Below are 72,089 nucleotides of genomic sequence, written 5' to 3'. Positions count from 1 at the left end.
TCGTTAGTTCATGCCTGTCTTTCTTAATTGAACTGTTATTAATAAAGCCGCTGGTTTTCTCGTTTGGATTATTTTTCGTGATATAATAGTATGCGTTTTCACTTGGTAAAAGACATTTGGTCGACCTATAATTTCTCATATCCAAGTCATTTGAACTTTTAGATTCATTTTTCATACGATTAGCTGTATGTTTCTAAATGTTGAATCTTCATTGAATCAATACACAAGGTATTATCTATTCATTGACAAGTAAAATAATTATTCCGCAAACTGAAACATAAGAACACGGTATCCATCAGCGTTAGTTTAATATTCTATAGAATCTATGCGATCAAAATAAAAATCTAAGTTTGTGATTTTATTTTATCAGGGATCATTTCGGATTTTATAGCACTGTGAATGAATATAGATGCATCAAGAATTAATGACTCGCTTTACGGGTGATTCATACCATATCAGCGATCTTGTCCTCTCAAAGAATATGGTGCCTACATGTTCTGAGTTCGCACTTAGGGTTCTTTAATATCAATGTTTAGCTGATAAAAAGGAAAATTTGGTGGATAAAATCCCAATACATTGTTTTCAATCGAGAAAATCAACGACAGGATTTATGCAATAAACAAACAACAAATACGACAGACAGTGACCAACAACAGTTACTGAATAACAGTTAAGCTTCTGATTTGGTACAGGCAACTACAGAATTTATTTCTGTTTTATTTTCGGGACCTTTAATAAATGACAATTAAAACTTGAACTTGAACCATTGATAATTTAAAATCAATAAATAGCAGTGATAAACATTGAAGTCATTAGTGTTTAACACGGGAAAAGTATTGAATATAAGATATATAAAATCGGTCATTTTAGCATGGAATCGATAATTATTGGAGAAGTTCTATTTTCAATCATTCTAGTAATATGAATTGTGTATATCGTCTAATTTATTTTATTTTATTGAGTGGTTATTGAGAAGGGGATTTACAGGATAAAGATAAAACATAACTCGAAATCTTACCGTACAAGGTAAAAGTCTCACATGTTTTAATTTTAGATTATTAGTTTATTGTTTTTGAGGTGAAATATTGATTACCAATTTAATTTCTCTGACATTTCAAAGTGCTTTAAGTACGTAGAAGATAAAAGTTTTCTTAATGATGAGTAAAAATCAGGCTGTAAATTCAGCTATTAAAGGCCCCGGTATGAAACAATTCCAAGTAGAAAACCAACGGTCTTATTTATAACAAAACACTCAACGAAATAGAAACATGATAGACAGCGACCAATGACAATCACTTAATAACAGGGTCCTGTAAAGTAACAGACACATATAGAAAGTGGTGGGTGAACGTATGTAGGGGCACCCAGCCACTTACCGGGCATAGTGATACTATAATATAACATGATAACGAAGTCGAAAATTTAGTCTTGTCAGATCGACACAAAGCTAGACAACAACAAATGGAAGTTGTTAACGACCTTGACTGGCTAAACAGCCCTTGCACGATCAGCTAGACAAAAACAACTAATAAGACACAAATAAGTACTGATCTGATATCACTTCCACTAAATGAAAGCTGGTTCAAAGCAATTGCGATTTATAAATAAATTAGGGTTTGCCAAGACTGAAGTATCAATCAGTACACATCCAACGGAGCAAGTGTAGAAATTAGAAGAGATGTAACCTAAATCACTTGAATTTGTATATTCACTAGATGATATGAATTCGACGAAAAATATAGAGGCGAATGATACCAAAGGGGCATTCAAACGCACAAAAATAAACTGACATAGCCATGAAACCTTATTCCAAATTGGACATATTATACTTAAGGATTTTTTTAAGGTAACAACTTAAATTTGGCGACATATCTTAAAATTACAAGTTCGCATTAAAGGCATTGTTAATGATTTTGTTTGCAGTAAAAAAAAAATCAAAGTCTATTAAGTAGAAATATTTTCCTCTAAGAAAACTTGGTTTATTGGTTCTGAACTTTCAGGAACTATGAATACTGTTTGCTCGATGCATACCCTATGTACCGATCCCCAGTCAGAAGCCATTTATTGAATGATTGTTGTCTGTTACTGTCTGCAATGTTGATTTATCTTTAATCATGCTGTTAGTTTTCTCTTTTGAAGTGATTCATATTTTGATTTGCCTGTGCCATTTATAACTGACCATACAGTTACGTTTTACACCCCACACCCCAACATTTGATTGAATCAATTGAAGTCTTACTACACAATTTTTTTTATTGCAACATCTGTGTTAAATTATAATGCCGTTATTTACATATACTCAATTTTGTAAATTGCTTCTATTATTTCGTATTGTAACATACAATTAGAGGTTTTTAAGGGCAATTATCATAAAGTTTGTATACTGTTACTTTAAATTCCTTCCTAAGTTAAAGTAGGTATATGGTCTAATCTAGTTTTTGTTAAAATTCTAGATTGACCTGATAAGGCAATGTTGAACTATAATTCATATGCATATTAACCGGATTACGGATTATTGTTTAAGATGGATTAGGTTACTTCGGATTATCATATAGCAGAATATGATATAAGGTAAAAAAAAAAAAGAATGTAGTCCATGTACTTTAATCTCATTTAAATTAGTATAAATGAGTAGACGTTTTTTACATTGTAATTGAACAATTAAACGATTAAGATTCGTAAACGTATATAATTTCAATTTTAAATCGTATGGGTTACTTTTGCCTGTGTTACATTGAAAATACTGTACAGTAAGTTATTTTATTTAATTTCTTCTAAATTTCAATTCAGTACAGATTTCCCTATAACATATCTTTTTCTCTTTGCAATGTATCGTTAAAACTGATATATAATATGTATCAGACTTTTTATGAAATATTTGCTACTGGACGATTGTCATTCATATTTGGTTTGAATTCATATTAAGGAAACGACCATTTAATTTTAAGGGGGTGGTGGTATGTTTTTTTCCTAAAAAAAATATATTCTGATCCCCAATATGATTAAAAAATAATGTGGTCAAGGAGAAGACAAAATACAATCTAAATCCAGATTTTCCACATATCTGATAATGTTAAATTCTGGAGAATAATTTGATTGGTAGTGTCGAAAAAACTGCGAAAAAATATGGTTCCGACAAAAAAGAACATTACTACTCCCCCCTCTTTGCGAAGTATTTTCCTAATAATGTTACATTGGTTTGTCATTATGATTTATAATTATATTAGTTGACCTACATGAGCATATCTTTTATATCTAAAAATATCATATCTTTCATTTCTTTACTGTAGTCACAAATTTAAACCTTAAATTTCTTGTATATATAATTAACATACATTTTTAGATAACCTTAACAAATTCACAAGAATTCATTTGTTAGCAAAACAAACTGTTGTCTTTTCTTAATCCTATTTAAACACGAAAGGAAACATGCGGTTAGTGGCGTATGTAATTCGGGAATTACAAGAATTTGCTGTTAAAAATGCAAATCATTTAGCCTTTTTTTACGGAAAAGAAAAGATTAAGTGAATCCATGGACAAAGTTAAATAGATCGAAAAAAAAAAATAAACACCCCATTAACTAAATGAGCTTACGAGAAATGGATATTGACTAACACAGCGAGAAAATCCCGCAACTGGAGGTGCCCAAGATTTTAGAAAATGTCCTGATGCTAATATCTTGAATATTTCCTCTAGGAACTGTAGCAAAATTGTCCCATCAATACCATGACTTATACCACGTTTAAGGTTATCATTTAAAATACAAATGTTAAACACCGTACCGTTATTGCATTATTTGTTTCAAAATAACCAAACGGTCTTCAAATATATAATGTGTTTTAATCATTTTTAAGTACGGCCTTAAGAATTTGAAGTTGTATAGTGGTGAAGTTAATGTTTCCAGTTATTCATACTTATCGATATACTTAGATATTCCATTAGACAGATTAAATTTCATTTTTAGTGAGATAACATATACAAGGTATTTATTGGTCAATTATGAACGAAATGCAAATTGAACCGTCTATACATTTAAGAACTTTTTAGTGACACCCGGATTAATACTGTTCTTCATTGATTGTTTCCACGTTTCATTATTGTATCGAATTAAGCAAACGACTACAATAAGCATTCACTTTTTTTTTCTTTAGTGCATATACATTTAGGACAAAACTTCAATGGTCACTTAACATTCAGGTACAACTCAATTCAACATAGCTATTCAAAAGCTATCTACTGAGCTACTTTGGCTTTTTAAAAAGATAATTATACGTACAATGTATGGAGTATGCATAGGCACTTGAATGAATATTACATTAATCCGAACCCGTTTCATTTATTCATTTGGTATTTTTTTTTCTTTAGTGGATACTTTTAGCACAAAACTTAACATAGTCATTCAAAAGCTATATACAGAGTTTCTTCAATTGGCTTTTAAAAAATTATTAATAATGTGTTTTAAATCTTCAACTACTCGTGTCCATTGTAATGTCAAACTTTTTCTACTAGTACGAAACTATCTATGTAACGGTTCAATTTTGTACTTAACTTCTTCATATAGAAAAATAAAACACTTGAAGTGTATTTGCTGATTTATACTTTTTGCTGGATACAATTGTAGATAATGTTTCATTGTATTTTGAAAACTTTGGTCGATGATTTGAAACAGTCTTTTAATTTTGTTGAGTAGATGAAGTATTTATCTTTGAAAATGTATTTAAATTTCATTGTGTCTGAAATGTTTATAAAAATTTGGTATATGGATTTCTGACTTTTTAAGTCAATTCTAAAAGAAGATTAGAACAACTTTCAAAAGCACGTTTTACCGTGTTTATCTTGGGTTAGTAAATATAATTGATTTTTTTCTATTATAATTTTTTTAAAGTGTATTATGTTTCTGAAGTTAAATTTTATATTTAATTATTTCAGACGTTAATGAACTATTTACTAAATATGGACTTTTCAGATGGATAATACTAATGATTCTATAATGAAATTCGTTTTGTTTCTTTTTGATTGTTGTGTATAATTTAAACATAAACGTGTTGGCTTTTTAAAACGAAGTTTAGAACTACGGAAGTTAGCAGAGGTTTTTTTTTCGACGTAGTCGGTATAGTTCCGGTTTGTGCCCTTTGAACTTAAGGACGCTTAACTATGGCAACAGAAAACGCAGGCTCAAAAATCCTTTCAGTGATTGGACAAAATGCTGTTATGATGGGGGATTTGGTTGTGTTTGAAAAAAACGTCTCGAAAATTATATCGTGATGGAAAGCAAGTGAAAAACTTAAAATATTTGAACTACATCTTACAAAGATTTTATATTTTTATCAAAATAATTGTTACTCCAATAGCTCTTTGCATCCATGACAGCTGTTTATTCGGGACAATTATATAATTTATAAAGTAAATTTTGTTGTACGAACGTACATTAAGTTTAGAACGCACTTACGCATATGAGATTTCCGCGGGGTTTTGGTGAATGTAAACAGAAAGATACGAGGACTGAGAATACTGAACACAAACAGAGAAATGATAGTTTTAAACATATACTCAAATTTAAATACGTCGGGTAGTTCTTGTTTAACGTGTTATGGTTTTTACTTTTCGTATCTATTTATATAAAAATTTGAAGATTGATGAATATTTGTTAAACGTGCAGTGGCAAATACTTCATACATGGTCAGACGGAGAACAATTTAATATAAAATGCATTAAGTATAGGTTCTAAAAATTGAATAGTCGGGAAATATAAAAGATTGCTACAGTCACTTGAATATCAGGGGTTTGTTGGATAAGGGTTTTACTGTCATACAGCAAGCTACCCACAGTCCGACTAAAGCGTTGTTGTTTTCTACTCCCTGGTCGGGTTGTTGTCTCTTTTACACATTCCCCATTTTCATTCTCAATTTTATTGTAGGGATAATGTAAGCGTTTACGAGCGTGGCAGTTTCTTCCTTCTCGAATTCAACGTCCCCATTCCAGCCTTGAACGTGACAACGTACATAAACATCAAGCACAGCAACAAAAAAACACGTTGCACGGTACACATAAGCTTGAGTAACATGCCTTTAATTTAATTAATTTTCCTATTTTATTGCTTATTTTGTTTAACGTTCTATCTACGAAGTTCACAATAACAAGGTTTTTTAATAAATATGTCGATTTTGACTATGTTGACTCTAAGGTTTAAATAACAAAGGAAAAGTGATCACACCTTCGCTCCAGATTTTTTTTTGTCGATCGCATTTAATCTGACCATACTACACTGTTTCGGCACGCAAAGCAATTAGATAAATAATTATGTTTTATTTTTGTTATAAGTAAATGTAAATATGACCTAACATTGAACTTCCTTGAATATTCTATGGCATAGTTGATCAATTAAAAGGTCAACTGACAGTAATTGTTTCCTTTCTGTGGTTCAATGAATGTTTATGTTCCAGACCATATGAGTATTTGGACCGTACGGTCCGAACCGTATACGTATACTCATACGGTCCGACCATACGCGTACGGTCGGACCGTATGAGTATACGCGTACGGTCCAGTACGAGCTGACCATACATGTTATTTGATCATATGGGTATCATTGAAACAATCATTATTTCTAGTTTTACAAATTGTTATTGATAATTTATTACCATTAGAAAGATAAAATTAACAACCGAACAATTGAAATTAGGTATTTGTAAAATTTTTAGCATTTTCATGTATGCAGTTCAGTCATGTTCTTTTGCATTTGCTTTTTTTGGTAAGGTTGCTAAATATTCTAAAACGCTTTAAGTTTACTACCGATATCTTCAATTCATAATGCAATCAATGTATTACTGATCGCCATGCTTAATACAAGAGATTAACATATTTAATTAGCGTGAATTAAAAAAATATTTAAAATATAAAGTGTTTGTTTCAATTACAATTGAACTTTTTTATATTAATTTGATAGTTAAGTTATGTTGATCTGCTATATGCATATGCATCTAATAAACTTGACCAACTTTTTGATATAAGTCAGACCGTACGCGTACGGTCCGACCGTATGAGTATTTTGAAAAAGGACGCATACGGTCCAGACCGTACGCGTACGGTCCAAATACTCATACGGTCTGGAACATTTATATATCGGTCATAGTTCAAAGAGAATTAATTTTGCATGTTCTTTTCCACTTCAATCTATGAATTGCAATTCCTAGGATTCTAATTAGTTTAACTATTTGGGGATTTCTTCAACCTCAAAGTATTTCACTATTAGTTTTTTTCTCTATACGATTTGCAAAGAATGTTGCTTAATTAGACAGGTTCCCTGTCCTTTGTCTGTATTTCTCGTCGACAGATACTCGTATATTAAAAGGGGGAAGTCAGATAATGTGCCTATTTTGATTTCATCATTGCCGTTTGTATTTATTGTTTTGTTTTGTTGAAGGGTTGCACATTGATAATGTCATCTTATGGTATGAAAGTCTTTGTTTTTTCTGTATTTTATTGCGAATTACCGTGATACAAGTTGTTCTAGAATATGTGAAATTCAACAACCATTCAGTGTATTCCTGCATTTTCAAAAAGAGTGGGAATATTGTTAGCGTCAAACAAGGATAAAAGTTTTATTTTTATTAGTTATGCCATACTCTAGCATCAAATGGAGTTCTTAGGTATCAATACAATTTTTTTGCAATATATCTTTCGGAAAAGATTTGACTTGAACAATATAAAATTGTGAATGGATATGGGGAATGTGTCAAAGAATATGCATGTATATGACTTTTGAAAAAAGTCATGTCTTTGATTGAACAAGTGTATTTTTGTATGCATATGGTCCCTTTAAGTGGTACACAATTACCTTATTAATAATTCAAAGACCACTATCATCATGCTTACGTAATGTATGTCTTAAGAATAATCACTTTAATCCAATACACAAAACAATAAAACAATAAACAACCGTCTGTCAATACAAACCCATCTGATAATATATCCCTTTGTCTTTATTCATTCTGACAATGTCTAGTCATTTATAATTCATCTCGACCATTCAGTAGTTAAATGGATGGCGGATGAGGCTAAAGGTCTGATTTGTTCTATACAGATACCGAGGGTTCTATTGTTTCAGAATATCGCGTTGAAATATCAATGTTACATTGAGGTGTTAACTAGGCCATATTTTGTTGAATTTTTATATTTTTATATTTTGACTTTGGAATGCATTGATATATTATTTAATCTTTTATTTGTTTATTTGAATTACATATTGTGGTGCCTTTTTATACTGTTCAGTTTTGATATTTGAACAGACTTATATAACTTGTTTGACTATTTCTGTTTCATTCCAATTGTTTTATTATTATTTATAAGTATATATGAAATAAAACGACTTCCTCTGTAAACCAAGATTATGCCAACAAATCAAAATACATAGTACATGTAGTTGTTGGTTAGTTACTAGACAGTGTAAACGGAGGTCAAATGCCACAGCATTGAAACCCAGCAATTTAACCCGAATTTTGAAAATACTGTTCAACTCGAGGGAGAAACCAAAATTTAAACGCTAACAGTACATTCAAAAGAGGCGACGACATCATCATCATCATGCGTTAATTCTTGACTTCATGGCCGATTGGAAAAGTATATTGCCTAGAGTCTTTCAACAACCATGTTTGTACATTTGCGCGACTGTTGTCTTTGTCACAACTAGACATAGTTGACTTGAGAATAAGAAGACAACTTTCAACCAGAGACCAAATGATCTAGAGGTTAACAACTATAGGCCACCGTAGGCCCTCAACAAAGAGCTAAATCTGTACCTCGTAGTAAGCTATAACAGGCCCCCAAATCACAAATGTTAAAATAACAAGAGAACAATTACGGCCTGACTTATGTACATAAAAATAAACGATAACCAAAAATAAAATACAGCAACAAATGGCAACCACTGAATACAGACTCCAGGTTTTGACAGGAAACAGAACGTGGCCAGTTTAACTAGTTTGAACTGCTCCCCCCTCCAAAAAAAAAAAAAAAACACGGACAAGAGATATTTTTCCTTTCATTTTTTGTAAAGGTATTCTATGGATTTGGATAACTACGGGTTATGAATTTATTTATTTTTATATATCAACTACGAAATACGGATTTCAAAAGTTGAATGACTTCGCACTGCACGTAATTGATATATGACTAGAATACCCACTCCACATGTACATATATACATATAGTGTTAACTGTTATTGAATAAATATTGCATACAGATAAGACCTAAGTTCTTCATTATCCTTACTTAAAGAAGTTATGTCTACAATAATGTATTATTCTTTTACAGGTTGAGATCAGATTTAGATAAAGAAAGTCAAAAATGATTTTTGGCTTCATTATGGATTTTAAAGTACGGACAAGTATATGTCATCGCTTCACGTGACCTTTGTATACACTTCAGCCTTTCAGAAACAAAAACAAAAGATCGGAAGATAACGTAAAGTAATTGTGGAAAGAAAGATTTAAAACCCTGTAATCACGTGACAACTAATTATAAAGATATCAAAAAATGATTTTTTAAATTGATAAAAATACGACATTGTTGTGAAATATAATTACAGAAAAACAAAGACGGAATAGAAAGAATGTGACGACACGAAACACAATACAATGAACGGTGTCAATACGGCGAGATTACCGCTGATTGGAGAGGGGTTTCACATCGGTGGAGTAAGAACTGATCGTGAACCACCCTCTCGAAGCTGGGCAAGGATTAGGACGTGTTTGATTGATAATCCGAAAGATGAGGAATTCAGCAGACGACAGGAATTCTGGAGCTATCAAAATAGAAACCGAGGTGTTGTGAAATCATTATTGAAAAAGTTACCAAACGTTCCATTCAGGATTAAAAAAAAGAAAATGCGACAAAAGGATATTGAAACGGAAAGGGATAGAATTCGTCAAACTATTTCAAAACTTCCAAATATATCAAATACGGAAAAAATGATGGAACAGGATTCTCCCGGGAGAAGTACAAGACCTCGCCCGCTTGGAACGTCTAAATATTCAGACTTTAATTTTAGATCGAGTGAAATGAATAGAGCAAATTTGAAGGAAATAACGAGGAAGACAGACAAAAACAATAATTCAAAGGATAGTGATTTTGTTCCAAATAGTAGTCGTCTTCCGCTGATAGACGATCGACCAACAAAGACTAGTCCGGTCAAAGGAAATTCAAAACTAGACGAGCATTCTAAAAAGGTGTCATTTTCTATGAACGATTTAAGTACAGAGATCGACAACAGATGTTCGACGGCGGCGTCTCGTTCGAGTACGGTATCGGAAACGGCTATAGAAAATTATGGACATACTAGTCATGGTATAGCCGACATGCCGCGAACAGTGATGGATGTCGTTCCGGGAAACGACGACTCCGAAAATTTAAATAACTCCAAAAAGAAATCGAACAACTCGATCCCCACCGTGTCCAATAATCATAAACACTGGTTTCAGAGAGTCGTTGGTGATAAAGAATTGATTGCCTCGAATGATTATGAAAATTTTGCTCGAACCGCTCGCCCGTTAACTGATCGACTTTCGGACGACCAACCTACGAATAGTAAAATTCCACCGGAAAAACAGTATTCGAGATCAGGATGGAATGTGCATTCGCAGCCGTTTTTCTCTAATTATAGTGGGACGGACAGGCATGACAATAGAACATCAAGATTGAGTTCTACAAAAGTTGGAGCGAGGTCAGTTGAATCTAGGTTAAATGATCAGAATTATGTCAAAAATAATGAAACTGAAAAACTTAAAAGATTTGAAAGAACATATCAAGCTCAATCGCTAACTCAATCAAGAATTGCCGAAAGGTTAACTCAGGGTAAATCACCGGACAGATACGATAAATCTCCGGAAAGGAACAGTAGATTATCGGACAGAACGTCGCCTGCCCAAACACAAACTCCTAACCGACTTGCCGATAGACTTGCTTTAAGTCGTTCACCCGAAAGAATGAGTCAGGGTCAAGGTCTCAATAGAAGCACACCACAAAGACAAAATAAGCTCGTTAGTATGGAACACCAGTTTAATGACATTGGCCAGTCTTCACCATTTTCACCTTCTCCACGATATATGGGAGAGTATAAACTGACTAAATCGCCACCTCCCGTCTCCCCGGGACGATATTTCCCTATCTTTCCATCTAATGGATCACCGATGAGAAAAATTGGAGGTGTAGGCAAGAATAAATTTCAAAGGACAAATTCAAAACAAGAGCCAATAGTGTTACCGTTACAAGAATCAGAAGGCTATATGATTTCATAGGAACATGAAATTGAAGACAAAGCTATATTATTTCATGAGGAACATGGGACGGTGGATTATTTGTTTAAATAGCAGTTTTACATGATTTCATAGGAACTTACGACTACGGATTATTTCTTTATACTGCAGTTGAACTATTATTCCGATTGAATTTCAGAAATTAATCCGTCAATCTTTTTCTTTTACTTTCACAGAAATCACTTTAAATGAGAGAGTGAACGGGTTTGAAATAATACAGAGCAATGGGCCGAAATAGGTAAATTATAGGAAAAATTAGCCAAAAAAGAAAGAGTAGAGAATAAAATACTTACACTTTATAAATACTGGGATACAGACCTTCATTATATATCATGGCTCAATTCTATTGGTTGACGCATCTTTTGTTGTCCCACAGCTGTCCAATGTTTTAAAGTGAATCGGAAGCACTGAAATTAAGCACAGTTTCCTCAAACACACGATTTATCACTATTATTATCTAATTCTTTTTTAGTCTTAATTTGATAGTGTTTTCTCACTATTTCAAGTATTTGTTTATTAACAACACGGAGAAATGTGAATCTAGTCTATATTAAAAATGTACCGAAATAACAGAATTTATTAATAATTAACTTTACAACAATTTTTTTTATGTTCATTGAACTACATTTGGCCTACCTTTACGACAAAAAAGAAATGGTTTCAGCTAATTGTGAACTTTCTATGTATATGTAGCAACATTCTAGCAACGCCTGCATACGGAGGATATATCTCCCAATTATTACAATTCATCCACCGTCGTCCATTAACTTTTACGAAAATCTTCTCCTCTGAAAAAACTGGGTCAAATTTAAACAGACATGGTCACAATAAATAACTTATTCAACAAATGCATATTATGACCCTTCTTGTCAATCAAGATGGCCAACATGGCTCAAAATAAAGCAAAGGGGTAAAATGCAAGTTTTGGCTATTATAAATTGACTTGATAAATTCCATGAATAAAGATTATTTGACAAGGGCAGAAATGTCGCAATAAACTCATCAAAAAATACCAGGATTGAAATTATATATTTGCATCAGACGCTCGTTTCGTCTACAACAAACTCATCAGTGCCGCTTAAATAAAATTAAAAAAAAAAAAGACAAATATAAATATAATAAAACAACTAAATATAAACAGTTGATACAACAGAAACTTCTGCAACATTATGATTTACTTTGACATATGCAAAAACTAAAGGAAATATACGTAAATAACAAGAATTTAAAATTTTGTATAATTTTATTTTTGGGTAAAACCGCGACAAAAAGGGAGGCAACAAAAAATACCAAACCAAGCCTAGTTCTGCTTTTGATATTTTATTTTATTTGTTCAATTCGTTATTATAAGTTATTTCTTTTATTTATTCATGTCTTCCAATTTTAAAAAATGAATTTGATGAAAAATAAGCTCAAACACATCAAAATTAATGAATAATAACTGTCATATTTCTTATGTAGAGAAGGTTGATTAAAGACTCATTAAACCCGGGTTTATAGCAAGCTAAAAAAAAACTCACTTGTAAAACGAATTGGAAACGGGATAAATATTGTTGGAATAGCGGTATCATCGATGCAAACACTTTTTATTGGCTACCGAGAAGGTGATGACAAAGTACATTTGTTAATAAAGTCTTCCTGAGAGCATATTGACAGCTTCTCCTTATATATAGTTATCAAAGGTACCAGGATTATAATTGAGTACGCCAGACGCGCGTTTAACATTGTTTATAACGGTGTGGTTCTACAATAGTGTTCATACACCATATGATAACAATAAGTGGACGAATTTAGTCTTGAACGGTAACTTTATTACAACATCAAGTCTCATTAATATTTTAGTTATTTTTGCAGATAATTTCTAATTTTATATTCAGTTGATTTATTTGCTTGTTGTTAATCAGATGATTAAAAGACAGTCCAAGAAGATAATCAGTAGAAACGTTGTAGCTTGTTTTACATAAATAAAATCATAGAATGTCAACTAAATAAACAAGTTTTATTTAAAAAAAATTCTTCATGAGAAATTGAATATCTGTACCAAGGTAGGAATGTGACAATTGTAATCCATAGGTTTGAATTGTTTGAGCTTTTGACTTTGCTATTTGATAAAGGACTCTCCGTTTCGTATTTTCCTTGGGGTTCGATATTTTTGGCATTTTACTTTTTTACATTCATGAATGGCAATGCTAACCTTGGAAGATATGTGTTGTCCTTCAAAACAAAAGTCATCCCAGGTTTTGAGTCACAACTATTGCTTTCTAAATATAAAAAAAAGTGCAATCTTTATCTTCTGTGTTATCTTGTTGGTAGCTGCTTTAGACTTTTATGCAAATATTGTTATTTTATGAAGCTTTACTACTAGCTTGTTGAAACTTCTTATCTTATCTTTATAGTGGTTAAATAATCCAGTTCCTACTTCGCCCCAAACATATTACAGTTTAATATAAGATTAATATTAGAAGACCTGAATATTAACATTCAAAAACTATAAAACCATAAAAGTAAATGTTGTTACTCCTCAAAGGACTATCCGATTGTTTTGTTTATATTGCTATTTTTGTAGATCTTGTAAATCTGATTAGTTTTGCTGTTTACAGTTTCTATCTTCCTAATCTATTATAGATTTTTTTTTATATATAACCACACATTGTTATTTTCAGGCAATTACTTCTAACATAGCTACCAGTTAAAAGCAAATATTTTTGTTTGGTGTCAAATAGTTATCAAAGCAGAATTATCCAATTATATTTTGCATTAGCAGTAAGTTTGAATAAATATTGCTGAAGCAGGTAGTATTGGCTTGAAAGTGCTAGTGAACGTGTCGTCCCCGAGGGTATCACCAGCCCAGTAGTCCGCGTCACTGATGAGTCTTATGTAGACGAAACGCGCGTCTGCCGTATTAAATTATAATCCTGGTACCTTTGATAACTATCAGCCTGATTTGAATTCATATATATATGTGACCTATAGTTTAAAGTCATAAGAAAACTCAAATTATTATTTTTTTTTTTAATTTGTCCACATTTAGAAGTTTTCTTATTTTTAATTGCTTTCCTTCCAGGAAGCAAGAAGCAATTCGTCGACATAATTTCCGTATGCATAGTGACCTGCGCGTAACCCTTCTCGTAAAAATCCGGTGATCGCAATACGCATGGATCTGTCATTAAAATAAATAATTATCTGATTGTACATGTTAAACACGTGCTCAATACCCATCCTTTTTGTTACTTGTTTACTATCGGTAAACTTCGGCTTCAAAACACGGCATTTAATGAGCAGCCATATTTGTTAAATCATAACAGACAGAGAGAAAAAAAATTGACGATTAAACGATATATTTGCGTAAAAAACATTAATTCGTGCACAGAGGACTAAGTTTATGATATACTAGTATACATGCATTGGTTCAAGAATTGGATAAACATTATTTTTCACCACTCACTCGTTTCATATGACTTTAACTCTTACCTGGCGATTAATTAAGCATGCATCAAACAGTTACAGTACATTAAAAAAGCAAAAAAATGTCAAAATTAAAAAGTATAACCAGGTGCTACCTGGAATTTCCCCAAACAAAAATACAGATAAAACGAAGATTTATATATATATTCAATATACATGTATATCACATGTTATCAAATAGACCCACATAAATTAAGCTATTAAAGGATTGCATTTGCTTGTTTGTGTGATAAAATTCATATCTATGTTTACATCAAGTAATATGAGTACCTGCACTCTCCGGAGGTCATCTAATGTACCCTTCTGTAGCCATTTTTGTACGAATTTTTCAAACCTCAATTGTATCAAAACTAAAGATATAATGAATAATAGAGATAGGCCATTTAGTACATATTCCAAGGGGAAACTTGATGCAAAGCATTATTTTTTACTGTTTCATTGCATTTGATAGAAAAAGAGGACTTTGTGGCAAATAAATCAAGATTTTTATAGAAAATCCACAGCCTTTAATACAGAGATTTTTGTTATAAAATTTGAAACATAAATTACTCACTTAATTTTCTATGATGTGCTAGTGTTTATTTTTTACAAAAAGTTCTAAGTAACCTGTAAATTCCAAAACACCTCGTGCTGAGTCACTAAAGTCGAGCGCACCCTAAAAGGTGTACTTGATTTTGGCCATATTTATACTTGTCTTAACCAATAACTACATTTATAAACTTGTTTTAAGGAAATCAATGCTAGCACTGCATGCAATAATCCTATATCTATCAGTCATCAAATTGCCAAATATGAGAGTACAAGGATAAAGGCTGATTTATTTGCCACAAAGTCCTCTTTTTCTATTAAATGCAATGGAACAGTAAAAAATAAGGCTTTGCATCATGGTTCCCCTAGGAATATGTACAAACTGGTATATCTCTATTATGCATTATATCTGTAGTTTTGATACAATTCAAGTTTGAAAGGTTCGTACAAAAATGGCTACAGAAGGGTACATAAACCTTAATTAGATGGTGTCTAGTCCAAAGTACTGACGTAATGCTGAAAACATTACAACGAATCATTTCATTGTTAATTGTTTCTTTTGGACTTTCTGTAACTCGGATAATATATTTTAGTATGTTATCAATCAAATATGAGAATTTGAGTCAAAGCATTGTCTATGAATTTGACAGGTAATGCACCTTTTAGGAATACCCGTTTCAAAGATGGTATCGGATATGTTCCTTACGTCGTAACTACAATCTACTTCCCTTTTCATGAATGTGACTTACCGAGTTAGACTATTTACCGGATTTGTAATAAAATGATCAACACAACGGGTGGCACATGTGGAGCAGGATCTGCTATCCTTCCGGAACACCTGAGATCACCCCACGTTGTTGGTGGGATTTTTGAATGCACTAAACCATACATTTATTCAGTTTGTGCGTTAATCTCCCCAGTTTAAACCTCAAGAACAGTGTATTCAATCCTAAAGTCATGCATCTAACGTACTCATCAATGACCCCTAATCAGAACAGTACATCACGAGGTTGGATTGAACTGAGTATAATGCGATATCATATTATTGATCTACAAGCAGCGACAATGTTACCTGGTGATACTTTGTCTTCACAAACACAATGTCCTATTCACCCAGATTTTACGATGGATTTCTTTTGTACACACCATGATGTTCTTTGCTGCCGACATTGCATGTCGGTTAGTCATAGGTCATGTGATAAAGTCGTTCCGCTTGAAATAGCATGCAACGATGCCAAAAATACTTTCAATACGTAACCAAATTATTCAAAATAATATAGAAACTAGGCAAATGATCTGCCGTGAAGAGAAGAACATTGTTAACGAAATATCTGAGGCAAAAGCTAGAAATAATATAAAGTGGATAATCAAGTTGCTGATTCGGAGGCTTCAGCAGCGGAAATCGATACATATTTAAAACAACTAGCCATTCTTACCACCAATGGCACAGACCAGCATGTGTTTCTTTTTTTGCGTGAACTGCAACCTTCAGTCAGTGAACAGCGTCAGTCTCTTGTAAGAATTGTTTCTAATCTTACAGAGACTCATATAATCTTTCACAACCCGAAATTGTTTTCTCAGAGTGTAAAGGTTTAGGCACCATTTCGATACAGGACGAAAAGTCAACTGTCCAGTATAGCCCACGAAAGCACATACATTCATCAGTGGGGATTACACAAGCAGAGAGGAAGGTAGCATAAGGAGACTAATGAATTAACTAAAACTTCCAACACTGGAAAAAAAGACGTCGTCATAGTACTTACTTTTCTCTACAAGGTGGCCGGGGAGTTGGTACCAGCTATACCACAAGACTCAGTATTAGTCAAAAAGAGACCAAGACGACAAGTTAAACCAAAACAATTTAGTGACTTTAAAACAACAAACATTGTAGACAAATTTGCTCAACACAACAGCCGGTGCTTCAAAATTCCACTTAGCAAATCTGAATACAAACAGTCATTCTTTGTAAGAACAATACCTGATTTGAATAGACTACCAGACAATCTCGTGTGTGCTGAGACAATTGAGAGCTTTAAAACTTTGGTTGCTCTCTCAAAGTTGGACTAATTTTCCAGCGCCTTTCTCTCGTTGCCATTTGATGCCATCTCCTGGCCATGCAGCCCATTAATTCAGATATAAGCTCAAAAAACGTCAGGTTTCGGTCAAATTCCGAAATCTTTCAAGTTCGACAGTTTGGCTAAGTAGTTTCAGAAATGATTTTTTATAAGATAACGGACATTAAATGAAAGAGATAACTCACATTGCACTTTGAGCCTGATGAGCTAAAAAGGGATCTTAGTTATGATTTATAAAATTCTTCAATGTGGACAAATCCATGCAAGCATCATAGGCTCTTTAGAGCGTCTTTAATTTAGTCATCCAACAAAGAAAATAAGGCCAAGGACAATGGACATATGCGGGATAGAAACATCAAAAAGATGGTACCTGATTAAAAGACTTACATTTTCGAGTTCTTCAATTCCACAGAACATTTACCTGAATACAAAAAGATGATGTTATCTCAGTATAATTGCCATTTCAATGTCTGATATTCCTCAAGTATAAATACCCTGTCATTGAGCTGAAATATCATTAGTGTAATAGTGTACACATGTCCTCATTTCAGGTAAAATAACAACAAACACACAGCATTAGATACTTTCATTTCTGTTTTTATCTCCATTATGAAAACAATGTACAAAATTTACAATATACAAGTATAGAATAATAATGTAAACTGTACACAAACTTGTTCATCAAAACAATTAGCACACATATCAAGGATATAAATCTGGATGATTTGTTACATTTAAGTGTATTATTATTTCCAAAAGTTTCCAGGCAAGTTTGGTGTGCGATATGAAAAAACTTGACAAGCAGCTAGAAAACCACTAAACATTTTTATCCCAGCATTTGTTGGAAAGTTGGAAAGGGTGTTAACACCTGAGGGAATCTTTTTAGGAGTTCATTCTTAATTACAGGTACATTCATCTTCACTTGACTTAAAAATGTGTAGTTTCAGGTTCCTACCCTTAAGACATCTATCCCTCATAGATTCACTCATGCTCAATAAATAATACTATGCAACATAAATACTCAATAATATGCTCATCTTTCCATGCAATATTCAAGTTGAAAAAAAATTGTTTTCACAATACAATATACAAATTGACAATGCAAACAGCTTTGATATGGGTTTTCCTCAATAACAAATTTAAAGTAGTAGCATAAAAGTTATAGGTATGTAGACTTCCAACTAACACTGAGGAATGAAAAAAAAAATTAAAAATAAAGCTAAATATGGATTGGAAAGGTAAATTATATATAGCATTACATCTCAATTTTCAATTTTAACATTTGGTTCAGACATAAAAAGGTTCTTGAATGGATTTCTGAACTTTTGTAATTTGACCGTTAACTTTTAAAGCAGATCGAAAAAACTGTAAAACAGAATTGCAATGACCAAATTTGTATTCCAGACACAAAAGATATGTTTGATCTAGTAGTGTTGAGTCTTAAAATGTTATAAACAATTGTGAAAAAAAAAATCATTGGTTGATGTTTTCTGCATGACCAAGCTTATTTTAAGCATGAAGAACAAAACATCATCAAATTCAATCATTTCATTGAAATGACAAAAATGCTAGCTACAACTAAGGTGGAATTAGCTTTTACATACCAACCATTGTATCCTATCCACTATAATTCTGAACAAAGGATACATTAATCATATACTTCACATGATAGCGGTTGGACTAAATGAGCAAAAAGGATGATTCAGTACAAAAAAATGTTTACAATGGAAATATCCAGGTAAACTCTTAAATATCAAAATTATAAAACATTAACAAACAAATTTGATCAGGTCATTTGGAAGAAGAAATTCTGTATAAATAGCACTTTTTTTTAATAAGAACTTGGTATGTAAATCTTTATAACAAGAAAAATTCCAAGATTTCCACTCTTAAGTCCATCTATAAGTTTGTTGTCATTGCTATATGTATGTAGATCTCTGTACTGTTGTTACTGATTATGAAAATAATGATTATATTATCAACTTGTCACTCAAAAGGAATGAAAAAAGAACAGCAAAATTCATCAAAAGTCAACTTTGCATGAGAGAGTTGGAACCTTTTTTTTTTTTATCTACAGCACATTTTAGAAAGTCAGTATGAAGGCAGATTACTAAGCTATGGTAACAACTTTGCTGCCATTCTACAATAAGTTTCTTCATAAAAAATTGTAAACCTTACCAAGGATGTAATAACAATTCATAGGTCAGATGTAGAAGAGTACTTACAACAAAATTGCTAAAAAACGAACAAAGTGGTACAAAACAGTGTACATAGTACATGGATGCCCAATCCACACTGTCATTTCTATGTTCAGCCGAGCATGAAATTGGAGTAAAAACTCTAATTTGGCATAAATATTAGAAAGTTAATATCAGAAGGAGTGTACTAAGTTTTAACTTGATTGGACTCAAACTTCATGAAAACCTACCTCGACTAAAAACTTAACCTGAAGCGGGACAGATGGCAAATAGACCAAGAAAACAGAATGCCCCCAAGTGGGGCACGAAAACTCAGTATCATGCAACATGAACTCCATATAAAACAGGTTAAATCAGGTGCATCAGAATAGGTAGGCAGTTCCTCTTCTACTCGTGGCAGGAACCCATCCTGTTGGAAATGACATGTATGAAATGTTGACAAGTTGTATTTAATGAATCAATTGAATTGAAAAAAGGATGACAAGATTGTGGCTACAACAAATTGAAAATCTATAATACAGATCTTTTAGTTTTTATAAAAAAAGCAATCATTTATGAAAATCTGTTAACAGCTGTTCTGGAAAATACTATGTCTCCCCACCGTGAAGGCAACTTAAAAATAAATTCTGTGGGGGGTTGTATTTGAAATACCAAAATGCAAAGAGTATTGTGTTAACTTAAATTTGATTTCTGTGGGTGGTGGAGGGACTAAGTATTTTTTGGAACAGCCCTTATATAAACCTTGCATATTTTGTTTACACAAAAATCTATGAATAACTATGAGGGTGGGAAAATATCCTTAACACTATCTTTATAATTATAAAATGCAATCACCCTTGGTTTTTAACCTTGACTTTAAATATCTTTCATTATTCATCTTTCAGATAAATTATAAATTCCCTTAAAACTGCAAGCTTGCTAGTTATATAGTACAAAGCAATTTTTCTCATAGTTTACATTAACAAGGGGGCATAACTCCAAATTTCTTTCTGATCACCATTGGATAAAAAATCATCCCAACATCACCATACATATAAATTTAACCAACTATTAAGAACTATAAATATGGCAGCATTCGAATACAAAAATCCATTTTTCTGCTTTCCAAAGGTGTAACATACATTAAAGTTTTGAATTGACTCTTGTTTTGAAATGATCTTGTTAAAAGGTGTATCTAAATTGCTTGTATAAAAAATGTATTGAGAATACTGCAGTAAATAAGGTAACAATTGCCTATAAAAAAGTTAATGGGTTACAAAATATTTCTAGAAGGTGAATATGTGAGTTGCATTTCCCCTTTAGAATATTTGCTGATCTTGTTTTCATCTTTTTGTTAGGTACATTTCAGAATCCTCAGGTATTATTCATAAATTGCAATACTTTTTTTTTAAAAACATAGTTTAAAATGCCATATGTGATAATTTTATAAATTACATATTATATTTTCATACTTTTTAAAAGGAAACAGGTGCTTATGTAAAATGTATGAAAATCTTAGAGAAAATCATTTCCTGCCAAATTTTCGATGACATATCTCCAAAATTAATAACCTCCATATATTTATGCTTCTTTTTTCGGTTATTTATATACATGTACTATCAATTTTTAACAGTCTTTTAAAAAGCTTCAATGTTAGTTTGAAAAGTAGTATCAAAGGTACCAGGATTATAATTAAGTACGACAGACTCAGGTTTCGTCTACATAAGACGTAACAGTGACGCTCATTTCAAAATATTTATAAAGCCAAACAAGTACAAAGTTGAAGAGCATTGAAAAGAGCAGCTATCATCCTCAAGTGGAGGCCAATGCCTTTTCACGTCTGTTCATCACACAATTACCATACTGACATAAACATTTCTTTAAGGAAGATTTGTACAAAAAGATTACTTTTATTGATACCAGAAGCTAGTTTTTTACTATGTATAAATGTTCTTCACATAGTCATTAGCAAAATTATGTCTACATTCAATTTTACAATATACAATACCCTGAACACCCATTTACAAATAAAAACTGTATTCAACTTCAGCAATTATTGTTGTTGTACAAATACACCCTCTTTCATATCAATTCAGGAAATGGTTCACCATGTGTCAAATGGTTCATCATGTGTCAAATGGTTCACCATGTGTCAAATGGTTCAATATGTGTCAAATGGTTCACCACGTGTTGAATGGTTCACCATGTGTCAAATGGTTCACCATGTGTCAAACGGTTCACCATGTGTCAAATTGTTATTTGTTCAACAAAAGCAGACAGAGGAATCTTGACATTTAACTTTAAAAGTAGATCAAAAACAAAAACAAATGACAAAAGCATCCGAATAACTCATGGTCTTTCAAGGTCAAATTATGAAGCATTTTAAATACAAAAACACAATTGTTACTCAAATCAACCTTGTGTGTGTAGAGACCCTTACAATTGACCTGATACAGGTACAGCAAAGAATGACCTTTTCCAGAATGGACATGAATGTAAAGATAGTGTATACTATCATTCACTCACATGCAAGCTTTACATATGTGCTATATGTTACCTATTATTTATCAAACTCTGACACATTGCCTGTTCTTTTCTAAAATATTGATCAATTTGTTCATTAGCATGCATATCTTCATTAAAAATAGACCTACTGCTTTCAACAGCCATATAAATAATACGTACAAGTATACACAGAATACAAATTAAAATATATCACAATTTGAGGTCATTTAAATACTGCATTTTGTTGTGAAGAAACTCAGTGACTTCCCATGCTGAGACCTGGTAACTTTTCTCTACTTTCTTCCACATATCTTTTTCTATGGCAGCATCTTCCTACAAAACAATACAGAAATAAATTAGCAAAAGTCTTCTGTGTCTTAATATTTAATATCCTTATCCTATTTGAAACTAAACTAATTGATTTTTGGCACATCCAATTTCACAGTAATGTTATTTCACAGCATTTGACTATTGACTGTTGCCCCAGTTATGTTTATTACTGTATATGTTTGCTGATACCGTTCTGTATGTGTCTGTCTCAAGTCAGGAGCCTGAAGTTCAGTGTTTTTCATTGGTTAATGTCGAACATAGTTGTTTTTTGTCCACTGTTTTGTTATCTATTTGGTCATTAGGTTTACCAACTGAATTTATCTTCTCAAGTCTGGTCTTTTTGTAGCCAACCATACAGTATGGGTTTTCTCATTTTGAAGGCCGTTTGGCTGCTTATAATTGCTTACATCCACTTCATTTGAACTTTGAAGGATTGGGAATCATACCACATCTCCATTTCTTTATATTAACTACATTGTAAAGTTTATTACTATAGGCATCCCTACTTTCTATTCAAAGAAAACAACACAAGGGATTACTGTAAATTAATGTGTTCATTTATTATTGCAATTTTTGAAGAATGGACAAAATTGCAACTTATTTTTGGGGTTTCAGGAAAATATCAGCATACTTATATATGTATCAGATATCTGAATGCAAGTTCTTAATATTGTCATAGTCACTCAGTCACATTAATTGCAAGAATAAAAACTTCGCAAAAACTTTTGAATTAACAGTATTGTATGCCCTATACTTTTTTTTTCCTTTAGAAAGGATGACATAAAAGTTTGTCGCATGACTTACCTCATCAACAGTTAGTGGTTCTGTTAAACTTAGGTTTGAGAGATCAATGGATAAAAATACAGGGTCAATATCTAGGACAGCTTGGTGAAGATCTTTTGCTACTGTCTCCAAAGCAGTTAGATGTTGATTATAATTCTCAAATATACTTGGCTGAAATAGGACAGAAGACAAATTAGCATGGTCAATATTAATCTTTATAACTACATGAAATACATTTCTATGATTACAAATTCACCAATTTATGTGTGCTTGCTTCCCAAACTGAAAGCATGCATCTTCATGTAAGGATTGAATACTCTGTTTGTACTGTTTAACAGAGTTTGAGAAAAGTGGTGGTCCTCAGGATTTTAACTCCAAAATATTTGCATAGGACTGACACAATTTTAGTATTTTTCAATAGAATAAATAGTGAGGACCAGCAGACTTTCTTCAAGGACCATCAGGGAAAAAAAGATTTCGCGAACTCTGCAGTTAATTTTGTTATGGTGTTAATGTAATATTGTCATGCACAAAACATTCAGTCAAAGTTTTATGCTTTGGTTGTATCTTCGATGCATTCCCTATATCCATCATAAATGGTCGGGTTGTTGTCTCTTCGACACATTCCCCCATTTCCATCATAAATGGTCGGGTTGTTGTCTCTTCGATACATTCCCTATATCCATCATAAATGGTCGGGTTGTTGTGTCTTTGACACATTGCCCATGTCCATCATATAAAATATCACTTTATAACACAAAGGTGGTCGTTGTCTTCCAATCAAAATGATGGAATACTTATGACTCATCTATGTAATTAAATATTAACAGAATATTTACCATAGCTACTGGTGAAGCATCTTTCTTCTTCTTACTTTTCTTATTGAATGAAGACTTTAATGGTTTTAATATTCTAAGACAAACACCAGTTAATATCACTACATGTGACAATGTCTGAAAAAAACCCAACATAGTAATATTATACAGATTGAACAAGAATTACTGCATTGGATGCGGTTGTAGGTCATATCTATCAACATTGAATGACAGTGTTAAGTTTGAAAGATAGCTTGAATAGATATATGAAAATATTTGAATTAAAATTGTCGTAAAAGTAAACGGAAAAGTTAAATTTAATGCATAGTAGGTTAAAATGAAATTATTATAAAAAATATTATTAAATGTATTCTAAAATCATGTGATTTTTGGTAAAAGCAAATGTACTAAAATTAAAATGTAGTCTTTCAAATATTTTTTTATTTGGCTTTTTTAACATTTATTGATTCAAGTGTCACTGATGAGTCTTTTGTAAACAACACATGTCTGGCATAAAGTTTTGATACTGGTATCTATGATGACTTCAGAAAGTATGATTTTTAATTGTCTGCTTGTTATCTTATCTCTTTTTAATTTGAATTTTCTACTAACTAATGAGAATGTTGGTCTACCATCGATATCAAATACTAGTTCGCTCTAAGGGACGACATCAAAAGTTCAATGTAGGATAAAAAACTTAATTCACATAGTTTTTTCACTGACCACCACATCCCCATGATTTACCAATAGGGATACATGTAAAAATCGATTTTAGATATACAAAACTTGCAGAATTTTGACCCCCGTGCCCACCCCCCCTCAACTATTTGATTTAAGTTTTGTATCCTACATCGATCTTTTGATGTCGTCCCTAATCAAACAATGTTGTCAACTTTTGTTACATACCTCTGATAAGAATACTAGGTTTTCTAAAACTTTGGGATTTACACATTTGTTATCGTTTTCTGACTGGACTAAACTACATCTATGTTTGGATAATAAGCCTGAAAATATATACATAGACAATAAATCTAAATGATACAGATTTTTCATTCTTTTCATTCACATTTATGCAACTAAAAATTCTAAAAACTTCTTGCTGTTCAACAACAGATATAGGCCCATTTCATCCTTCCTGACAGGTACAAATAATATTTTCAGTGTAAAGACTATCAAACCATTTAAAGTGTACTAAATTTGCTTGAATTTCAGAGCAATAAATGTGTGCTTTTGAGTTATAGCATAATTCATCATTGCTACAAGTATACAACTAGTGTTTTTAAGCATTAAACATATATCCAGGCAGCATAGTTCATAAGTAATTTAGCAAGGCAGTAAGGCACATTGCATTCAATTTCATCAAAATAAAGATTCTCACATTTGTTTGCCACAAAAAGGAAGACTTCTAAGATACAAAGAAAAAAACTATCACCTTCTAATATGTTAGGAACACAGGATTTCAGTTTCTCTTCTTGTTCATCATCTTTGCTATCTGTAAACAAAAATGAAAAAAATTCATTACATTGCATAGGGAAATAATTTATTCAACTCAATAACATAGTAAACGTTTCATATTTAGCAATGTTTAAAAGATTTGACTGTGGTTTTTCCTGAAGTTTGTAACACATGAATGATCTCCCCCTAACTTACCAAAGCCTTCCTCCTGAAGTTTGTACACATAAATTATCTCCCCCTAACTTACCAAAACCTTCCTCCTGAAGTTTGTATACATAAATGATCCCCTTTAACTTATCAAAGCCTTCCTTCTGAAGTTTATACAGATGAGTTATCTCCCCCTAACTTACCAAAACCTTCATCCTGAAGTTTATACACATGAGTTATCTCCCCCTAACTTACCAAAGCCTTCCTCCTGAAGTTTATACACATGAGTTATCTCTCCCTAACTTACCAAAACCTTCCTCCTGCAGTTTGTATACATAAATGATCCCCCTTTAACTTATCAAAACCTTCCTCCTGAAATTTGTTCACATAAATTATCTCCCCCTAACTTACCAAAACCTCCTCCTGAAGTTTGTTCACATAAATTATCTCCCCTAACTTACCAAAGCCTTCCTCCTGAAGTTTATACACATAAATTATCTCCCCTTAACTTACTGAAGCCTTCCTGCTGAAGTTTATACACATGAATTATCTCCCCCTAACTTACTGAAGCCTTCCTCCTGAAGTTTATACACATAAACAACAGTGTCAACCATTTGTGTGAAGATTTGACTGTGGTTATCACTTAAGTAACTGGATAATTTTGTTGGATAAGGTCCTTGTGTAGGATACTGAAATAAGAAAAAACTTTACACATTTGTTTGAGACATCAGATTCAATATGTATGTCAGTATTCTATAAATAGTTTTCTAGGGCAATATGATTTAATGTTTATACTTAATGTGCGACTGCAAATAACACGAAGATGGACGTATCTAAATAAAAATAAATGGGGGTGATGACTACACTTGCATATCATATAAAGTTATAAAGGGACATAACTGAAAAACTGTAAAAGTGATGCTACCCAAATTTGTACTTGATCTAATTTTTGTTGAAAGTATTATGTATAAGTTTCATATCATTTTGATGAGGCAAACTAAAGTTCGTGGATAGAAAAGAAAAAAATCTGCAGCAATTTTTCCATTTATAAAGATATCTCTTGAACTGTTAAAGTGACAACACCAAATTTCAAACTTATCTATATTTTGTAGTAATAAGTATTGTGTACTGTGGATTCATTAATATTCGTTGGATACCAATTTTCGTGGATTTCGTGGGTATAGGAGAACCACGAATTCAAATGTTCAACGAAATACAAATTTTATAAAGGAATGAGTGTAGACTTTGCCAAAACCACGAAATTAAATATCCATGAATATGTAAGTTTTCCTCAAACCATGAAAATTGGTACCCACGAAAATAAATGAATCCACAGTACTGTAAATAGAATTTATTAACACCTACCTTGTATTAACACCTTTATTAACACGTACCTTGTATTAACACCTACCTTGTATTAACACCTTTATTAACACCTACCTTGTATGGTTTTGAAAACTCCTGAATATTTGTTAAATGATCCTTAAATTGTTTGATAAGGTCTTCTAACACTTCATTCATGGGTCTGACCTTTTCATGGTCGACCCCATTTCTATTGTTTATATTTCCAACAGACTGCTGTCCTAATATTACACATGCACCAAGAATTCTTAAACTTAAATCTCGAACTTGTATCCACGCTTTCTGTAAAATAAAAATATTAACATTTATTTCAGTACATATATTTGCTCTGAAATCAGAATTTTCTGATTCGATCATGAAAACATGTTTGACTAAAAAAAAAAATTTTAAAAAATGTTCAAGTAAAATTTCTGTAAAGAAAAACACAAACATTATACATATTCACACCATATATATATAACAACCTGTGTCAAATTAAAACTGGCAATAAGACATACACCAATGAGCCAACTTTTCCTCAACACCTGTAGCATTTTCAAAATTAGAGGCTTCATGAAATTATTATGAACATTAGTTAAACAGATTTTTTTTGGTAAAAAATTGTCATGATGATCTCCATATTTGGGAATCAATGATAAAACTGGCAAGAAAATTTACCTCTTCTTTGAATGAATACTCTTCTGCTTCTTTGATATTACACCTGAAAATATACATCTTTATTAGTCTGGTTCTAAAATTTAGTCAATTATGTAACATTAATCACCTTTTCAGCTTATCATTACTAATCTTTTTTTTTAGCAAGAGCAGCACATAAGTTTAGAAAGGATTCATATTGTGTTAAGCAACATATTTAACATTTTCATAAGGTAGCCGCCTATTATCTATTTTTGAAAAATGTAAAATTGTTTGGTGGGTCATGATTTGCTTTCTCTTATAGAGCACTTGAGCTTAATTTGATTTTTGGTGGAATTGCATTGATCATTGTAAATTTTTTAAATAGCAATTTGTAGAGATTAGTTTAGTCTTTTCAAAGAGTTTCAACCCCCCCCCCCCCTTTTCCCCTAGATTCTGTAGGACTCTTTTAGACTTATAAGTCTTGATGCTCCCTTAATCTACTGGCTTTTTTCCCTTCTTAACCATTTATTCATTATCAAATTAAAATATTATTTTCATACTTACTTGACAGGACAGGCCCATGCTCTCATCAAAGATAAATCCCTGTTGTCACACAGATCTTCATAGGGGGTCCTTTCTACAAACATACATAATGTGCTGATGTGAGAATACAAACATTAACAAGCACAGATTAATTATTTATACAAAGTGAAATATTTTCCATTTTGTGATTGCATGACTTTCAAAGCTTTACTTTAATGGATTAGCTCATTATGGAAGGCTGTATGGTAAGATTTAGTTGTTCACATACTTGTTCATTCACATTTTTACCTATTATGTCTGTTTGTTTTATTCACACATTGTTGTCAATATAATGGAATTTTTATGTGACTGTCATACAAGTGACAGGTTTAGCTAGCTATAAAACCAGGTTCAATCAACATTTTCTACTTAATAAAATACTTGTACCAAGTCAGGAATATGACAGTTGTCCATTCATTTGATTTGATAATGCTTTTAGTTTTGTCATTTAATTGGGGACTTTCCATTTTAAATTTTCCTCAGCCTTCAGTATTTTTGTGACTACTTTTTGGTTTATGTTCAAACAGGAGAATGTTTCTTCACAAAAATTTCATCCTTGATTGTAACTGACAACCCCCCCCCCCCTTGTCCGAAGAGCTAGGGATAATCTATAACTATAAGGATTATAGGAAAATCAAAGGACGGCAAAATGTAAGATGATCTATGGTTTAATAAGTTTCCTACCTTTGTCAGGAGCTAGTGCCATGTATGACACCATTAATTCTGTTTTCTGATGTCTACAAAAAAATGGTTTATTTGCATTAAGAATTATGGATTTACCAAAAACAACCTGTTAAATTAATATTTTTAAGAATATAAGCAAAGAAAGTAAGCCTTAGTATGAATAGTATTTTAACATCCAATTGCGACAATAGACCACTTTTGACCATCACCAGAAAAAAACACGTCAATTATGCGCGACATTATGACATTTACCAGAAAGAGGGGATTGCCTGTCTCCCTGCACTATCAGCATTCATGAAGCTTCTAAGTGATAGTAATTGTGCAGTATAAACTAGAAATAATGTTTATTTTGTAAGTACCTATTCACAAATCCCTAATGACAGCAGCACTGATTGTCAATTATAAGAATTCAATTTGACGAATAATTCGTGCAATATAGCATTATAGTTTTCCAACCACAAGCTCAACATTAGACAAAAGTGACAATGCCCCTAAACGCACAAATAATGTTCACTTAAACCAGAGTTTATGAAAGAAATGCATCAAACTCAAAAGTAATCTCTTGTGTATATGGAACAGTAACTTTGGAATTTTGCATCTTTAATTTAATGTTTATAATTAAATAACTTAAGATTTTATCTCTGTTATTTACACCAGCAATTTTTGATAACAATCTGATATTTTTCTTACTCTGGATGTTTTGTATTTTCTTTAAATATTTGTTCCCACTACCTACAGATATCAGGTACTTACTTTGATGTTTCCATTCCCATGTCCAGTAACATACTTTCTACTTGAGCACTTATATACTGTATAGAGTTCTGTAATCTGTTACGGAATTTCACAAACTCATTTATCTACAAAATAAAGGGATATATCACTAGGAAGTTCACCACAAAGTTCTTTAATATTCATATTTTGTGTTCATTTCTGCTGAACATGCACTTAATACAGGTTTGATAAATAAGAACAACTTTTATCAAATCTGTTATTTTTCATTATTATTTTCTCAAATATTTTGATCTGACTGAATTTTTGTTGGGTATATGAATCATTTCAATCTGTCTGACCAAATATTCAACTGTTTTTGAGAAGTTACTATTAGTCTGATAAACAAGCTTAGAAATATCGTTCGTAGTGTAATAAGATTTGTTTCAGTAACTATCATGACTATATTTTCCCTTTATTATGACTAACAAGAATGTGTCCAAAGCACATGGATGCCCACTTGAACTATCATTTTCTATGTTCAGTGGACCTTCTAATAAATATGTCAAAACTCTACTAAGCTTTAAAATTTGTAAAATCATATCATAGGGAACTGGTGTACTAAGTTCCAAGTTAATTGGACTTCACTTTCATAAAAAACTACATTGATGAAAAACTTTAGCCAGATGAGGGACAAACAAACGAACGGAAGTATGAACAAACAAAAGAAAGCAAAGACCATATTACATAATGCCCCTAGATTGTGCAAAAAAAGATACATACCTTATTAAAAGATCCATACTTGTAAGAAGCTATAAGATATTCAGCTGTCTGGAAATATAATGAGTCAATTTTAACACATTAACATCAATAAACCTAAGTAAACGTGTAAGAGGCAATGTCATAATATTTCATCTTATCAGTTGTCATTATCCACTTTAAAGTTCTTTTAGGCAAATCATGATATTAACATGGCACAAACATTTTCCAGTATGAAAAAATAAAAATAAATTTTATTTCTACGAAACTGTCCCAAATTGAAGTAAAATAAAATCATTATCAAATACATATAAACAAATAAATCATAAAACAAAATCATAAACAAATACAAATAAACAAATACATATATAAACAGATATTGTTCATGTATTGTTATCATTTGTGCGTAAGACTGGAAAAATCCCATGCAGGATTTTCACACTGTGTTTAAGACCCATTTATGGCTTTTCTGCTCTTTGACAAATTCCCCATATATTCATCCTTAATTTTACAATTTAAACAATTATTCGTCCTTACCTCTTTGTGATTAACAGCAAAGAATTTTAACATGGATCCATACGTGGCACAAGCAGCCATAAAATGTCCCAGTCGACCAATGTGATTAAATATTGTATGACTGAAATGATATATGTAAATACAATCTATAAATAATCAGTGAATTCTCTGTTTTGGTTTGTACACAGAAGTTCAATATTAAGACAATTACATATTTCTGATACCAATCGAAAAAGGTCTATTAACACAATTGCAAAGCTCCTAACTCCTATCATTACCTTATTTTTTTTTTGCTTTATATTTCACCACTAGCATTCACTACTTTTAATTTATATTTTTAGTAGGTGTACAAAAATTGATCTTAAAATTTCTATCAAAATTCTTCAAAATGTTCAATGCACTAAATACACCTTTTAAAATTTGCCACACTGTTTACTGATGAAAACTTTAGGTTTTCTTGTCTTTTTAAGAGTATACTATATATTTCTAATGTCTAACATACCCTAATGTATCATTCATGATATGTTTGACCTCTAAACTTTCATAAAGCGTGTGACATGGTCCATATACACCTGAAATAACAAACACAAATGTTATATACAAACCTAAATTATTCAGAAACATTAGTGACATGTACACTTACAACGGGTATAATTGTCTCTAAACATTTAAGTTGGTTAGTAAAACAAAATTAAACTTATAAAGTTTAAATTCATGTAACTGTATTATTATTCTGAAGTTGTAAAGTTTAACATGATATTTTTGTTCATCCTTTATTTTGCAAGTTTAATCACTAAACATCTATTGATTTTAACCTTTCATTAAATAATTACAGATGAAAATTAAATTTCTTGGGAAAACATTTAATCTATTTCAGATAACTTTTAACCTATCCCTGGAGTTTAGATAAGAAGCTGTTTCATGTGACTACAAGACGAAAATAAATTAAGGATACAATATTTTGATATTTTCTAATATTTTTTTATATGCTAGAAAACATTATGAAGATTCTTTCAAAGGCCATTTTTTTTCAATACAATAAAGAGATCGAGATATTTAAATATGTTTACAGGATTTAAACTTTACTTTGAGAGAACTAACTTAACTATAGGATTAATCACAGGAAACTAGATGATTTTCTTCACAACATCTAAACAATATTTTGTACAGATCTCGATTCAATCAAAAATTGACTGAAAATTAAAAAAAAACTTGTAAGGCTAATCCAGAAAATATAATGTCCTCCAAGAAGGGGGGATAGGACCTTTACTGGGACTCCGGGATCGGGTGTTTTCAAGCCCGGGATTTCAGGACTAATCCTTTCGGGATCCGGGAATTTTTTTTTTCGACTTTCGGAACTTCAGGATTTCATGTTTTCAAGTCTGGGATTTCGGGATCTCGTGTTTTTAAGCCCAGGATTTCGGGATCAGGACCCCTCCTACCACCTCTCCTACAAGGAAAGAAATCTTTTTAAAAAAAATTGTGTGATTGTTTGAATTTGAAATACCAAAAGGCAAAGAGAGTGTTGTTCTAATTTATTATTATTTCTGTGGGTGGTGGGGTTAATCAAAGAGCTGATAGCTCTGAGGTAGAAGAAGTTGAATAAAAGGTAACTTGAATTACCATAAAAGCAGCCCCACAAACCCAGGCTGCTTTTTTACATTATCGTTATGATGTACTTTTTTTTTCTTCGAACAAGAAAAGGTCATAAGTACATGAATTTCCCATCCGTACAATCATTTTCTATGTTCAGTGGACTATGAAAATTAGGTAAAATCTTTAATTTAGCAGTAAAATTAAGAAGATCATATCATAAGGAACACATGTGTACTAAGTTTCAAGTTGATTGGATTTCAACTTCATCAAAAACTACCTCGACCATAAACTTTATAACCAGAAGCAGGACGGACGGACAGACTAGAAAACATAATGCCCATAAATGGAGCATAAAAAGAGTAAGACTTGTTACATACCCGCCAACTTTTGAAAGTTCCCATATGGGTTTTTACTGCACAACAACAATTTTAAAGGTTACAATTTTTTGCGAAGTATTTTGCACGATCTGGATTGTCTAGAAAAAGTGTCATCTTTGTATGATGAACTTACATGCCTTTTTCTTAAGTCTGTTTGCATGATTCTAGTTATTAAATCGGTAGAAAAGATATACATGTAGCTAGCAGACCAGGGTTTATTTTCTAGAGTAAGAATATTAGATGCTTGTTGAAATTTCCTATTGAATTATGCACAAAGATGGACCTTTAACAGGTTGGGAACAACACTCCAAATGAGGGGTAACCTTACTGGAAGATCATTACAACCCACTGTAAAAAATGAGCACAAAAAAGTCATTTATATTCATATTATTTGATGAAACTTTTCCCCAAGAACTAAGCATCTATTAAGTACTGAATGGTCAACACATGTCAAAAGAATTTTCTGTTGTTTCTAAACTTATATCTTCTTTATTAATTTGACCCCTCATTTAGAAAGGTTGTTCCAAATATAATGATTTTTTCCACTTTTGAGTTTAATAAAAATCTTAAAAATGTTCTTTATTTTTTTCAACAGTAAAATGACCTCTTGTTTTAGGGACAGTCCCTCATTTAAAGGACACCACTCATAATTTATGGTCCCAACCTGAATACAAAAATAAAATATGTTTCAACAAGTATTATGTCAATAAATTGTCAATAAATTAGTGAAAAAAAATACTTTTTACTATCTTTATCATGTTTATGGTAGTACAGTAGACTCCGGCCAATGGGATACCCAAATTGTCAGCTAAAAATATCTGATTACCCAATATATTCAATTAGACGTTGGTTGAATGTATATTCATTGAATATTCTACAATAATAAGTAGATCTATTGCTTAATATGTGAAAGGGCTGGAGGATTGATGGAGTGATTTTTATCAATAACATCATCACGATGTTTGCGAAAAAAAATTATCAGCTGATTATGTAGCTAATGATTAAATTTGTTTCCACTTGCAGTTTTTAAATCCTATATTTATTAAAAATCAATCAAATGTCCTGAAGTATTTATGTTAATTATTATCTTCCATCCATAGTTTGTCTTTACTTGTGTAGTAAACAAATTATTTACATTTTCACCAGAGACATATATTCACAAATATGTCTCTGTTTTCACACAGGTAAACTAATTTGGCTATAAATAGACCAAAGCATGTCTGTATAGAATCTCTAATCTAACATCGTAATTGTTATAATTTTATTTCATAAAATAATCAAATTTAAATTTTTGAAAATATTCATGATTGATAAAATAGTGTTGCTTAAAGTTTACGCTTTCAGATATTATTTATGTTTAGGTCATGGTTCTAAAGGCTTCTTCACCTGTTCACATAGTTGTAAACAAACCAATATGGCCGCCACACGTGATTACCTTTGCACAAGTAACCAGATGCTTCGCAGGGCGTAGCTTTATACGACCGCAGAGGTTGAACCCTGAACGGTTGGGGCAAGTATGGACACAACATTCAAGCTGGATTCAGCTCTAAATTTGGATTGTGATTAAATAGTTGACACAGCATAGGTTTCTGACACAGAATGAATGTGTTCTAATGAACTTAAATTTTTTGTTTTCTCTTAGAGCAATTCACTATGCTGTTCAATATTAATCCTCTCAAAATAATGTTTGAAGGAATTTTCTTTTTATTTATGAAATTTCAAATGAGAAAAATTGAACCCAATTTTTTAATCACATCCCCCTTTCCCTTATTCCAAAACTAATCTCAATTAAAATATTCTAATGGAGTTTGCAACAATAACCACTCATTTAAATACATCATAAAATAAACTGTAAATAAAATGTAAAAAAACTGCTTGTTATCACTGAATGGTAAAGATTATTTAAATTTATCAGTTGGTAGTAAAAAGTGAATATACATTGTATATTGTATATAACAAAGATTTAAGTTGATTCTGGACAAAGAAAGATAACTCCAATTAAAAAAAAATCTTGCAATAAGATATTTCTTGCTTACTATTTTGGACAAAGAAAGATAACTCTAATTAAAAAAAAATTTGCTATTTCACAATATTGTGAAATTAGATATTTCTTGCCATTGCACAATACTGTGCAATTGAAAAGACTTGCTATTCCACAATACTTAATATAATAATTTTAGATCCTGATTTGGACCAACTTGAAAACTGGGCCCATAATCAAAAATCTAAGTACATGTTTAGATTCAGCATATCAAAGAGGCCCAAGAATTTAATTTTTGTTAAAATCAAACTTAGTTTAATTTTGGACCCTTTGCACTTTAATTTAGACCAATTTTAAAACTGGACCAAAAATTAAGAATCTACATACACAGTTAGATTTGGCATATCAAAGAACCCTAATTATTCAATTTTTGATGAAATCAAACAATGTTTAATTTTGGACCCCGATTTGGGCCAACTTGAAAACTGGGCCAATAATAAAAAATCTAAGTTCATTTTTAGATTCAGCATATCAAAGAACCCCAAGGATTCAATTTTTGTTAAAATCAAACTAAGTTTAATTTTGGACCCTTTGGACCTTAATGTAGACCAATTTGAAAACGGGACCAAAAGTTAAGAATCTACATACACAGTTAGATTCGGCATATCAAAGAACCCCAATTATTCAATTTTGATGAAATCAAACAAAGTTTAATTTTGGACCCTTTGGGCCCCTTTTTCCTAAACTGTTGGGACAAAAACTCCCAAAATCATTACCAACTTTCCTTTTATAATCATTAACCTTGTGTTTAAATTTCATAGATTTCTATTTACTTATACTAACGTTATGGTGCGAAAACCATGAAAAATGCTTATTTGGGTCCCTTTTTGGCCCTTAATTCCTAAACTGTTGGGACCTAAACTCCCAAAATCAATATCAATCTTCCTTTTGTGGTCATAAACATTATGTTTAAATTTCATTGATTTCTATTTACTTAAACTAAAGTTATTGTGCGAAAACCCAGAATAATGCTTATTTGGGCCCTTTTTTGGCCCCTAATTCCTAAACTGTTAAAACCAAAACTCCCAAAATCAATCCCAACCTTTCTTTTGTGGTCATCAACCTTGTGTCAAAATTTCATAGATTTCTATTAACTTAAACTAAAGTTATAGTGCGAAAACCAAGAAAATGCTTATTTGGGCCCTTTTTGGCCCCTAATTCCTAAAATGTTGGGACCAAAACTCCCAAAATCAATACCAACCTTCCTTTTATGGTCATAAACCTTGTGTTAAAATTTCTATTCACTTTTACTAAAGTTAGAGTGCGAAAACTAAAAGTATTCGGACGACGACGACGACGACGACAACGACGACGACGCCAACGTGATAGCAATATACGACGAAAATTTTTTCAAAATTTGCGGTCGTATAAAAACAATAAGTCAGATTTCTCTTGTCAAAGGGGATTTATATTTATATTGCAATAAATTATTCAGAAGAAGGTACATTCAATTTCAATTATATTTCTTTTTCTATGAGCATTTAAAGTTTAATCAAATTCTCCAAACAGCAACGTACTGCTCTTGTCAACTGAGTCTTGAATAATTTTATAAATAGATTCAAACCATTTGAAGTAGAAGGGCATCTAATTCACATGACAAAGAAAAACAATGAATAAAGACAACAATTTAATAAGAAATAGATCCTTTTAATTTATAAAAAAACAAAATCTTCTTGTCTACAGGATTGCAAATTCGTAACTTCAAGGGCAAACTTGTTAACAGGGCGAGTTGTCCTGATACCAAATTCATGCATGGGTAATACAAATATCTACAGTAAAAACATCCGGTTACAAGTAAACAAATAACGTTCATGTGGATGAGATGAAATCTAATAATTTACATAAATAAAAGGGTCATATTTACGATAGTGATTGTTTTTCAATCCTAATTTACAAATTAAATGATTCAGATGCTTAATCATGTGTAAAAATCGGTTTCAGGAATCTTAAGTTGTTATGAAATTGTAATACACAGAAACTAATGCGGCATACGGAGGCTCAATGTTCAGCCCCTAAGGTCTTCAGAAGACTTGACGTCTTCTTCCACCAAAAATGTGCCATTCCTGCCTGGGGGAGGGGGCAAGTTTTTTCTAGAACAGCTCTAAAAATACATCTACTGTATTAATTTACTAATTTACCCATGATGCAGTATAATCTCATAAGTAGTACTTTGATTTGGAAGTTTGAGATACTTTTCTTCATTCCTTTCTCTAATTGCACAATACCCTGCCATAAATACTTTGTATCCTCTGTAAACATAAAAACAAATATTATAAAAATAGGCAGAGTTCAAAAATTTTCACAATATTTTTATCATTTCCAAAAATTGTGACAGTATACAAGTTGCAAAACAAAAACTTGATGTTAATATTTCATAGCACTGCTTGAAAATGTAATAATTTCATGAATTTAGCTCCCATTTTTGAAGATTTTCATCAGTGAATCACAATTTTATTAATGCAGATACATATTTTGTATTTACAGTAAATATCAGCATAATTGGAAAATTTAGCTGATACTCAGCTTTTTGTTAAGGTATCAAGACTATATAAACCATGGCACTCAAATAATCATATTTTTGGGAAAAATTTGATACTTTAATAAACTTTATTATAACTGCATGCTAATTTCATTAACTTCTGTCCATTTTAACCATGTGCTTCCATCAATTCTGTTCATTTATAAAGCATAATAACACATCTATATTCTTTACTTGTTATGTTTTGTAATATTTTTTTTTCAAATAATTAATTTCTTTTCTATTTTGTAGACAACAGTTAATCAGGGCTCACACTACTTCAGAATTATAGGGAGAAGTGACTTCTCTTTTTGAAACTGATAGGGAGAAGTGGTGAGATTTGAAAGAGAAGTGCTCATTCGCGCGATGCGCTACAATGTTTGGATTTTCATGTAGTATAAACGGTCATTTGTAAATAATGTTCTTTTTATATTGTTCAATTCATATATGAGTATACAATTAAAGTAACATTTCAAATTAAAAGTTGTTTAAATTTTACTAAGGTCCTTGTGAGAAACTATCAACTAAATGGTTTACCCAACTAAATATCTAGCACTAAAAAAAATACTATTTTTTCTAAAAAGGTAAAGAAATTATAATATATCAATTACAATAAAATTAAAAACTATCTTGTGTATGAAATTCAGTGTTTTCATCAAAGGATATATACAGGTAAGCTGGGTTCTAATATATTGATATTAGTGTAATAGTCTAAGAGTTAAGCAACTTTACAATAGTTTACAACAATCCATATAAATTATAGGGAATTATATACACCAATCAATGGTGAGATTATTTAGATGTAACCAAAAGTCTTTTAATGCTGTGGAATGCTTAATTTTTCCTGTTGTGATCAATATTCTCCTGTCAGCTGTTCCATCCGTGCGTCTAGTAATTTTTGTAAAAATACAGATTTCGGTCATAGCTGGTCCGTTTCCGATCCGTAGTTTAGAAATCGGTCAATGGCGGACGATTGCAAGAAAATTTACAAAAATAAACGATGTTTGACAAGTTATTTGGAAAGGATCATGATGTTTTTAATGCAATAAATGGATTGAACATTTACTGGAGGCAACTGTTATCACGTTTAAATGAAGTAACAAACTTATTTTGCAGCCGAAAGTTAGGTTGATGTAAGTTTTTGAGTAACAAGCACCGGAACTTTCGGAAGTGCACGAAGTGATAAAAAGTTGTATTTTTATTAAATAACTTGCTACACACTGTAAAAACAATGCTTCAACCTCTTTTCATAAGATAATGAATCGTTTGTGTCTGAATTTCTTTAATTATCAATAAAAAGTTGATGTTTCATTAACTTGGTAAAAATTGAAAATGTCCGATTACGGAAGCGACTGAAAGCGAGTATCGTAAACAACAGGGCGACTTGTCTTCGCTTTTGGGGGTCGGGGAAAGCGAAGTGACGGTCGGGAAAGCGACTTCTTCGCCCAAGTCGCCTGGTAGCGTGAGCCCTGCAGTTAATTATCTGTTTATACTTATAAACTTGCCTGTTTCTTCCCATATATCAACCAGTAAATGAACAGCTAACAATAAATAACTATCACTAAACTGTACGTCTGTGGTTAATAAATCTTTACCTATGGAAATTAAAACAATATCTCTATTATATATTAATATACTTATTTATTTTAAAAAAAATCATTTTTTCCTGTTTTCTATTCCTATGCAGTGTCAATAGAACTACTAAATTAAATTCATTATTTGACTAACAACCAATGGTATAATTTCATAAGCGTTAGTTGCAAAATGTTAGATCAGGCATGTACTACTACAAACAACTTGATTGCTGACAATTTTTTTTTTTTCACCAACAACCATCTTTATTGATTATATTTACCATTTATTTGAACTGTCATGAAAGTATTGAAACAAAAACTTTAAAAAACCAAATAAGAGTAATTTGAGACCCCCAATTTCAATTTATATTCAATTCATTAAATATAAAATAAATGTACATTGTCTCAAAATATTAAAGTGTTTTAGTATAAGGCCAGCAAATACGTAAAATGTGAGGCTAGACAAAAGATGTTCGAAATAAACATTTGTCAAAATTGACCAATGATGTAAAAATTATGCAAACCTGCATTCATTTACTATGTTGTAGATAAAATTGTACTGAAACTCTTTTTAAGCCAAACAGTTTAGGTAGAAGACATATAAAGCTTATGTTTAGAAGTATATCTTTACTCCTGTACAGCTGAATTTCTAATTGCAGTGTTAAATAAACAAATCATGTGGAAGAAAACTAATTAAGCCATTTCAATTGATATTTTATAGTGTTTCTTTGTTGTGATGTTACACTATACACCTTATCCCTATTAGTCTGCCATTACTGGATATCACACAGGTTCCCCTAAAATTTAGACATCATAAAACAAATTATCTGACGCCACAATGGACAAGAGGCTCTCAAGAGCCTGAATCGCTCACCTTAATTCTTTTGGTTAAATCTCTCATCAATGATTATTTTGGCTTTTCAATTATTTAATTTTTTTTGGATCAACCTATTTTCTTCAAAAGCAAAAAAAAAATCATTTTCTCCTATGTTCTATTTTAGCCATAGAAGCTATGTTTCTTGACATACACAGAAATAAAATATAAAATTTATACTAGATACTATGAAACTCATTTAGCCTAAGTTTGGCTGAAATTGATACAGCAGTTTCAAAGGAGAAGATTTTTTAAAGTAAGTCAACATGATGAACAAATTGTGAAAAAAGTCTTTAAAGGGCAATAACTCCTTAAGGGGTCAATTGACAACTTTGGTCAGATAGACTTATTTGTAGATCTTACTTTGCTGAACATTATTGCTCACTTTACAGTTTATCTCTATCTATAATAATATTCAAGATAATAACCAAAAACAGCAAAATTTCCTTAAGATTATCAATTCAGGGGCAGTAACCCAACAACCGGTTGTCTGATTCATCTTAAAATTTCAGGGCAGATAAATCTTGACCTGATTAACAATATTACCCTATGTCAGATTTGCTCTAAATGCTTTGGTTTTTGAGTTATAAGCCAAAAACTGCATTTGACCCCTATGTTCTATTTTTAGCAATGGGGACCATGTTTGTTGATAGATCAAAACTTCGGATACAATTTATAAACTAGATACCCTAAGGAACATTCAATTAAAGTTTGGAAGTATTTGGCCCAGTAGTTTCAGAGGAGAAGATTTTTGTAAAAGATTACTAAAATTTACGAAAAATGGTTAAAAATTGACTATAAAGGGCAATAACTCCTAAAGGGGTCAACTGACCATTTCGGTCATGTTGACTTATTTGTAAATCTTACTTTGCTGAACATTATTGCTATTTACAGTTTATCTCTATCTATAATAATATTCAAGATAATATCCAAAAACAGCAAAATTTCCTTAAAATTATCAATTCAGGGGCAGCAACCCAACAACAGGTTGTCTGATTCATCTGAAAATTTAAGGGCAGATAGATCTTGACCTGATTAACAATATAACCCCATGTCAGATTTGCTCTAAATGCTTTGGTTTTTGAGTTATAAGCCAAAAACTGCATTTGACCCCTATGTTCTTCTTTTAGTAATGGCGACCATGTTTGTTGATAGATCAAAACTTCGGATACAATTTATAAACTAGATACCCTAAGGAACACTCAGTTAAAGTTTGAAAGTATTTGGCTCAGTAGTTTCAGAGGAGAAGATTTTTGTAAAAGATAACTAAGATCTACGAAAAATGGTTAAAAATTGACTATAAAGGGCAATAACTCCTAAAGGGGTCAACTGACCATTTCGATCGTGTTGACTTATTTGTAAATCTTACTTTGCTGAACATTATTGCTGTTTACAATTTATCTCTAATTATAATAATATTCAAGATAATAAACAAAAACAGCAAAATTTCCTTAAAATTACCAATTCAAGGGCAGCAACCCAACAACGGGTTGTCTGATTCATCTGAAAATTACAGGGCAGATAGATCTTGACCTGATAAACAATATTACCCCAAATCAGATTTGCTCTAAATGCTTTGGTTTTTGAGTTATAAGCCAAAAACTGCATTTGACCCCTATGTTCTATTTTTAGCAATGGCGACCATGTTTGTTATAATCAAAACCTCGGATACAATTTATAAACTAGATACCCTAAGGAACATTCAGTTGAAGTTTGGAAGTATTTGGCCCAGTAGTTTCAGAGGAGAAGATTCTTGAAATAGTTTACGACGACAGACGACGGACGCCAAGTGATGGCATAAGCTCACTTGGCCCTTCGGGCCAGGTGAGCTAAAAAGTGATTGTTGTATGCGTCAAAAGTTCAAGCGGCTTGGTTAGCCGGGATTAGTGATAATGTGTATTGTTTCAGGTCTGATGAAGGTTGGCGCCTATTAAATGGTTTAAACCCGCTGCATTTGTTTGCACCCGTCCTGTCAGGAACCAGATGTTTGTGAAGTGGTTCTCGTGTTTATATAAATTACACGTTGGGTTTCCTTGTTTGAATGGTTTCACATTGGTCACTTTTTGGGCCCTTTATAGCTTGCTATTCAGTATGAGCTAGGGCGCCTTGTTGAAGGCCTTACTTTGACCTATAATGCTTTATTTTTACAGATTATGACTTGGATGGAGAGTTGTCTCATTGGCACTCGTACCACATTTTCTTATATCTATTCCAGCGTTAAATGATTTATACTAACATCCATATTGAAATCTTACCAAAATCTAAACCATGTTGGTGTCTAGATAGAAATTCTTTGGTTAATACTAATCTATGTTCTATAGGTTGTCGATGAAAGATCCCTAGATTTCTCTTCAGTTTACATATTGTCACATGTCTCTGCATCTGTTTAACCTGTAAATGAAGTAATGTTACCACTGTAAATAATCTAGAAAACACATAGAAAGACATAAATCAAATATTTAGATGCATGAAACTGTTGAATATCTAAAACAGTCTAGAGCAGTAAAAACTACCTTTGCACATAATTAACTGTAATAACATTTTTGAGGCAGACTTAAGTTAGAGAACGGATAAAAAAACAACGGCAATTATTCCAATTGTATAGTGGCATAACTCTACAAGGGTAAAAGTGACACTATCAAAATTCAAACTTGATAAGTATTTTGTGGTAATAAGCATTATGTATAAATTTCATAACATTGGTTGAGGTGAACTAAATTTAGAAAAAGAAAATGAATTTGTAAAGGCGCATAACTCTGATTTGTAGAAGAGACACTATTCAAATTAAAACATCTATATTTTGTAGTAATAAGCATTGGGTATCAGTTTTATAACATTTGGTTGAGGCAATTTCATTTTGGGATGCAAGGACAGATGAAGAGACTGACAAGGGTAAAACTTGATGCCACCTCCGTTAAGACAAAACAATAACTCAATGGTTTACTCACACATATCCTATTCAAACTTACATTTGATGCGAAAGTGATATCACTAGTTTTACACATATCTAAAGTTTCTGACAAGGTGTCAATCAGCTGAAATATAAAATATAAGAAATTTTAATGATTTTGTGTTTTGTTAATTGGTTTACATGAATAATATGACAGAGAAGATATAACTTTTTTTATACACTTCAAATATTTATGGATACTGTTTATTGTTAAAGGCTGTCATGGCTGTACAGTGACCTAAAGTTGCTTATATCAGAGTCCTCAAAAATTTGTGGTCTGAAAGGAATAGAAATAGTAGTGACAACCAGCATTTTTTTTAAACACAGGTATATTTCAACGTTTCTTTGAAAAACTGAAAATAACTTCTATTTACCGAAAATTCAGAAATTATAGCAAGGTTTTTATTATTGCAACAAATGCGACAGAGTTGTAAACACAATAATTTAAACTCACATTTTGAAATATTTTATATGAACTAAAAAGGACTTTACTCAAAATCGTAAAAATTAAAATCGCATTAAGTCTAAAATTGCAATAATAAATGCAGGCAATAATTTCTAAATTTACAGTATATATACATTTATTGTCAATATCCGGATATGGTGTACTAAAGAAATATTGACACCGAATGTTTGTGGCACAACATCCTGTCCACAAGTTAACAATTTTTTTTCTTTCTGTGACGTATTCATTTATATTAGGATCCATTTTGTTACATCTTGTGATCAATTTTATTTGGCAATCGCCAATGGCAGTCAGCAGGGTTAAAGAACATCAGTTGTTCGACCTGTTACTCAAATGCGTTTTGTTTAAATATACTTTTTCACTCTTTTGGTCTTTTGGAAAATGTTGTTTGTGCTGTTTTTAGACCCTTCTACAACGAAATTTGTTTGACATGCACACGTATAAAAATTGCCATTTTTATCCAACGCAGTCATAGGTTTGAACGTAGTTTTCAATTTAGACTCGTTTATATTTTTTGTTTGGGCATGTATCATATTTTCCCTCCGGTTTATATGATCCGTTCATCCTATATATTGACTCTTAAAATTCAAGAGTTAATCTAAAAATGAGGGTACTTTCTCTAAAAATGAGGGTACTTTTTATATGGCCTTCCAAATACCGTTTCGATCCCTAACATCACTGAAGAGACATTTATTGTCGATATCCGGATATGGTGTACTAAAGAAATATTGACACCGAATGTTTGTGGCACAACATCCTGTCCACAAGTTAACAATTTTTTTTTCTTTCTGTGACGTATTATATTTATATTAGGATCCATTTTGTTACATCTTGTGATCAATTTTATTTGGCAATCGCCAATGGCAGTCAGCAGGGTTAAAGAACATCAGTTATTCGACCTGTTACTCAAATGCGTTTTGTTTAAATATACTTTTTCACTCTTTTGGTCTTTTGGAAAATGTTGTTTGTGCTGTTTTTAGACCCTTCTACAACGAAATTTGTTTGACATGCACACGTATAAAAATTGCGATTTTTATCCAACGCAGTCATAGGTTTGACAGTCATAGGTTTGAACGTAGTTTTCAATTTAGACTCGTATATATATATATATATTACAGAGCCGAAATATCAAAGGTATACTATTAAAGGAAGTGGAAATCCAAATGTCCTTCTACATTCTAAGGACATAACCTCCACTACCTAATATTCTAATGGTGTAAACACTTTACCTGTTGTCCTTCTTGCTCACTGAGTAAATCTGTGTAAATTGTCAGATCTTCTACACAACAAAACTTATCTCCAAATAATTCATAATATTCTATCATCAATGGCAAGGGAGATACTGAAACAAAAATAATACATATTTTTATTTAATCTTTTCCTTAATGTTTAAACATTTTTACAGTGTAAAGTAGTTGTATCTAAAAATATTTTGTTCTCACGACACAACCTTTTAAATGAGCTTCATTTAAATTGAGTACAATGTCTTATCTTTTTATTACAAATTCTATTTTTAATTGCTCCTTTGTAAGGGCTTATCCATTAAAACATACGAGGGAGGGTAGGAAAGGAATTTCGAAATATCCCTACAACCAAGAACCAATTTGAAAAAATTACCCATGAACCACATTCAATTTTTTTGAACTTCCCTTCCTACCTTCCCACATAAATTTAAATGGAATAGACCTTACATAATTTGAGTTAGCTGATTTTGAAATGTTCTCATCTTGATAAATAGATGAAAATGGTCAGTGGCGGATCTGGGGTTGGAACCCTACCCCACCCCCCTTTTGACAATCAATGCATTTGAATGTGTACATTTAGTTCAAACCTTCCTTTTAACATTGGTTGGATCCGCCCTTGGTGGTTATAATTTTTTTATTTCTTAAAAAGACTCTGTAAATATGCATAAAAATTCTAATTTGTATGATATACCTGATAAAGGTTTACTACTACCAGTCTGTCTTAACACTTTGATTAATTCTAATCTGGCTAAATATGGTCCTCGTAATAATCTGTTGTCAGCCTGCCACGTTAATATCTCCTGTATGAAAGTCAAAGCCATTTCTGATGTGTAGTGAACTTCTGAATAGCTTTAAAAGAGAACATTATAATATACAATATATAATTGTACATTATCACAAATTCTTATCTTTTAACATGTTAATCTATGCATGCTATGATGTTCTAACCTGTTCAAATTGCAAAATTAACAAAAAAAAAATATTGGAGAAAATTTCTAATTTCATGGTACTATTCATTACTGAGGATTCATTATTATTAGTTCGATACCAATTTTGTGGGTACAGGTAAACCATGAAATTAAATATTCAACCAATGACAAATTTTCTATAGGCTTGTGGGTAGACCATGGCAAAGCCATGAAATTAAATATTCCTGAACATACAATATTTCCTTTATCCACAAAAATGGCACTCATGAAAATAAATGAATCCACAGCATAATAAAACAGAAAACTTTAAATTTAAGAGATTTCTTTACTTATTAAGAAAAGTCAATACAAATATCATTTAAAACATTGTGATTGGATATATTTATATCAAACATGATTTCCAATTTCAGGTGTTTTTCTTACCTGTCATCATTTTCCAATGGTGTCCAATCAGTAGATTCTAATTTTATACATGATGAAATATAATTCTGCCAATTTATCCAATGGTCAGGACTGTGAAAATAAAAAAGTCAAACAATGGTATTTTAAGGTTATCAGTATTATAATATGTATGTATGTTACCAACACAAGAAGTCAAACATCATTATTTATGCATAGTAGTCAGAGAGGGTGGTTCCAAAAAATATACATAACACCAATTCTCATGTACATGTATGTTTTGATAAAATAACACTGCATTTTTTACCAGCATTCAACTACACACAAAAACCAAGCAGTAAAAGTCATCGTGAAAGAAACAAAGAGACAGCCCTTTGTAAAGCAGTGGTTGTAACCTAAATCACCTTTAACTTAAACCGATTTAGTATAATATGGAATGAAACTAATGGCAGATCTGTGTTCGTCATTTCATTAAATAAAAATTTAGAATTTAAATTAATTCCTTGAATGTGTTTTTCAAGTGAATTTCCATTCATACAAATGATGAGCATCACTGATGAGTCTTCTGTAGACAAAACGCACATATGGCGCAAATATAAAATTTAAATCCTGGTATCTATGATGAGTTTATTTAAAGCACTTACTATTCTTTGATCAGTTTTTTATAGGCTGCATTAGCTTCAGGCCATCGTTCTAACTTTGTATATAATTCTGCTTCTCTTGTTTCTTGGTAAAGTAATTCACTTGTTAGCTTTTCTGTTGAAAAAAATCCAAATCTAATTTATTATGTAGAATAAAACAATTGAAAATTAAATACATTTTTGAGAAAAAAATAAACACATTTTAGAAATTATAGCATATATTAATGTGAACAATGCAACCGAGTGAGTATTGCAATAATAACAGCTCATATTGAGATGTCTGATACATATACATATTTGTACATAGATGTTTTTTGAAATCAAAATACTTAATCTTGCATTTTCATTTATTCTTAAAATATTGCAATAATTTCTGGACCCTAATGATTATTCTACCAAAGTTTATTTTCAATTGGCTCCGTTTTTTGTAAAAGTTGAGACTACAACCAACAAGTGATGAGTGAAAACCTCCACTGGCACTTTAGGCCAAGAGAGATCAAAAGTGCATGAATGAATGTTTAACACTCTAGGCAACAGTAGAACTGTCTGCCTAGTTTTTGGCCTAAATAACTAGGAATGTTTAGAAAAATGACTTTTAATTAAGACAGAGCATTACATTTTAAGGTATCCTTCTGTTAAATGACAATATCTGACAGATAAATTGAAATTTGCCAACTATCATGACTATGTTAGTATATTTGAATATCTTTGTTGGTTTAATGTTTGCCTTGAAAAAATCACCTCCATACAGCTCACTATAACAGACCACAACACCACGCACAATCAACCATTGTTATATAAAGGAAAAAAAAAGGAAGGAAGACACTCACCTCCCAGAGGACCTTTTAACAGATTTAATGTCTCTTCATACTTCTCCATTAACTCCAGTATAATCAAATAAAGCTGTACTTCTGAAAGTAATCATGTACCATGTGTAAAAACTTCATATCTGATTGTTGTTTTTTTCCCTAAATTTGATTGTTTCATTTACAAAAGACAACAAATGTATATATCAAAAAGGCTCTCCTTATATCATTTCCTTACACCCAACATTGTTTGGCCTAATTTATAATAACCATGATTGGTGCCACATGAGGAACAGGATCTGTATACCAATCTAGAACACATGCGATGTTTTTGTTGTGGGGTTCATGTCTTTAGTTCTCTGCATAATGATTAGTAGACTTGTCTTCTGCTGTTTTTTGTCTTTCGTCATGAAATTGTCACATGTGTCAGTTTCTCTTGAACTTAAAAATATTGGAATATCCACTTTATATATTCCACCTGTTTTGATAAGAAACAAGTAAAACTTTCTGGGAAGAATTTATGTACATAAAAAATTATACAAGTGTTCTTTAAAAATTGATCAGACAGAATTTAGACAAGTTTATTGTTATAAATTCAACTTTTTTCACACAAAACACTATCCATTTCAACACCTATAAATCTTTTAACGACTCTTCAAGAAAACTAAAATAGTAAATGACAGCCAACTTAAGATTGAACAAGATCCTATACCTGCTTCTGCATTAATTTTCCCCTCTTCTACATATTTCTTTGTCATCCTATCTGCCAAGGGTAAAAACATTATGGCACCAAGCCTCTTATCTGTATGACTCTACAATATATAATATATACTATTAACATACACAAATCAATATATCAAAGGGGGACACAAAATCTGCTAAGGCCAAATAAAAATATATTTGTGATTCCAGTTACACTTTTTAAAAATTCGGCAAATTCTTTTTTTTTAAAGTTTTTATTTTGGATGGTCAAAATCTGGAAAAAAATCGTATGTTTACCGAAATTGTCTTCCGGTATTCTACATGCCCCTAGCTGAAGTCTGCTATTTTAATTCACAATCCTCAAAATTTGATTGTTTGAAAATTTATTTTACAGAAATGAAAAAAAAAAAGTTTTCAACTAGGGTTGGAACCTAGGCTATGTAAGCTCAAAAGATAACAGGGTCGAGTAGACATGCACATGCCTTTAACATTTGATATGAGCCATTTTCTATAAAACAAAATTACTTTAACTTTAAAAATTCCTACCAATAAAATTGAGAGTGGAAATGGGGAATGTGTCACAGAGACAACAACTCGACCATAGAACAGACAACAGCAGAAGGTCACCAGCAGGTCTTCAATGCATCGAAATATTCCTACACCTGCAACTCTTTCTTATAGCTTATCTTTACAGATTACAAAAATCCACTATAGTATTTCAAACTAGAGTGCCACCTAAAATGATTGAAACGGTCATTCTTAAAAACATACCTGCATGACAATACTCATAATGGCCCAGAAATAGTAAGGATTCTTCTGAGGCTGAAGTCTGTGTAAGGACATGGCTGTCTGTTGTTGTTTCTTGTAGTTACCCATTCTAACATATGCCATGAACAAGGCTGACAGAATCTCTTCATTCTCTGGCTTTAGTTTGTGGGCATTTTCATACATATCAACTATCGCCTCCACTGAAAAAAATAACAAATGTCTATGAAATGAACATGCATAATATATAAATGACATATATCATTGTATATATCATTCCAATATTGGAAACAGCCTCAGCTGCTGAGAGGTTTATGTAGTGCATATGTCAACATATATTTTTTCCGCCTTACAACATGTACAGAAGCTTCATGTAAAACTGTTGTAATAATTATTCTATACTGTTTAATTCTGTTTCAGTTTGCAATATTTGTTCCAGTTGTAATAATATTCCAGATTATTGGTTCCATTTAGAATGGATACTATGAATAACTTCTATTTCAAGACACAATGACAATTAGGACAAGCAAACAATTGTTTTGCTTTGCATATAAACATATATTTTCATGAACTTCAAACTCTGCTTCATGCCCATGTATGTTTTTAACAGGTTTAAGTAAGATCCCTTATGACCTTTTGATGTTGGTTTTTAAAATTTCAACTTGAACAGTCAAGCAAAGAAATGAATTGGTATTCCCACTGAAATTGGAACTGACTGTTCAGAACCATTGGACCAATTGATCATGAATCACTTAGTAAAAGAATAATCTCTCCCATTTTTACATTTTTTTCTAACACAATCAATGTTGGATCCCTACATTTATATGTTTCTCTGTAACAGATACACATGGCCTGTAGTGTAGCCTCATCAACAGGATGCTGGGCGTGGACTTCATCCAGTAAGTTAGAACTGTCATCATGTCTGCCAAGTCTCAACAGAGCAAGTGCTTTTAAAATCTGAAAATAGAAACAAACATGATAAACAAATAATGAAAACTCAATTAATTTATAGAGGAATAGATAAATTAAGTCTATGCTAGGATAAATTCATGAAGTTTAAACATTATTTTCACTCACTATGCTCACTTTGCAGAAAAAAATATTATCATTATGGAAAACTGTTCATTTTATAGTTAAATGTATTTGTGAGTATTTTTTCAGAATTAAAACTGAGAAGTTATCAAAGCTTTGCTAGAGCTGGTAAACAGGATCTTAACTGAGAACTTTTACAAAATAATAAAGATCAAATTTCTTGGTTTCTAGCGGAAAATTTGACAACTTTTACAGTTTGTGATTATCAGATTGAAGTGTGTATTACCACTTTCAGCACTGGCTATTTATTGGGGGCCAGTTTTTATTGGTGGTGGAAGTTGGAGTGCCCAGAGAGATCCACCAACCTTAGATACATGTTAGATGGAAAACTGACTATCTGCATCAATTATGATTGGGGTCAAACACAACTGCCATGTGCAGGGTTTAAACTCAATACCTCATAATTGACAAGCATGACAAGGCAGTGATAATAAAAGATACCTACTTTAGCACATTGTAGATCTTTCTGTTTCTTTAACACTTTATCAGCTTCCTGTACTGCCTTTTTGTTGTTTCCATTATCAAGACAATCTATAATTAAAGAAGTGTTCTAATAATTTTTATCTTCATAAATCTCTTCTTATAATTCTTATCTTGGGAAATCCTCATATTTTTTAAAAACACAAAAGTCCTTGAAATTATAACAGTATTTTCATGATTTTGATTCATTATTTCATATTAAAAGCAGATGGATAATTAAAAAATATATGGATAACAATACTGTAAATTCAGGAATTAATGCAAGGTTTTTATTATTGCGAAAAATGCGACTGAGTTGTAAACACAATATATAAACTTGCATTTTGAAATATTTTATATGAATTTAACAGGATTTTTCTCAAAATCGTAAAAATTAATTTCGCATTTAAGTCTAAAATGACAAAATTGCAATAATAAATGCACGCAATAATTTCTGAATTTACAGTACTCAATGTGGAACTGATTGGAAAGTCAATGCACATCAGATTCCAAGAGAGTTAATCAGTCAGAGATATAACTCTGTAGGGTTATTACAGAAAATAACTTGCGTGTGTTATAACAGATACTTTCATGAGTTGTCTACTCTTTATTTCTTAAATTTTCTAAATCTGTAATGATATATGTTTGTTATTTTGTTGCATAGCCTTGATAACTAATTTGTTAATTAAATTAATACATTTCATACCTGCCAACTTTGGAAAATGCCCATGGGGGTTTTAGCGCTCGACAACAATTTCAAAGTTTAAAATTCTTTGCGACGACTATTTTGCGCGTGCTGTTTTGTAGTCTAGAAAAAGTGTCATATTTGCATGATTTGTAAGATGAGCTTACATCCCTTTTTTAAAGTTTATTTGCATGATTCTAGTTATTATATCAGCAGAAAATATGAACATGTAGCTGTAAGACCAGGAATTATTTTCATGTGTAAGGGTACTAAATAGTTGTTGACTTTTCCAATTTAAAATTTTACACAAAGAAGGACCTTTATCAGGTTGGGAACAACACCTAGGGATCCCCCCTCAATGTTAGGACATTAAAAACCACTTTTAAAGTACAAATGAGCACACATTCATATGCATATTATTTGAAGAAACTTTTCCCAAAGAACTATACATCTTATGACCTATCTGGTATTATATGGTCAACACATGTCCAAGAATTTTGATATGTTCTTGGCCTTATATCTTCTTTATTATAAAAAATTCTTAAGGGTTCCGCGGAACCCAGTGTCTCGCCTACTTATGCTGTTAATTGCAGGCTCAACAAAAGAGGAATAAAATCAATAAAAATATTCCTCTTGATACTGTCTTATGATTCTAAGAAGCTTCTGTCCAAGTTTGGTAAAAATACAGTATGTTTTTAAAACTTTTTTAAAAAGTCCATTTATAAGTAAAATACAGATACTAGCTTTTGATCATAAACAAGCTTCTGTCCAAGTTTGGAACAGGTCCAAAATAGTATAAGAAAGTTATTAAAATTTTAAAAACTTTAACCACAGAGTGAATGCGTTGTTTCCTGGCAGAAAATCTAAGTCCATTTAAAAGTAAAATGCACAAAAAATGGATTTATTTGTTAACAAAATTTACTTCTGGATACTATGTTATGATCATAAACAAGCTTCTGTCCAAGTTTGGTACAAACCCAGGATAGTTTAAGAAAGTTATTAAAATTTCAAATACTTTAACCACAGAGTGAATGTAATGTTTCCTGGCAGAAAAACTAAGTCCATTTTTAAGTAAAATATGGAAAAAATGGAATTTTATTTTTCCAAAATTTCCTTCTGGATACTATCTTATGATCATAAACAAGCTTCTGTATAAGTTTGGTACAAATACAGTATAGTTTAAGAAAGTTATTAAAATTTCAAAAACTTTAACCACAGAGTGAATGTAATGTTATGGCAGAAAAACTAAGTCCATTTATAAGTAAAATACGGAAAAAAAAGAATTTTATTTTTACAAAATTTACTTCTGCATACTATCTTATGAACATAAACAAGCTACTGTCCAAGTTTGGTAGAAATCCAGTTTAGTTTAAGAAAGTTATTAAAATTTCAAAAACTTTAACCACAGAGTGAATATTTGTTGACGCCGCCGACGACGCCGACGGAATGTAGGATCGCTATGTCTCGCCTTTTCGACTAAAGTCGAAGGCTCAACAAAAATAATAGGACTCTTCATTTAGAAAAGCTGTTCCAAATATAATGTCAGAATTTCCCATTTTAAAGTTAATAAATCTACATTTTTCTATTTTATTTTTTACAAGAGTGACCCCTTGACTAAGGGTAGTCCCTCATTTAAGGGATTCCTCATGTTGATGTGGGTGTGGGGGTCCAAGTGAAAAATAATGAATAGTACATTATACTTTAAATGATTGAATACATAAATGAAATTATGTTACAGCAAGTGTATGTCATGTATATGTAATGTCAATAAATTAGTGAATAAACTACTATTTATTATATTCATGGTAGTACTGCATCATTGAAGTTTGTCAATCAGCTATGCTTTTATTCTTATTCTGTGTAAGAACCTCCTTACAGTTGAAAAATCATTTGCCATGTTCACGTTTTTACATCAACAAACAGTGGAATACAACACAAGTTCAATATCTAGCATGTTAAAACAATCTTGAGAGAAAACGTTTTTGATTGGCTGGTTAATTTGATTATGAGAAACACACAATTTGATTGGCTGAACACGATTTTCCTCCATTAGACACAGTTCAAAATCGGGAACAACAATATTTTTCATGTAGATTTTCACCAAATCGTGTTTTAGAGGGTTTTTCAGGAACACGATCGTGCAATCGTGACTAAGGGTCAAAATCGTGTAGTACACGCCTAAATCGTGAAAGTTGGCAGGTATGACATTTTTATTAAACCATGATAAATCAATGAGACGAGGCTTTTAAGGGATAAACTTAGCTGTAATAACAAGGCTCAGTTATCAAAGGAATGTAACTTATTATATGAGACACTTGGGAATTACTGGGAAGCTTGCGCAGAACCTCATTACATGCTCTGGTCATTATTTCTTACAATAAATTAAAATACATTGTAATTAAGCATGATGTATGTTTGAGCAAATGCTTTGGAGTGATATAGAGAAACTGTGATAACAACCTTTAGTTATTACAGGCATATTTTTTCTGTAATAACATAGGTGTACTATGCAAAAATGGCAAACTATGAACTGTTATATCTTTCTATAGTTAAGTATACATAACGACAATAGTAATGCCAATAGAACTTGTATACATTTTAACTAAACTAATGATGTATATTGTCCCTTTGAAACATGTCACATATATGTTATCACAGTTCTTATGATTTTTTAGTCCACAATAACAAATGTATGTTATTTTTCTGTAATAACCCTATAGAGTTATATTCCTGACTGTTAATGAAAGTGTTTAATTTTCTAAAAAATAAATTGTATTCAACTGTTGTATGTACATACCTGTATCTAAATTTTGTGGTTTAAACATGCTCATTTTTGTCAATACAGTTTGAGTAGATAAAGATTTTTTTACTACTAAGCTTTCATAGGTTAAAATCAGATCTTTAACAAACCCATCAAAAAGGGGGCCAAAAAAATCATATTTAGAAAATCATATTCTATTATCTAGAATTCTTGAAAGCAAAGTTTAATTTCTGCAATATTATTCTGTCATTAACACATCATGGATCAAACGTTTTTGTGTGGAAAAATCATTTAATAAATTGGCTCAAAATTGGTGTCAGTTGTAGTAAAGCACAAAAATTTGTAATTATTTTTTTTGCAGTGCAGACCACAGCAGATGGATGTATGGTTTAAATCCAGATGTATTCATGTGCAACCTTGTCTATTGTTAATTTTCTTAATTTCTGTGAATTTCTAATTTTTAGAATTGTAATTTGTAATGTTCAGTCTTGTATTAATTTAAGATGTAATGAAATTCAGCATACATTAAAAAGATTCCATTTTACATCATTAACTGATGAAGGATATCTGTTATCCTCACTATCAATCTTTTTTGCGTATTTATTCAATGTTTCCTATTCTATAGCATGTATAGTTTTTGTGTTTTTGACAACTTTGTAGATGTACTATGGATTCAATATTATTCGTTGGAAACCAATATGCGTGGATTTTATGGGAACAGGTGAACCATCACTTCATTAATTGTTCAACGAAAAACCTTATTTTCCATAGGCTTGTATGATGGTATGCTGCAGCATACTTTGGCAAATATGTTCCTTATGTCGTAACTACAAATCCCCTTCCCTATTTACCTACCCAATTAGACTTTTTAACTTTGAAATAACATAAGCAACACGATTGGTACATGTGGAGCAGGATTTGCTTACCCTACCGGAGCACCTGAGATCACCCCCAGTTTTTGGTGGAATTTTTATTGCTTGGTCTTTACTTTCTATGTTGTGTCTTGTGTACTATTGATTATCTTTTTTAGCCATGGCTCTGTCAGTTTATTTTCAGTCAATGAGTTTGACTGTTCCTCTTTTTTGACACTTATTCTACATGTTCTATTTAAGAAATTATTCCTTCATGTCATGCTCTATGCTCATTTTAACATAGGTAGGCATTAAATTTGTCGATATTTTGCATGTTAGCTAGGTGTAAAACGTGGTAAAATATAATGCCTACCCATGTTAAAATGAGCATAGAGCATGACATGAAGGAATTATTCTGATTCTACCATGACAAATACAATATATTAAAAGGTCGAAGCGTACGAAAATACCGTAAGAATGTTTAGCTGTTCCCGTTTCCTCCCCGAGGAGTCAATATTACATTTCATATTTGATAAGTTTAAAAAGCAGGGTAAATATATGTTGTTCGATAAAAATATATGATGAAAGTTTATGTTAGCTGCTTAATTGTAAATATTTAAAAGGATAACGATGGAAATAACATTAATATAAACAGTATGTGAGCATGTGTCAAACATATTTTTTGTGCTCATTAGAACACCGCTTTGTCAACAAAGCGTAACGCGTAACAAGGACGTCATATTAGAATAACATATAATTATTGCTTCGCTCGGATTCAATATATACTAAATATATTAACATGTTCACTGTGATGTCAATTGTTGTATTAACCAATTATATGCCCTTACTTTAGATATGGGCTCTGGTCTCTCTGTAATTTATTATTTAGTGAAATTTGGGAAATACAAAATATTTTCTATTCTATGATTATCATGATTACATACAATCATTAAAGTGATTCAAATCCTAAAAATATATTTGAAGATTAAAGAGGTCAATATGTATCAAGTCTAAACCACATAAGATTATAAATATATTCATTTGAGGCATCTCATTTTCTATGATTTTTACAAAAATTATCAACCAAAAATATGTTTTGAAAACGGTTATTTCTGAAAAGAAATGTTAAAATCGGTTGGATTTGTTATATTCATATTGTTCTCTATGTCTATATATTCATTAGAGTACGATTTATGCATATAAAATATATAAACGGACCATAAATAGGTCTTAGTCGCCTTTCGTTCACATCCACATGGCTACGAGAAGCCATTTTCAGGCAAATCTCGTTCAAACAAGTAGATCTCGTGAGTTTCTGTTGGCGGATTATTCTAAATGGTAAATATTGTGAATTGTATTCTTTTACTTTATCTTTAAAAAAATGTGCAATAAATTTTGTTTTTACTATAAGAAGTTAGAATAACGACCTAAATAGAGTGTTTATGATTATATTTTGACGACTACTCTAGATCTATTTCTTGTAGTGGATTGCTCTATTCTAGTTGTTGATCGGCGCTTCCGGTTTCACTTTCACTTTGTAATTTTAAAAGTTAATGTTATTGACAAATGTTGTGCAATGACATTAGTCATTTCAACAACATATATTCTGGAAAAACGAACAATTCAACAGATTTAATTAACAATGGCTAGTTCACAGGGAGTCGATGATATGACACATGAAAAGCAGACGGAGGACACAGAAATTGAAAAATCTGATATGGCCTGCAGCATAAACTATTCTCAGTGTTTAGTACCAAAAGGTATAGACATTGCAAAATATAACCTTCAGAGAGATTCGTGGCCTAGAGAGGGAAAGCATATCCTAGCACAGTATGATGATCGCAGTGTTATTGTTTATCAAGCATTTAATCCAGCTATTGCTAAATACGCAGTACAAAATCAAAAGTAAGAAAATTTTAAGATCAGTAAATTTGTAAAATGAGAAAAAGAAGCCTTATGTGGTAATGATTGATTGTACATTCTTGTGAAATATCCTTGCCTGTAGCAGTAACACTTTCACAAATTAAGTGAAGGATTGTTGAAGGCCATAAAGCGACCTTATTGGCTTATACATGTAGTTGTTAATTTCTCAGCGTGGAGACTTATCTCATTGGCAATCATACCACATCTGCTTTTTATATTCAAGATTACATTTTTAAGCTGAATTTTTACAAACATTTTAGTTAGATTCTAACAGGCCCAAAAACATTTTCAAGCCATTTTGGCCTGTTGGGCCTGTGGTTGATGGTAAATAGGATTTCATGGTCAGTCCTACATGACCTAAGAGCTGAACTTTTAAATACAACCCAAAGTTTTTTTGGTCCAAAACATATAACATGCATAATGGTTTAAGGACAATAACTTTAAAGTTTTTAAAGTGAATGGATCTCTATGAAGTTTTACCAGAAGGTGCAATACCACATAAAAAGGTTGGGAAATATATATACATATATATACAGTGTTATAGTAATCATTTAGAGGTATAATCATTGAAAGAATGGTTGTACATCATGTACATTATTGTGAATCATGTATATCCCTGTGTTCGTTACTGTGCAAATAGACTTACAATAACATCTGACATCTGATCCGAATCCAATAAACAAATGATTGCCTTCTAAGAAACTGTTTAAATACATATCCATACAATTAAATAATCATCACATCCCTTTGCATTTCAACGATATAGATGTAGATGTCATTTAATTGTTTGTAGATTTGGTGGAGAGCAATTCAGTTATGAAAGAATGTCATGGATAAAAACGAATTTTCTGTGGATGATGTATCGTTGTGGATGGGCAAGCAAGAACAACCAACAAAGAGTGTTAGCAGTTAGAATAAGTCGACATGGATTTGAGAAAATTTTGGCCAATGCCTTTACAGTAAAAGTATGCTAAAATAAGTCAATTATATAAAAAGATGTGGTATGAGTGCCAATTAGACAACTCTCCATCCAAGTGACAATTTCTGAAAGTAAACCATAATAGGTCAATGTATTATGTTGTATATATTTCAGTGAGACAGCAACCCAAAAATTAACAAGAGATCCATTAGACATCTATAACAGATCAGGTCAACCTTCAAATAGATGTACATTTAAGAGAGCAAAAATCAAGCAATCATCATATACATACTGTAGATTCATTTATTATTGTGGGTACCAATTTCCATTAATTAAGGAAGAATTATATTTAAGTGGATACTATTACTATTCTTATAGATATATAGGATTTATGTAAAATGAAAAACAAATTATTTATCAACTTCATGTAAATACCTACCTAGATTAAAGATGCATGAACTATCATGACTATTCAGAATATTGCTACATAAAAACTGGAAATTATAATAGACCACTAAAAAATAAGGAATCCACAATGTAGATCATCACTATAATAATTCAACACAGTGCTATTACATGTAAATTTTCAGCTCTCCCTCGACACCATTTGCTTGTATGGTCTTGAGGAAACAATGATAGTCCGTCGGAAGGGGACGATAAATGGCTGACCCGTGTAAAGAGAGAGGCATATCTCTTGCACGTTAAAGACACCCTTGTAGATTTCGAAATAGAGTAGGCTAATGCCGCTACAAGGCAGAACTTGCACCCGCAAAGTGGAAAGGGACTAATATTAAGTTGCAAAACTTGTTTCCCAATCCACTATAAAAAAATATGTTTAAACTAAACTAAACATGTAAATGATATATATACACATTTTGTTTCTTTGGAGATCATGATGGTAGAAAATGAATTATATTCATTGAAACAAATCTTCAATTCTGTCAACACCCAATTTAGTTGATCAATTCTAAACATTGAAGAAAACTTGCTGTTTATAAGATTTATTTTTGTCTATATAGTTTCAAAGAGAACAGAATTTACAAACTGGCGAGATAAGTGTGCGACTACAATGGGATCCTGATCATTCTCCGACATATGATAAACTTCCAAGAAAAGCCATACAACTTGGATTAAAAGGGGAGGTAAGTATCATGTTATTGTGATGTTTTAAATAACATACCTTGTTTAAATTAGTCAGGGGAAATACTTGTACAAGTTGTTTTTATTACTCGGAGACGCAAATAAAAATATACTTGTAAGTAAATTTGTTATATGCATATTTGCTTATAAGGTTTGAATAATCTCCCCTTGATTTATTCAAAAATTAACTTGTATTTATAAATATATTTTTTTTTACAACCCCTAAACTTCTCAAGTGTTAGGATGTAAAACATTGCTGTAAACAATTTTTCTCTAGTTAGCTCATAATTTTATGCCCCACCTACGATAGTAGAGGGGCATTATGTTTTATGGTTCGTCCGTCTGTTCGTCCGTCTGTCCTGCCTCAGGTTAAAGTTTTTGGTCAAGGTAGTTTTTGATGAAGTTGAAGTCCAATCGACTTCAAACTTAGTACACATGGTGCCTATGATATGATGTTTTTAATTTTAATGCCAAATTAGAGATTTTACCCCAATTTCACGGTCCACTGAACATAGAAAATGATTATGTGAGTGGGGCATTCGTGTACTGGGGACACATTCTTGTTTTATTAGAGTTCAACATATCATCTCATTAATTACAAGAGACTACTTATTGTGCAAAGGTCTAAATAATTGTGGAAGGCCTTCAAAAATTGCTCCTTTGAGGCTTGTTAATGAGCAGTGTTCTGAAGTACTGTAAATTCAGAAATTATTGCAATGTTTTTATTTTTGCGAAAAATTGCGTTAGGGTTATAAACGCAATAATTTAAATTCAGTTTTGAAATTTTTTATGACTTAAATACGATTTTTCTCATTGCAAAATTTAAAATCGCATTTTAGTCAAATATGACAAAATCGCAATAATAAATGCGTGTAATAATTTCTGAATTTAATTCAAACAGACAAATAAGGTTATCAAAGTAGTGATTCCGTCCAGTTGAAAAATAGTTGAAAATTAGCTGGTCTGAAACTGTCTAACTAAGGTTGTCCATATTTTTATTCAGAGTTGATGAAGTTTTCCCCAAGTTTTATATGATTTGTCCAAAAAATATTACACTACAAAGTAAAAACCTTATTGAAAATATTAAAGCGCAATTGAGAAATTTGGTTTGCATTACATTCTTAAAGAGAAGTGAAAGATACCAGAGGGACATTAAAACTCATAGATCAAAAATAAACAGACAACACCATGGCTTTAAAAGAAAAAGACAAACAAACAAACAATAGTATACAAAACACAACATTAAAAAATAAAGACATCAACATGAACCCCACCAAAGATTGGTGGGGGGGGGGATCTTGGGTGCTCCAGAAAGGTAAGCAGATCCTGCTCCACATGTGGCATCCATTGCGTTGTACTAAGAAGTGCACTATGAAATAACTGTGTTTTTATGTTTTGTAGATCTTAAAGACCTATGGTACAGAGTGGATACAGAGTATAACTGATATTACTGACTTTGTTAAGTCTCAGAAGAAAATTCTGGACAGAGAAGGTCAGAAGGAATTAATGACACCAAAGGAAAGAGTTTACAACGTGCTGGATTGTAACACTTGTAGCAGGATAGATCTTGATGTTTTTGAAGTATGCATATTTATTATGCCCCCACCGTAGCGGAGGGGGCAATAAGTTTTATCCTTGTCCGCCTGTACATCCTATACTAGAGTTAGGCCCCTTAACAAATGGAAAAATTGCTGAATTTTTTTTTCTATTTTTCTTTAGTTTTTCTCAAACAAATGTAATGAAACTTATACACAATGCTGATTACCTAAAAAAACACAGATCAAGTTCAATTTTGGTGACTTTTATTTATCTAGAGTTATGACCCTTTACAGATAGAAAAAACTGCTGATTCTTTTTCGTAAGGTTGCCTCAACCAAATGTTATGAAACTTAGGCAAACAGTTGGAAAAATTGCTGAATTTTTCGTTTCTGTTCTTTAAGTTAAGTTTCCTTAACTCAATGTTATGATATGTATACACAATGCTTATTACCACAAAACTCACACCAAGTACAAATTTGAGTATTGCCACTTTTACCTTTTTTGAGTAATGTTCCTTTTTGATGTGATATGCAAGCTGGGGCATGGACACATTCCCAATTTATTGTCAGAATTATTTGGATTTTTAGAATTTAAGAATGGCAGTCTCCACTGAAAAATATATATATAATTTTTGATTAAGAAAGGAAGCATTTCTCTTTATATGTTTAAAGCAAAGTAGGATTGAAATGGGTTGCTTACTCATAGACATGTACTCAATATCGGAACCTATACTTTGAGTATGTCAGAGAACAATGCAGTTTAGTTTGATTGTAAAATATTTTTTTTTATTTGTTTAAGACAACAGTGCACTCAACTGCGAGTTAATAAAGTATGTTTGTGTGATAAATACACTGCTTTTGGCTTGTTTCAGAATCCTTCATTAGTTCCACAAATAAGGTGGATAAATAAATCTCATCTACAAGCTAATGTAAAGAGGGAACTTTTACGGGAGTCTCTAAATTTTTTAAATTCTGACTTTTCCCCACAATCACAATAATATCAAAATAATTACAATTTGTTTTTTCTGGATTGATGGATTCCACGATTAATGGGAACCACAGATTTAAATTCTCAATGAAGTAAAAACAATTTTACATATAGACTTTAATTCAGACTTTTGTCAAATCAAAAAAGAAACACAACTTTTTTATCAAAATTAAAAATTAAAATTTACTACCTGGTCATGCGCGTAGCTACGTTTACGTCAAAACGCCCGGGCGTACACTTGAATTTGGTAAAAAAAAAAAATCATATGAATTAAAATGGAAGAATTGGTTAACAGTACATCAACCTTTTAAGTCTTTCTCCAATGGCTTGCAAATGCGAATAAAAGTGACGAAAATTATTTCTGTCAAATTCTAAGTCTACCGTTAAATCTATACTCTCTCGAGATCTCCCTTATTCTTTTAAAAGAAATTCATTATGAGCTAAGATTCGATATGTGGTTTTCAATTTTTGTCGAGCCATTGAAAATTATGTTGCGAAAGCGAGCTATTTTGATCGTAATTATTTCCGGCGGTACCAAAATGATAGTTATCTACATACAGGTTCAGTTATGTTGTTTTAGTTTAAAGATATCAATATAACTTTGTCAAACATTTGTGAAATTTTACGGTATTAAAGCTGGAAAAAACACTGTGTATGCCCAAACGAGTATCCAGAGCATATTGACGAACTTATACATGATAAGTTTTCTCATATTTTATAGAAAAAAAAATCCGTTTGCATTTACAGTCTTATGTTAAGATATATTACATACACGTATTACTTTGTTAAACCTTCGTCGAATTCAATAAACTTCCTTAAAGTTTTTTTTTTCATGGTTAATTTCAGAAGCCATTTTTTTTGTTCATTTTTCTGATTTTGCGCAATTTAAGTCAGACGATCTGGCCACCGTTAAATAACATATTGCACAGAGAGGCAAGCTTTCAAATACTTGTTAGACCTAGTAACGTTGCTACATCAGATGCAGAAGCCATCGCTCTGCTAGGTTCAATTTCCGATGAAATCATTTTACGAAAGAAGTCGAGAACTCTTTTCTGGGATTGATCCATCTTGTTTTCATAAAGTAAAATAATCCTAAATAAAAGACACCGCATACTGCCTCGGTAATGATTGAAGGTTATTAATCATATTCTAAGATAACTGGTTTGGAAGTTTACTCCAAATTAAGCCAAAGGCCGTCATTAGATTCTAACAAATTTTAAACACAATGAATAGATTTAACATAGAAAATGAATAATTTTGAATCTAAAAAATATTGTTATTGACGAGTTTTCAATGACAGGAATTTTATGACATTCTCGATAACTCTAAAACTTCCGGAGGCTTGTCCGTGCTTATCAACTTCCAGCAGGTTCTTTGGCATGGAACCGCTTTCCCCTTCAGGCCCCTTTCCTAGGTTCGGGCGTACACGTAAAAATTACCTAGCTACGCCACTGCTGGTAATTCAAGAAAAACGAATGAATCCATTGAGTATCTAATAATTAATTCTTTCTATTTGTTACAATTTAACGTGTGTTTACATTATGAACATTTTGTGTTTGTAGGAAGGGCAATCCAGCAACTTTGGTATTCATAGTATTGTAAAGAAAGCTGAAGATGCTGCTGCACAGGTAAACATCATACTGTAAAGTCAGAAATTATTGCATGCATTTATTATTGCGATTTTGTTATTTTAGAGAAATATAATTTAAAATTTTGCTTATTGAGAAAAATTCTGTTTAATTCATATAAATTTTTTAAATGTGAGTTTAAATTATTGTGATTATAACCTAGTTGCATTTTTGCAAAAAATACAAACATCGTAATAATTTCTTAATTTACAGTACATCAAAATTTTTGAGAAAAGTCACCAAGCCATTGTGTTTCTTATCATGTTTTATAAATTAAACAGAACAGTTACAATGCTGTTGATGAATAACCGTTTTACATTCAGTGGTGAATAAAGTGCATATTCAGGAAGAGACCATGTAAATGTTATTTGAAATGTAAACACTGATTTTTATTAGACCAACATATTCTGAGGTAAATTAAAAAAATAATTGTGAAAGTAATTCCAAATAAATCTTGGATGAGTGTGCAAAGAATTTGTTATTAGTCCTGTTATATTTTCATTTTAATTGAGGGTTAAATATCTCATTATGTCAAAAGTATTGGTAGTGAACATAACAAAATAAGAAATAAGAGATGTTTATAAAAAGCCATTTTTTTATTTGAATTATAATATAAAGATTTATTTCAATACCCATACTTATAAAAGGGATTTCGCTTCTCAGTTTCAAAATAATTAACTTTTCAAAACACTAGTTTATATTGATAGGGGATTAATAATGGAATCAAAAGAGCAAACAAAATATATAGGTCACCGTGCTTGTTTTTCGAGATATTAGCCATTGAAATTTTGGCGGGAAAATATTTTCTCTCGACTTTTCATAGCTTTATCATTGACAAGTGTTTAAGTTCTCAAAAACTTTAAAAAAAAATATTAATATTCTATAAGACTTTTATAGATGGCTTATCATTATACATGTTAAAGATTTATAAAAAGAAAAATGAGGGTCAATGGGCAATTTTTTTAAGGCAATCATAGGGATAAAACCATGAACAAGCCAGGTTCCTTAAGCTTTATGTTATACATGTATATTCTTTTAGACCAAGCCAATGCCAGCTCCATCCAATAGACTTTGTGTTCTCGGACTTGGTTTTGAAGTTGAGACTGAACACTTACAAGAGATATTTGGAAAGTATGGACCAATTGAGAGAGTACACATAGTTCGAGATAAAAAGGTATATATTTCTATATCAATTATGGCAATTTATTTTTTTATCAGCTTTAATTATTAAAGAGAAATATGTATAAGTTGTTAAAGTGAAAACAAAATTTAACATTATTTTCAAAATCAAATTATTATAAAATGCCAACAGCGAAATAGAATTGAATGAAACAAAACAATACATGTCAATAATTCATGATACAAAATTATTACTATACATAAATATAAAAAAAAAAAAAAATCAAATTCAGGAACACTTCTTATTTTGCTGATCTTCTTCTCATCTCATCACTTTGCAAAGAAGAGAGAAAATACAAAATCATTGCCATTGAAGATGAAAACACAAGATAATTCCCATTGGTGGAAAAAATACAAAATAATTCCTATTGCAATTGTTGGAGAAAATACAAAGTCATTTCCATTGGTGGAAAAATACAAAATCATTCCCATTGATGGAGAAAATACAAAATAATTCCCATTGGTGGAGAAAATACAAAATGTTTCCCATTGAATTTGGTGGATCATTCCCATTGGTGGAGAAAATACAAAATAATTCCCATCGGTGGAGAAAATACAAAATCTTTCCCATTGGTGGAGAAAAATGCAAAATCATTCCCATTGATGGAGAAAATACAAAATCATTCCCATTGAATTTGGTGGATCATTCCCATTGGTGAAGAAAATACCAAATCTTTCCCATTGGTGGAGAAAATACAAAATCATTCCCATTGGTGGAGAAAATACAAAATCTTTCCCATTGGTGGAGAAAATACAAAATCTTTCCCTTTGGTGGAGAAAATACAAATCATTCCCATTGGTGGAGAAAAATACAAAATCTTTTCCAGTGGTGGAGAAACTACAAAATCATTCCCTTTGGTGAAGATAATACAAATCATTCCTTTTGGCAGAGAAAATACAAAATATTTCCCATTGGTGGAGAAAATACAAAATCATTCCCATTGGCGGAGAAAATACAAAATCATTCCCATTGGTGGAGAAAATACAAAATCATTCCCATTGGTGAAGAAAATACAAAATCTTTCCCATTGGTGAAGAAAAATACAAAATCTTTCCCATTGGTGGAGAAAATACAAAATAATTCCCATTTGTTAAGAAAATACAAAATAATTCCCATTGGTTGAGAAAATACAAAATCATTCCCATTGGTGAAGAAAATTCAAAATAATTCCCATTGGTTGAGAAAATGCAAAATAACTCCTGTTGGTGGAGAAATACAAAAGTCATACCATTGATAGAAATGACCCCAACCACCTGCAAAGTTCTCTTCAGTTTTAAAATGATATACATGTATTTGATTGTTTTTAGACTGGGGCGTCAAGAGGATATGCATTTGTGGAATATACAAATCTAGAAGATGCAGTTGAGGTAATTGAATATGTTAATACCTGTAGAAAACACCCCAAATTATTCACATTATTAATGAACGCATGACATATCTCAGCAGTCTACAACTTTTTAATGAAAGTGGGAAATCCTTTCAAGTTTCTTACCAGAGCATTGTGAATAATTGTAATCAATTTGTTATTAGGGAAATAACTTAATTTAGGTCAGTGGACAGCTTAGGGAATCCCATTGGGAGTTTCTTGTCCTGGATCCTGCTTACTTTTTTTCAGTTTCCCCTATCCTGCTTAAACTATGTACATAAGTAATTCTCATTTTTTTTGTAATTTCCTGTGTCCGGCTAGACTTCATCAATCCTATTTCCCAGTACAATAATTTGACTTTCACATTTCACGCTTACCAAAAATTGGCAATCTCGGGTCACCCTTAGACCCCAATGAGACCCACAATTTAGATGTCAAGAGCATGGTATTGAGTTCTAAATGTTTTTTTGTCAAAGAATCTCAGAATACTGTAAATTCTAAAATTATTGCCATTATTTTATAATTGTAAAAAATTGACAGGGTTATAATACAATAATTTTAACTCTCATTTTGAAATTTTGTTTATAAATTAAATACGATTTTCTCAATATTGCAAGAACAAAGATGAAAAAAAACACAATGATAAATGCAGTCATTTCTAAATTTACATTATTATTATCAATTAGCAAGACAATTGGTTGATAGAGGAGATGTTTGAGCTGTAATAAATAAAGACTATGTATTTCAGGCTAAGGAACATTTACATGGTGGACATGTAGAAGACAAAGAGATAACGGTAGAATTCTCAAAATCTAACTTTAAAGGTATGTAATCAACATGATCAAAATCAAACACTTCTGATGCCAACACTTATATAGATTATCTAATTAGAACCAGACATGTATAAGAGGGACATAAAGGGGGGGGGGGTATCTGCACAGAAGAACGCGAAATAAAATTACCATTTCACAATGAATGACCAATTAAAATTTCTGCATGTTGATCTGTTTATCGATTTCACGAAACACAGTGAATAACAATTTTACCTATTTCATGACTGCAGGTGAAATAAAAATGGCAAAACAAGTTGCACGAAAATAACCCTTAAATACCACCCTTGTATAATATATAGAGAAATGGATAGATATTAAAAGTATATGGTATGAGTGCCAAAGAGACAACTCTCCATCTAAGTCACAGTTTGTGAAAAGTAGACCATTAAAGGTCAAAGTATGGCCTTCAATAAAGAGCAGCAAGCTATAAAGAGTCCAAAAATGACCAGAGTAAAACAATTTTTAAAACAGTCTTAATTATATAAAATGAGAAACAAGAACAATTACGAACCACATGAACATTAGCAACAACCACTGAACAAAGGGTTTGTTTGAATCTTAATAATAATGCTAGACGATAAAACGAACTTGAGTACAGTAAGATTGATAATAGATTATTTATTTTAGATATTCAATGAGTGTAAGATATATGCCGTTTAAGTCAAGTTCCATAATTATTTGATCTTTGAGCAGAATATCTATGTCTTTCAGTAACAAATTTATTTTCAAGGGTGTGATTTCTTAATCAAATTGAAATGATATGTTTTCAATTTGCTTTTATTTTCTGTTTGAAGGTCAAGATAGTCAAAGAAGTGGTACTTCAAAACCAGACCACTGGAAATGTCAAGTTAGGTTGGTACACATAAAAGACAATTTAAATGAAAGAGAAATGCATTGTAGAAATCCAAAAAAGATCAGAAACATTTATATAAGTCTTAAGGTGGTACCCAACACTTTCACTAAAATTAATTTGGCTCATTTAATTTTCATAAAATTTTGACAAAGTATTTACTTTGACCCTTTAACAAGGATATAAAGATTTCAAAAAATTTGAACCAACCGTTTTATCAGAAAAATTACACTGATTATATAGCACTTTGACAAACACTTATTTTGATCATTGAAAAGCTTTATATTCCCTTATGAACACAACGTCATTAAAATGTTCTGCTGATTTTACAAAGTTATCTCCCTGTAGTGTTAGGTACCACCTTAATACTATTCTAAACATAGAGATTTTATTAACATTTTTAAAAGTCATTAATTTCACTATTTTATACTCAATAGTATTTGTGAAAAAGAAAAAAAAAGGCTTAAGCATTTATCAAAAGCTTGTAATTGTTTAACATCTTTCAAATTAAAGTTTGATCAGCCAATGGCAAAGCATTATTTTCATTGTTGTGTATGCTCAATGAAATAACACTAAGTCCTTTGAAATCTGAGTAATTGGGAAGGATTTGAGTATGGCTATTAAAGAGGATTTGAGTATGGTTAAAGATCTAGAAAAAAACCAATTTTAACATTTCAATCTTTATTTTATTAGTGGTTGTGGAAATATGAACTTTCCCGTTAGAAAACGATGCAGTAAATGTAATGCACCAAGAACAAGGAGACTTAATGAAAGTAATACACAGGATGGTGGTGTACCTGACTTTGGAGGGGAACAATGTGTTAGGAGTGCTGGCACTGCTGAACAGCCAGGGAGAGAAGATACTAGTGATAATTACAAAGGTAGTCATAAAGTCAGTGAAAAGAGGTCAAAATATAAGTAAATTGTACATTCAAACTGTCACTGAAGACTAGTCAAGCTTTTAGTGAAAAGTAGTCAAACTGTTAGTTAAGTGTTGTCAAACTGTTAGTTAAGTGTTGTCAAACTGTTAGTTAAGTGTTGTCAAACTGTTAGTTAAGTGTTGTCAAACTGTCTATGAAAAATAGTCAAACTATCAGTAAAGTGTGCATTCAAACTGTCACTGAAAGGTAGTCAAATTGTTAGTTTACTGCTATTTGATACTAGTCATAAATCAATTCAGCAAAAACAAATTCAAGTCACAAACTAAAACAGAGGGAAACACAACAACTGTAGGAGGAAAACAACAGAAAAACATAAACACTAAATTACAACAAAAACAAATGCCAACATATACAGAAACAGACTATGGTAAATACTCCCATATGCCTGACTTGGTACAGCTAGGATATTTAATGAAAAAAAATATGCTGGATATATATAAATACCAAGATTTCATAAAGCAATGTGAATACACCCACACTCAGCAAAACAGTTATATTTTTGGTACTAAGCAGATGGTAAACCACAATCTAAGACAAGGTCAAAATTATGTAAGTAAGTTTAGACACAGACACATAACAGAGATCAACCAATTCGTGATGGTGTCCACAAAATTTACTGAGTTTCATCTTTCATCTTTCCTCCACATAACTCTGTACACATTTTCAGAGAAATTAAGTTTATAGTCAAACTTTTGAATGATAAGTTAGTCACACTGTTAGTAAAAGGAAACCATATTGTCAGTGAGAAGGAAGATTAAATATAGTGAAATTTATGTCCAACGGGCATGATTTAGTAATTAATAGCTCAATCTAGGTAAACTAGTGAAAGTCACTCATTAAAAAGAGCTTACAATTGGTCTATGGCAACTGGTTGATTGTCCTCGATGTAACGCTTTGTGGTATTCGAGACATAGAAATATTAATTGTCTGTACTTGAATTTTGGATATATAAAATATGTGCAGTGTGGGGTACATTAGAACTATTTGTTTTAATTTTTAATTTTTGTTTAATTTTATGTTTTGTGTGTATCAGGAGGAAGATTCACAGTACCAGAAGATCTACAGATTCCACACAGTATGGATGTGGTAAGTCCACTTGATAACTTATAGGGAGCTACCATTTTGATTTTGAGGGGGGGTAAACTTAATTTCAACTAAACAAACAAAAAATGCAGGACAAAAATCACACATAAAAAAGAGTTTACAGAACAAAAAATCATTCAAATTCACTGGACTCTAAGGGGCATGCAGTTGGAGAAAGCTTCTGGGTGTGGGAGTTTCTCGCTACATTGAAGACCCATTGGTGGCCTTCAGCTTTTGTAGAAAATATTGTTGGGTTGTTGTCGCTTTGACACATTTCCCATTTCCTTTCTCAATTTTATAAGCAACATTTCAAAATATTAAAGTAAAGTTCTGATTCATAAGGCACAACTGAAGACATTGGTGTCCACCAAAAAGTATTCATATATATTAAAATTAATAATTGGTAAGAAGATGTGGTGTGAGTGCCAATGAGACAACTCCCCATCCAAATAACAATTTCAAAAAAGTAAACCATTATAGGTCAAAGCACTTCTTTCAACACGGAGCCTTGGCTCACACCGAACAACAAGCTATAAAGGGCCCCAAAATTACTAGTGTAAAACCATTCAAAAGGGAAAACCAACAGTTTAATCTATATAAAAAAACGAGAACGAGAAACACGTATATATTACATAAACAAACGACAACTACTGTACATCAGATTCCTGACTTAGGAATTGGTTCGGTTTTGTTTTGTTAGTAACTGCAGATTTAATTCAGTTTGATTTCAGTTGTACTATAAAATTCTTAATAAATTCTAACATTGTTCTGTACAATTCATAATTTAAACTCATTACAGATTCTATGATTGGTATAAATAATTCATAACAAAATTCTACAATTGATCTATATGATTCCTAATGAATTCTACGATAATTGTTTTTTAGGATTCATGATAATTTCTATGTTTTATCTAATTAAGGAATGACTAATATTTTTTCTGTCTATGAAGAAATAACATAAAAAATTTGGTGCACACTGAATAACGCACGCAGCGGGTTATTTAACAGAGTGCACCAAATTTTTTATGTTATTTCGAATAGACAGAAAAAATATTACTGTCATTTCTTATAATTTAATTCTAAATTCCATTTTAAACCGTAGAAAACCATGAAAAAATGTTGATGACGTCACAGTCACATGACAAAATTATGGTTATGGGCTCATAACAAAATTATGTCAGCCAATCAGAAGACACGTTACATCCAAAATTAAATTATTGACTCATAACAAATAGATTTTTTTATAGCCAGATACAGAGGAGCAACATTTAGCGATTGAAAAAACAGCCAAATTTGTAGCTGCTAATGGTATACAGATGGAGATTATGATCAAATCAAAACAGGGAAACAATCCAAAGTTAACCTTTCTAAACTTACATGACCCTTTGAACTTTTATTACAACCACATGGTCAAGATGATTAAAGCAGGAAAATACACTCCAACAGATCAAATGAAAGGGGGTGAATCAATAGGTATGTTACTTTTGATAATTGTTTAACAAACAATTGATGGTCATAGTTTTCCATGAAAAATTGGTTAAATGTACCATTACCATTAGAGTAATCTCCCCTGTCATTTATTTTGAATGAAAAAAAAACAACATTAGATATCCTAGAAAAGATTATCATCAGGTTTCGACATGAAAAAAATAATTGCATACAAAATATGTTTCTGGAATAACCTTCAATCATCTTTATTTGTTAAGGGGAAATAATTTGGAAACCAAACAAGTAAAGCATTAAGGCTTTAAATTTTTTTTACCAAAAGCAGATCAAATTTTTTAATGTCAGCTGAGTTTGAAGGACATGGCAAAATTAATGTTCGTACAATTGTATTAATAAACTGGAGTTAGCTAATCAATTGTATCATGTGAATTATTCCAGTACCCAAGTTTATCTATGGGGTAAAGAGTACCTTGTACTAATCATTATTGTAGGTCTCTGCTGTTCTAAATGTTATCAGTTTTATTTATTATTATGCGAAGATTAAAATGAAAATTTGTTGTATGAAAAACATTGAACTGAAGGGGGATAACTCAATTAATAGCTTAGACTACTTGTAATCTGAAATAAAAAGGCCTCACAGAAGTAATAGTGAGTTACATGATGAGAAGATGACGAACACAAGAAAATGAGGCTTTGCCCTACAAACTTAACATTAGATAATGGGGATTTTTTTTTAATAGGGTATTTGGAAAGAAGCAAACACATATTAAACTAGCAAGACAAGTCCTATTATAGCAAGTTCATTAAAACTGTGTTATTAAGTTGTAAGAATAATATAAATGTTTGGCGTTCATTATCACTGAACTAGTATATATATATATTTGTTTAGGGGCCAGCTGAAAGACGCCTCCGAGTGCGGGAATTTCTCTCTACATTGAAGACCTGTTAGTGACCTTCTGCTGTTGTTTTTTCTATGGTCTGCATGGTTGTTGTCTCTTTGACACATTACCCATTTCCATTCTCAATTTTATTTATTATTTTTCTAGGTATCAACGTTCCACAGAATACAAGCTGACAGTAGATTAAGATAGTAGTTGAAAACATGAAAATAATGGAACACACCTTTTTTCCCTCTATGGTTACAGATATATGTTGCAATCAGTACAGTTTTGGTAAAATCAGGAAAATGAAAACTATAAGATCCACCTAGATATTATGATATGCATACATTGGTGACTATTGCAACTACTATGGACTTTTATTGCAAGCGTGAAATTTTTAACGGACTTGAAGTTCATAATACTGTTATAAATACAAATGATCTGAGATCATGTCACTATATATTTCATTTTGGACTGTGATATTTATACTTATATATTTATTATGTTATGTTTTCTGTTTATACATGTTTCTGCAAAATAAAGATATTTTTTAGTATTCTGTGTTATTATTAAATAGTAGTCCCTTTCTGACAAAGCTAAGGAGACTTTAGGATTGCACTCTGTCCAACTGCATCCATCAATCGGGCAAATCAGTTTTCCAAACTTTGTTATGTCATGCTTGAAAATATTGATTTAATAATTGGTACATTGTTTTATCATGACAAGTTACAGATCAAGTTCCTGTCTGAAGATTTTGTGCAGGATTATGGTCCTTGGACTTAGAAAGTTCAATGAAATAGACAGTTTTCCACCATTTTATTG

The 72,089-nt window shown here is 31.5% G+C and overlaps 3 protein-coding genes across 6 annotated transcripts in view; 2 read left to right on the top strand and 1 right to left on the bottom strand.

Moving 5' to 3' along the window:
* Positions 1 to 11,770, top strand: part of LOC134681237 (uncharacterized) — a 20,333-nt gene extending 8,563 nt beyond the window's left edge. For 2 of the 4 annotated variants that reach the window (XM_063540758.1, XM_063540755.1), the window contains exon 2: positions 9,314 to 11,770. In XM_063540758.1, coding sequence (XP_063396828.1) covers positions 9,637 to 11,295 — 1,659 coding nt within the window. In that variant the 5' untranslated portion in view covers positions 9,314 to 9,636 and the 3' untranslated portion in view covers positions 11,296 to 11,770. Of the gene's footprint in view, positions 1 to 937; positions 1,027 to 2,679; positions 2,751 to 9,313 lie in introns of those variants that run through there. The other 2 variants (XM_063540757.1, XM_063540756.1) reach the window with 2 other exon arrangements.
* A 6,182-nt stretch (positions 11,771 to 17,952) lies between these two features.
* Positions 17,953 to 55,873, bottom strand: LOC134681236 (N-alpha-acetyltransferase 25, NatB auxiliary subunit-like). The gene is made up of 28 exons (XM_063540754.1): positions 55,768 to 55,873; positions 50,239 to 50,324; positions 49,520 to 49,658; positions 48,708 to 48,904; positions 47,947 to 48,046; positions 47,259 to 47,339; positions 46,432 to 46,543; positions 45,812 to 45,901; positions 45,151 to 45,308; positions 44,445 to 44,557; positions 42,769 to 42,834; positions 42,055 to 42,190; positions 38,857 to 38,946; positions 36,972 to 37,082; positions 31,322 to 31,391; positions 30,841 to 30,940; positions 30,328 to 30,375; positions 29,590 to 29,693; positions 28,837 to 28,889; positions 28,135 to 28,207; positions 27,613 to 27,655; positions 27,034 to 27,237; positions 26,159 to 26,282; positions 25,424 to 25,483; positions 24,898 to 24,995; positions 24,016 to 24,129; positions 23,198 to 23,347; positions 17,953 to 22,396 (listed from the first exon to the last, which is right to left on the bottom strand). Exons 1-28 carry the CDS (start codon positions 55,820 to 55,822, stop codon positions 22,274 to 22,276), a joined length of 2,898 nt encoding a protein of 965 aa, XP_063396824.1. The 5' UTR covers positions 55,823 to 55,873; the 3' UTR covers positions 17,953 to 22,273.
* A 181-nt stretch (positions 55,874 to 56,054) lies between these two features.
* On the top strand, positions 56,055 to 71,757 carry LOC134681235 (uncharacterized). Its single transcript, XM_063540752.1, has 13 exons — positions 56,055 to 56,454; positions 57,266 to 57,437; positions 58,411 to 58,533; positions 59,933 to 60,112; positions 62,620 to 62,685; positions 63,725 to 63,859; positions 65,173 to 65,232; positions 65,980 to 66,055; positions 66,859 to 66,916; positions 67,608 to 67,795; positions 68,889 to 68,941; positions 70,188 to 70,413; positions 71,433 to 71,757. The coding sequence occupies exons 1-13, from the start codon at positions 56,192 to 56,194 to the stop codon at positions 71,459 to 71,461; spliced, it is 1,629 nt and encodes a 542-aa protein (XP_063396822.1). The 5' UTR covers positions 56,055 to 56,191; the 3' UTR covers positions 71,462 to 71,757.
* Positions 71,758 to 72,089: the final 332 nt, after the last annotated feature.

Source organism: Mytilus trossulus, chromosome 8, assembly GCF_036588685.1.
Source record: "Mytilus trossulus isolate FHL-02 chromosome 8, PNRI_Mtr1.1.1.hap1, whole genome shotgun sequence".
In the NCBI taxonomy this organism is placed as follows: Eukaryota; Metazoa; Mollusca; class Bivalvia; order Mytilida; family Mytilidae; genus Mytilus; species Mytilus trossulus.
Note: the sequence above shows the minus strand (reverse complement) of the source record. Positions and strands in the feature narration are given on the sequence as shown.

Bases quoted from the DNA above. Each gene is read 5' to 3' on its own strand.
- LOC134681236 (XM_063540754.1), bottom strand. From the start codon at position 55,822: ATGGCTTCTCGTAGCCATGTGGATGTGAACGAAAGGCGACTAAGACCT. The intron at 28,208-28,836 runs GTAGGAAACTTA...GTATGTTTGTAG, and splicing joins GGCACTAGCTCCTGACAAAG to AAAGGACCCCCTATGAAGAT. The intron at 27,238-27,612 runs GTAAATTTTCTT...TTTATTTTACAG, and splicing joins AGTATTCATTCAAAGAAGAG to AAAGCGTGGATACAAGTTCG.
- LOC134681235 (XM_063540752.1), top strand. From the start codon at position 56,192: ATGGCTAGTTCACAGGGAGTCGATGATATGACACATGAAAAGCAGACG. The intron at 63,860-65,172 runs GTATATATTTCT...GATTGTTTTTAG, and splicing joins ACATAGTTCGAGATAAAAAG to ACTGGGGCGTCAAGAGGATA. The intron at 70,414-71,432 runs GTATGTTACTTT...TTATTTTTCTAG, and splicing joins GAAAGGGGGTGAATCAATAG to GTATCAACGTTCCACAGAAT.